The 60948-nt window shown below is 49.5% G+C and overlaps 2 protein-coding genes across 4 annotated transcripts in view; one reads left to right on the top strand and one right to left on the bottom strand.

Moving 5' to 3' along the window:
- Window positions 1-1856: 1856 nt before the first annotated feature.
- On the bottom strand, window positions 1857-28201 carry LRIG2 (leucine rich repeats and immunoglobulin like domains 2). 3 transcript variants are annotated; one of them, XM_068995614.1, is made up of 18 exons: window positions 27987-28201; window positions 21102-21173; window positions 20531-20605; window positions 19897-20031; window positions 19234-19377; window positions 18960-19103; window positions 18065-18208; window positions 17688-17831; window positions 14965-15045; window positions 14064-14135; window positions 13856-13924; window positions 12296-12459; window positions 10705-11025; window positions 9291-9572; window positions 7579-8028; window positions 6960-7109; window positions 5797-6075; window positions 1857-4900 (listed from the first exon to the last, which is right to left on the bottom strand). In XM_068995614.1, the coding sequence occupies exons 3-18, from the start codon at window positions 20599-20601 to the stop codon at window positions 4674-4676; spliced, it is 2877 nt and encodes a 958-aa protein (XP_068851715.1). In that variant the 5' UTR covers window positions 20602-20605; window positions 21102-21173; window positions 27987-28201; the 3' UTR covers window positions 1857-4673. The 3 variants fall into 3 exon arrangements, with proteins under 3 accessions (XP_068851715.1, XP_068851717.1, XP_068851716.1); XM_068995616.1 differs by lacking the exon at window positions 7579-8028 and having other exon boundaries at window positions 27987-27994; XM_068995615.1 differs by lacking the exon at window positions 10705-11025 and having other exon boundaries at window positions 27987-27994.
- Window positions 28202-48734: 20533 nt separating this feature from the next.
- SLC16A1 (solute carrier family 16 member 1) overlaps window positions 48735-60948 on the top strand; it is a 15744-nt gene continuing 3530 nt past the window's right edge. The window contains exons 1-2 of the mRNA XM_068995765.1: window positions 48735-48791; window positions 57423-57680. Of these exons, the coding sequence (XP_068851866.1) occupies window positions 57464-57680 (217 nt within the window). The 5' untranslated portion in view covers window positions 48735-48791; window positions 57423-57463. The remainder of the gene's footprint in view (window positions 48792-57422; window positions 57681-60948) is intronic.

The following is a 60948-nucleotide window of genomic DNA, read 5'->3' as shown; positions in this document are numbered from 1 at the left end:
ACCCCTGCCTGCCATGCTGGGCTCACCAGCTCCATCACTCCGCGGTGCCCAGGCTCATGCTCACAGCACCAACCATCACACGTGAGCCTGGAGACTCATCCAAAGGGGCCACAAACTCCTGCAGGAGGGAAGGAGTGGAGGAGAATCTGGCAGGCAGGAGGGAAGGTGCTTTAATGAAGCAACCAGTATTAAACCACTGAAGGATTAAAGCGAGGAAGGACTAGGATCCTCCACAAAAACCCAGTCATTAGTGAAGCCCGAGGGTAAAGGCAATTGTTTTCTGTTTTTTTCATGTCTTTGATGACCCAGTTTTTCACTCTCATCAGCACCAGGCTTGTGTTAATTTTTAAATATGCTTGGGTAGCTGAGAACATTAACTATTCACGATCTTATCTGCAATAGCTGTTGGCTCTGACACTGTGCCAGGGAGAGCTGAACTTGCCAGGGAAGGCAGTAGCTGGTTTTTCCTGAGCATCTTGTTGAAATGATCACAGGAGTGGGGTTCCAGAACACTCCTGGATAAATCAAGACTTGTGGGGCAGGTTAAGATCATTGAGTCCATTCTCCTGCAATTGAGGTGGCTTGAAAATACTTAAGAGCACACAAAAAGCTAGGATCTGAGGAATGCTGTGGACACTCTGTATGCTTCAGCTCCAGGGAAACCCCAGTATGGTTTATAAGTAAGGGAGCCTCCTGAGGTGGCTGGTGACTCTGGCTGTCCCCTGCCCAGCCAGGTACTGTCCTAGTCCAGGCAGAGGCAGGAGGAATCCCTGGTTATCAGGAATGTGAGCTGATAAACCACAGAATCATGGAATGTTTTAGGTTGGAAGGGATGTAAAAGCTCATCTCAATTCCACCCCCTGCCCATGGGCAGGGACACCCCTCCACTATCCCAGGTTGCTCCAAGCCCTGTTTGACCCGGCCTTGGACACTTCCAGGGATGGGGCAGCCACAGCTGCTCTGGGCAGCCTGTGCCAGGGCCTCAGCACCCTTACAAAGAAGAATTTCTTCCTAATACCTAATCTAAGCCTTCCCTCATCAGTTTAAGGCCTTTCCCCCTTTGTTCTGTCACTACATGCCCTTGTGCAAAGTCTCTCTCCAGAATAAACATGGAAGTCAGGGTGTCTAGGATGGGAGGGAACAAGGAACGCACAGCTCTTGGGACCCCTTTCCCTGGATGTAAACATTTCTGTCAGCAAGAGCAGGGGATGAAACAGCTGCAGGAATTCAAGTTAACCTGGGAAAAGCTACACAGTGCTGAGATCTGGGAACAGGTACAAGAGTTAATAACACAGGACAGAGCACAGGAGAACAAAGGTGATTAATTATCAGAACATCAACCAGCAGAAGAATGCAGTGAAAGAGTGAGTTATTCAAAGGAACAAAAAGCTTACGCTGGTTTTCAGGAGGGATTGGGCTAGCAGCACCTCCTGCAGCCAGTAGGTGGGAGATGTTCCCACCACCTTGCACTGACAGTTCGTTGCTGGAAAGAAAATCTCCTTTTTGGAGGATCCAAAGTGCAGGAGGACAGCATTGGAAAAGCAGGAGAAAAGTGTGGGGAGCACAGTGATCTGCAAGGCTCCTGGCCCAGAGTCAACACCACCATGGAAGAACTGCCCCTCCCCCATTTTCCAAAAAGGGTACAAGTACTTCCTGCAGGAAAACTGAAATGAGAATCACAGAATCAGAGAATAGTTGAGACCGAATCACCCTCTGGAGGTCACCTTGTCCAAATCTCAGAGTCCCAGGACCATGTCCAGTTGGCAAAGTTTACTCTATTTTTTCCCCCATGAAAATTAAATATCATAGGACAAAATACAATTATTCAATTTGCAAACTAACAGAGTTACACTGAATGCTCAATGTATACAGCATTTTATTGATTGGACGTATGTTACAATAGACAAACATATATTACATACGCTATACAAAATATACATTCTGATGTGAAAAAAATATAAATAGACACTAGGAAATAGCAAGAGGGAAGAGAAGCAGCTTTGCTCTTGCTGCCTTCTGAACCCTCAGTTCCTGTACCGGTAGTGCTTTGGCATTGATTGAGGAAATGGCTTGTTTTTACTGAAAAAAGAAAGGCCACTCTGTCCCCTCTGCAAAGGGGAAAGACAATGCACATGATTTTTTTTCCTCCAAGTCTACCAAAGAAGTTTTTCCACAGTGCAGCAAATTGTCATCTACTTACAAGCATCAGCTATTTACAACCAGCTTATGGACTTTAAATGCTTATGGAAGGATGTAAATGTCTTAATTCAGGATGGCAGCTTTTATAGGCCACTCTCTCACAGAAACTGGAGCAGCTTTAGCTGTACTCTCAGACAGCCAGCACAGTCCTGGTGCAGACAGTAGTGATTTTAAAGCCCTGGTCCGGGCCAAGCAGGTCTCACCTACCTAATGGGAATTCCCTTGTTCCAGGGAGTTGTACCCCAAGTACTCCCAGGGTCTGGACACTGCCAGCTGCACTATGACAAATCTGTGTGAGCTCAGCTCCTCCAAAGAGAAAGGGGAACGAAAGAAAAAGGAACAAGCATTTGCCAAATGGTGATGAGAGACAGAGCAGCAGCAGGGATGCCGTTCTCTCACTCCTGGGAATCGCACATGCCAGCAGCACCCTGTCCCAGTAGCCTGAGTGACCAGCTGAGAGAGCAACCCAAAAGGATAAGGCTTTGCTGCTGTCATAGTTTCATGACATGACCTTTCTCATCTGGATTTAAACTGACAGTGCTGGGTCCCTGCAGCAGGGATCACTTTGGATTCAGAATAAGCACTGTGCCTTAAATGCTGTCTGGGAAGGAAAAGCCTGAAGGAAATAAAACCAGAAAGAAATTAACTTAAGATTCTTTTTTTTTATAATTGTATTAAAGCATTTCATCTGTCAGAATCCAAAAATTTACACACCTGTGTTTCTCTCTATTTTACCCAAAGGTCAAGGACAATTGGATTCCCTTCTCACTAAAGCTGCTGGCTACCAAAGCAGCCACACTGGCTTTGAGAGCATGGGAAGAGCCCTTGAAAATACTTGCTCATTTGCAAAGAATTGACTATTATTCCTGTCCAAAGAGCTGTGGGAAAAGCATCATTATGCCCAGTGTTTCCCCACTCATTTACTCAAATACTTCACCAGAGTTTCTAAATTCAGCTGTGAATCTGCACAACTACACCTGTCACTTGAGTCACAAACCCTTCAGTGCAGGAATGGATCAATGGGAATTCTCACATACCTACAACAGAGCTGGGCCAAAAAGGGGTCTCTGTCATTATAAAAATACCACACAGATGGATTTATTTGGGTACAAATCCTACAGCTCCAAAGCAGGCAGCAGTGACCACGAAGGAAGCACCTCACTCTGAAGGCATGACCACAGAGCACAATGTACCTGCTGAAAACCCATCCCTGAGGAGTCTTTTAACGCCTTCTACAAAAAGGGGCATTTTCCCAAAAGAATGAATTTTTCAGGGAGTCTTTATAATTGTTCTTCCTCATTTTGTCAGGCACATCTCACTGGAACTCCCTCTGTCTCAGTAAGATTTTTCAGCAGTGAGGGGCTCCCTGCATTGCATAATTTCTCACCTGTCAAATATTTAAACATTTTGGCCACACTAAGATTTAAGGGAACTATTAGTTCAACAATTTAGCCTGACATTTTACAACAGAAAAGGACCAATGTTTTAAACTCCACATGCCTTTGGCTATGCAGAAGAAATAAGTATTTATCAAGTGCTCTCCCAATTTACCTCATGCTTTTCATCACAACATTCTTTTTAAAAGTTCACTTAACTGTCAGCTAGGAAAAATATGGAAACCCTCTCAACATACACAATATTAAGGGTTTTTTTAAAGATAAAAGCTTAGATAAACCTTGAAATTCTGCTAATGTCATGAAACGGATCAGCTTGCAGCCAGGCACACAGTTGTAGGCAACAATGAAATTCATCAATATCACAGTTCTACCACATATCTATAAGTAAATGCACTTCTTTTCAAAACAAAGACAGCTCTATTCCCTCACAAACAAGCTTTCGGTCCCCCCAAGCTCCCCATATGGCTTAATACACAGCTGTCAAGACTAACAGTATGATACATACTTTGGCATAATAAAAAATAATTTACATTGCAGCCAACACGTTTATATGCTTAGGGTATACAAAATATTTATAAATGTGAGTTTATTTACAACTAGAGTCCATTATTCATAGGAGAAAACAAGCCCCAAACTTACACGGGTAACAGACACCTGCCAACAGTCTAAGGAAGAAAAAGCTGGCCAAGAGTTTTATGCTTACAGTTCCTGGGGAATTCCATGAGGAGGCCCTGATGGTTTGTTTCCAAGCAGACAAAGCACTGTGAAATAGCTACACACGTTCTTGAGAGCTTTCCAAAGCATGCACCACCACAAAGGCTGCTTCCAGCATCACACAATCCATGTTTTAATGCTATTTTTGTAGATGGCACTAATCATCCATGTGTTCTCTGGTGCACATTCCCATTTTCCAATGAAGAAATCACAGAAGAAAGGGCATGTGTCACCTCCTCCAAGAGAGTCTGACTGTTTAGCAACTGCAGACACATACACGAGCATCTTTGGCCTTAGGGTTAGTCCTGAGGTAGTAAATACAGTCAGTCAATCTGGATTTGCTTTCAAGGCTTTGTGAGTGTTTTATGTGGTTTCACTGTGGTCATGAATGTTCCGTGTCCTGTTAAAATCAAAATTCTGCTCCCGTAGCCTGTGGCACGGTCTGGGTGATGCCTGGTCCCGGTCACTGTTGGTGATACCATCGCTCCGGAGCCGCTGCGGGGCCTCATGGGCCAATGGATGGTGCAGGAATTGCGGGTGAGAGCAAGCCAGTTCTTTGCTGCCTCCCCACAGAGGAACCTGGAAGGGCTCTGAGGGATAAAAATTAGAAGATGAACAGGAGAAAGTTGATAGAATCAAGGAATATCCTAATTTGGAAGGGACCCTCAAGGATCATCGAGTACAACTCCCAGCCCTGCACAGACACCTCAACAAATTCCACCCTGTGCCTGAGAGCATTGTCCAAACACCTTTTGAGCTCTGGCAGCCTTGGGGTCATAACCATTCCCTGAGGAGCCTGTTCAGTGTCTGACCACCCTCTGGAGGAAGAACCTTTTCCTGATACCCAATCCAAACTTCCCCTGACACAGCTCCAGCTGTTCCCTTGGGTACTGTCACTGCTCACAGAGAGCAGAGATCAGTCACACTCAGATTTTAAATAGATTTGAGCTCTGTGACTCGGCAGTAACAATCGTTCCAAGATGATTTTCTCTGTTTTTGAGAGTATATTTTACTGGATGCTCTCCATTTCCAGCAATCTCTTACAGTAACCAGAAACACACAGAGCTTCAGAGTGAATTTTTAAAAAGGTGATCTGGAAGAAAGTCAAGAGAAAAATAACCAATTTAGGGAGTTCTTTGAACTTCAGGCCAGCTCAAACAGAAAGGCTATTTGAATTTCTTATGTGAAGCTCCAACTTGCAGTTAATACATGCCCTTGCAGTATAAGCAAAGGCTCACATTCTACAAACTTACACCTGCAAATTAAGAAATTCCATCTTTTTAACATCAATCTCAGGTACTGGATGAAAGCTGTTGTTTGCTGATGCAACATGGGTATTCGGAGAACAAGTGGCTAATAAACTCGAGTTACTCCACAAACTACTGGCACTTGAAGGATTAGCTGTGTGTCAATAGTGAAGGGCAGCACAACAAAAGTCAAACTTATCAGGGAATACAAAGCAACAAAAGGAAAAGTGGACACTCACCAATAATCTGCTGGGAGATTTTCTTATCACTTTTTTTGTCATGGTTGGTAAGGAAGACAGGCACGTCTCTGTCTGCTAAGAGATTATCCAGAGCATTGCTTTCCTTCTGGGTGCGTGCTGTGTACGTTTCCTTGGGCATCTGCACCATGAGATTTGGGAGTGTTTGATCCAGGGGGTCCTCCTCGGTGATGAGGGCATAGGGACAGTACTCTCGGGTCCGAGAGTAGATGTTGGCATTGTCATAACAATCTGAGCAGATCACTAATGGTGCTGCAACACCTGATGAACACAACAGAAAAATAAAATACTCTCAAAAAGGATGAGGAAGCCAGATTTCCATAGGCTTTATGTCCTGGTATGATCATTTATTATGGCAGCACAAATTGAAGGGTCTTTTTACAGTTAAGGGAGTAACAGAGTACTCAGCTTGAGAGGTCACGTGAGAAACCCCCCAGACTGCCCCCACCCAAATTCTCCACCGCAGTGCCCTTCTGAAGCTGACCAGGGGAACCATGGACATGTTCCCCTATTTCATGGGCAAAAGATTTCTATGCAGGTCCAGCCAGCTTGGGCACCAGGCTGAAACAGCCTTGGGATTAAACCGGGATACCTGCCCACATCCATCTTGGACTTGACTTGTCCCTGCATGCTCACACACATCAGAGCTGATGATAAACTGGTCACTGAGACGAGCTGCTTCTCAACCCCTTCCTGAGACAGACTCTAATGCAGTGGGACTGGACTGGAGGGGTCATGGATAGGTGTGAAAAACTTACACTGAGGATCAATTTTCAAGCCAGGCTATATAATGAGTGATGAGTCCTCAGCATTTTGGATGGCAAAGAAAGCATCTCTGTAAGCTCAATGACACGAGAAACCAGAAAATTGTCCAAACAAGGTAGGGAAATAGTGCAGACCCCTTAGTTATGTTTGTAACAAGCCAGCTAGATGTCTGGAAGAAGCAGGACTTTTATACCAAGGGTAGGAGGCACAGCTAGTCATCTTCCAAGCAAAATCTATTTCCACCTCTTCTGCCTGGGCTCTTGAGATGCCAAAGGAAAGAACCAGGATAAAGATCTACCTTGACACTTTAGCTGTGAGGATGAGACTGTGCATTGGCATCCTGCTGAGGCACTGGTAACACACATGAGGGCTTTGCTTACCATCTGTGCCTTTGTGCACGTAGCTGCCAGCTGGAGGCATCAGCTGCTGATGGCTCCCTGCCTCCAAGTTACTGTAGCCTTCCTGGGGATCAGACAGTGTTCCTTGGGAGGACAGGTAGCTGGGAATGTCAGCAGGTAGGTTCATCTCCTCTGCAAGGCAGAATTAACATTGGCAACATTAAACAGTGTGAAGATTTCAAGGTATTACCAGCACTATTCCCCACATTAACAAGAACATCCAGAATTTCAATTCACGTGTAGGTATCTTTTTTCTACCTCAGTAATTACGAATCTGGCTGGCCAGTTCAAAGTTGACAGGGCCAGAAAGAAAATTTACACCTATTATTCCAGACCCTGAAAATATTTTTAAGTTTATTCAAATATTTACTTCCGAACTTTACCGTTTTCCCTCAATGTAGGGCAAATCTAGTGTATAAGGAATAGAATCAGCACACTTCTGGTATTTAAAAGAACCTCTGTAATGGAAGAATTTGAGCAAATCCCTGGAGGGATTTCGGAAGGCAATCTTCAGTTCTTTTATCGATTTGTAATGAAATCCAGAAATTTCAAGTGTTTTGAAATAAAAACAGGACCAGAGACTGTTGATTTTACACTTAACCTGTGTTAGTGATGCTGTAATCTTCATTCCTCCTCCTCATGTGGTAGATGACAATAACCCACACCAAGGACGTTCCCACCACACAACACACAACAACGATAATCACGATCCCTACTGTTGTCCAGCCATCCTCCTCATGGACAATGGCACTCTGGGAAGAATCACAGTTGGGGGAAGCCAGGACATTTAGATAAATATGGCCACGCTCAGTGCCCAGCGTGTTGGACATGATGCAAGTGTACTTCCCAGCATCCTCCAGTCCTGCATCCACTATGATGAGGAGCTGATTTGCTGCAGCGAAGAAATGCCGCTCGGTGACTGTCAAGGGACCATCGTCCTTGGTCCAGTTGAGGCGAGGGGCAGGACTGCCACCAGCTATGCACTGCAGGACAGCAGTTTCACCTCGGGTCACTGTCCTGTCCTCCAGGGGCCTCATGAAGGAAGGAGTTTCTGGGACAAAAAGTGAAATTGTAAGATAACTTCAAAGAATCATGGAATCCTATAATCATTTGGGTTGGAAGGGACCTTTAAGATCATCCTGTCCCATCCCCTGCCATAGACAGGGACACCTTTCACTAGACCAGGTTGCTCCAAGTCCCATCCGAGTGCTTTGAGCACTTCCAGGGATGGGGCAGCCACAGTTGCTTTGGGAAATCTGTGCCAGTCCAATTCTAAATTTGGCCATAATGTTAAAAGTCAGTGTCTTCAAAAATGCTGCACTCTGGAAGGAACTGACCTTCCATTATTACTCAGCATAGTTCACAGGATGGGTCAGCTTGCAAGGGACCATAGTGGGTCATCTGGTCCCACCTCCCTGCTCAAGCAGGGTCATCCCAGGGCACATGGGACAGGATTGCATCCAGACAGTTCTGGAACATCTCCAGTGAGGGAAACTCCACACCCTCCTCTCTGGGCAGTCTGCTCCCACACGGTAAAGAAGTTCTTCCTCACATTTGTGTAGAACTTGCTGTGCAGCAGTTTCTGCCCATGGCTTCTTGTCCCATTGCTGAGCATCACCAAGCACAGCCAGGTCCATCCTCTGACCCCTCCCTGCAGGCACGGACAGACATTGATAAGGGCCCCTCTCAGCCGTCTTTTCTCGAGGATGAACAACCCCAGTTCCCTCAGCCTTTCATAGAATCATGAAATCATTTAGGTTGGAAAAGGCCTCTAAGATTATCAAGTCCAACCATTCACCATTTCCTTGTAAGAGTGATGCTCCAGTTCCTTCATGATCTCCATAGCCTCTGCTGGACTTGCTCCAGGAACTCTGGACCCCTCTTGACCTGAGGAGCCCAGAACAGGACACAGCACTCCAGATGTGCCTCACTAGGGCTGAGCAGAGGGGCAGGATCACCTCCCTGACCTGCTGGCAATGCTCTTCCTCGTGCATCCCAAGATCCCACTGGTCTTCTTGGTGGCAAGTTTGTTACCTGTGACAAAATTTGCTCTAAGGCAACACAAATTCCTTGCCTACTCTACACTGCTGGACTGAGATATGCCCCTCAGCTCCCTGCAAAGACCACACCAACTCCAACAGGCAGCTCTGCAACTCAGCTTCTAAAGCTTCACTGTGTAAACATCACACCAAGTGCTGCCCTTTGCATTTTAACTTCATTCTCCACGATTTCAACTTGCTACTTACAGCTAAGCTACACTTCCACTGCAGATGTGCAGGGATCCATCTGCCAGCACAGGCCAGTCACACTTACCCAGCACAGTCAGGGTAGCATTGGCCGAGAGTCCTCCTGCAATGTTCTGGGCCATGCAGCTGTAGATCCCCATGTCTTCCATCTTCACATTTGCAATGAAGAACACATCGTCCTCAGGCATGACGTGCATCCTCCTCTCTCTTGCAGCAGGGAAGTCTGTGCCACCATCTTTCTGCCAGGAGATCTGTGGAGGGGGGTGGCCCTCAGCAGCACACTCCAGCCGGGCCATTGCCCCGGTGCGGATAGTGAGATCCATGGGGGTTTTCAGGAAAGATGGGAGCTCTGAATGAAAGGGGGACATAGATTCAGCATTTTCAGTATCAGGTAAAATGCTGCAAAAGCTCCACAGCAGAGAGAAAATTTGAAAACATATCTGAAACACTCCGTAAGAGAGGGGGGCAGATTCTTCTGAAGAACTGCGTAATTTTTCAGTGATTATTTCTAAGAGCCTTTCTTCCAAAATTTAAATACAGTATGCACAGTGTTCATAGAATCACGGAATGCTTTGGGTTGGAAGGGACACTAAAGACAATACATGCCCATGGGCAAGGACACCTTCCACTATCCCAGGTTGCTCCAAGCCCCGTCCAACCTGGCACTGAACACTTCCAGGGATGGGGCAGCCACAGCTTCTCTAGGCAACCTGTGCCAGGGCCTCGCCACCCTCACAGGGAGAAATTTCTTCCTAATATCCAATATGAACCTACTCTATTTCAGTTTAAAGCCATTAAGTTCCTCTAAAATGATGTGAAGATGATTTCTCACAGGAAGAATAGAGGGAAAAGTTTTTGCCACGTTTTTCTTTCTTGCAAACAGGGAAGGTAAGCTTCCATCTCATCACCTCTGCTCTGAGGTACTGTGGGATGAGTGGTCTGCTGACTGATATGAACATTGTTTTTGTACCTCCCCTTCCCTCAAAATAAATGGAACGATGATGGCTAAAAATGAAAAAAGGACTTCGCTTTTGACTTCTCAGAGTTTTTGCTACTTATTTTCAGATGAGTCTTCCCCAGTTTTACAAACATGTGGGAAAGGTGCTGAGTTCTGAGGAGACAGTAGAGGGAGCTTTTAGTTTAAAGAATTCCACCTCCAATTAACTAGATGAACAACTAATTGTATTCTACTAAAGCATGGGAGATAACTGCCACTTTGAAACCACTTTCAAAAAGTGAATAGAGGCTTTTCATCCACAAAAAAACAAAAAAACCAAAAAAGCCCAAACAAAAACAAAGAAGAAGAAAAATCACTTCTTTCCAGCTTTATAATGTGTGTGATACTTCTAAATCCCATTGAGATCTGCAAGACTATTTTGGCCCAGCTTTAGTGAAAAACAAACTTGTAGCTACTTAAGTAACTTATAGTTACTTAAGTTTTATGTTCAGAGTGCTTCTCCTTTTTTACCATTGTCACTTACCATTGACAGTCAGCTTGGCTTTGTTGGAATAATTGGAGCCAAAGTAATTGGTGACAATGCACTGGTATTTCCCTTCATCAGTGAAATTCACATTGAAGAGGTGCAGGACAGTAGTGTATTCCAGCACCTCCCCACTTTGCTGCTGGTACCTGACAAAATTCTCAACCTCTGCATCATAGAGGACCTCGCTGTCTTTGCGCCAGGCTGTGGCCATGGGTGAATCACTGCTGCTCACAGCAGTGCACATCAGGGTCACATTTGTCCCTCGCAGGGCTACTGTGGTCTCTGGATGGACTCTGATCTGTGGTTTGGGGAAATTATCTGAAAAGAAAAGCACCAAGATTAGCTACTTTTAAAGTTGAACTAATATTGCAAGAAAACTCACTCAAAACACAATGTAAGCAAAACCAAAACTTTGGGAACAGATGTCCTGCTTGAGGTGCACAAGTTCAGCTGTTTTGAGCTGGAAATCAAGCTGTGAAAGAGGCAGAAGAATCAGCATTGAAAACAATCAGTGCGGAAGTGCAGTGCTGAGCAGCCCTGCCTTTTGTCCAACTGTCTGAAACTTGCTATATTTAGATCACACTCAAAAGTCCTGCTCAGCTGAAGAGCCAGGCCATTTTATGAAGGACTGAAACTTACTGTCAGATAGTTTAAATATCTTGAAGAGCCTTCAAGTTCTACAAGTACAAAGCATAAAGAGCTGGCAGTTCACCATCTCATCCCACTCAATGAAAGTGACTCCCATATCCATTATTTCAGCAAAGACACTGTCATAGACACACACAGAGCTCTGTCACACGCCACCATGGTGGTACTGGAGTGGAGAAGTGGGTGCTTGCACCTATATGATTATTATTGTAGCCTTTGCCACCAAAGCAATGAAAGAATTGCATATAAACAAATAACTGTTATAAGATTGCTCACCAGGAAAGGGGAACATCAGACTAATTCCAGGCCTGCCACAGACTTCACCCAGGCTCTGGGCAAAGAGTTTGAGACCACCATAAACATCATAGATATGGAACACCAGGAAATGTGCCCGAGCTTGAACTACTCTAATTTTTGCCCAGCGAAGCTGTGGCTGCCCCATCCCTGGAAGAGCTCATGGCCAGGTTGGACAGGGCTTGGAGCAACTTGGTCTCGTGGAAGGTGTCCCTGTCTATGGCAGGGGGTGGAACTAAATGATCTTTAAGGTCCCTTCCAACCCAAACCATTTTATGATTCTACAATATTCTGCTGGTATGGGCAGGAACCAGGAAGGAAGTGTCAAACAGACCTCACAAAGCTAAAGGTAGACATATGCAGGGAGAATGGAAGCATAATCCATTTTTAACAGTAAGCTAAATAAAAAAAACAATGCTGTCTCAACCGCACTACTCCCTTGGGTTAACTTCAGTGCTCAAACACCACAAAACAGAGCGAAGAGATGCAGAACTAAACCCCAAACTCAGAGCAGACTCAGTGATGTACATGGGCACACACAGGCACCACAGCCAGGACCAAGTACCTCCCCAGCATTACAGCTTGATTTCAGCTACAAGACTTGTGTTACTGTGTTTTTGTATCAAAAGTCACTAAAAATACAAACCACAGACAAAGTCATCAGGGTCCACACTGAGAAGGCTTTGTCCTGCCAACCACTCAGGGTGAGCACAGCTGACATTTACAGCCTGCAGTAAATGGCTCTCACTGAGCCACTGGGGCAGCCATTTCAACTGGCAATCGCAAAGCAAACTGCTTGTGTTCAACGCTCTGCAGAAACAGGGCAAAACAAAAGGGTGAGTGAAGTTTATTTCACATGCGTACGTGTGATTTCACGCAGCAAAGCAACTTAAAGCATATACATACAGAAACATCAGATTTACAGTATAATTTTACACATATGGGTAGTTATTATAAAATCTTAGCTATTTATGCTAGAATCGGTCCCTCTATGTCAGCATTAAAATCTTACATTTCATTTTAATCCTGGAGAATATAAACGCAGAGTTTCAACTTCTAAAAAAACAATCCCAAAACCACTAAGCCTGTCTTTAAGGAGGGATGAGATAATTGCAAAGCAATTAAAAGGAACATAACACTGCAGAGCAGCTCCATCTTTCAAACTAAACACACCTGCCATTATGAAATGAGCAGAGGCCTCAATTCTCATTTCAGTGCCAGCTGATAAAATATTTAAGGCCAAAAGTGATTTGTTTCATACAGGTATCAACTGCAGCTCATTTTCTCTGCTCCACAGAAAAACTACCGACAGGAAACAATGATGGGTCTCTTCTTTCCTACCACCTGCTTTCAAAGTCTCCTAAATATTATGTATGAGTATGACTGACTTGAGACACTCCAGCATTTAACAAGAAGTGATCTGTCCTAAGATGACTCCAGTAACGGAGAAGAGAGGTCCCAAACAAGCCAGGATTCCATCCTGCTTTTTGCCTGTACATATCAATGACTCATCACTTTTAAAATACATCAGAGAAGGCAACAGAAGTCTTTAACATCTGAAATTGTCCCCTCACACTGGCAGATCTTGCACACTAAGTTCATCTGGCCAAGGTTAATTAATGGAATAGCAGTTTTAGACCGGATTACACAACAGGCAGAGACTTTAGCTCACAGAAAGGACTGCATTACAGTAAAATGAGTCTTGGGTGTGAAGGTCATTTCACATTTTACTACTTCAGATGTCTGAAGACCACAAGAGACCCTATCGGCTTAAACATCTACTGAGCACACAAAAACTCTTGTCTAGCTGTGAATTTTAAAGCCTTTCCCTAGCCCCCAAAAACAGGAGGAAAAAACACAGGGTTTGCTAATCCCCCTGAGAGATTACTGATGAATTCTTTTGTTCACTGCCTACATGCAGTGCTGAGCTTGCTGCAAAATCATAGGATAGGAAAAGCTTAATGGTACGGCAAGAAAAAAAATTAACTCCTACTAATTGCAACTAAGGAAATGCAGGTGAAGATTTTATCAAACTTTAAATCTAAATATACTGCCACCAACTTTGAGTTGATAATTTACCAGCATTGCTGCAAATATTTCATGATGAAAGCAGACACACTTCAGACAACTTCAACCTACAATGGCTGAAGGATTCTTTCCAAGGTAGGGCCTGTAAAGAATCTCTAAATAATTGTCATGAACTTACAGCTCCTTCAGCTGAGCCTGAGCAAAGGCATTTTCTTGGATGGACATTATTGCATTGTTGCTTAAATCTCTGTAAGTTAAGCAAAGAGCACAATAATGAGTCAGTGTGATTTCATATGCTGCCTTCAGTTAAATTCTTGAAAATCTGACAGAGAACACAAGACTGAAGTTGGAAAATAATTAGGAGTTTTACAAATTAAAATACTTACAGATGTTCAAGTCCTTCAAGACCAGAGAATGCTTTTTTGGTAATTGACTTAATTTGGTTTCCTTGCAAGATTCTGAAAACAAAGGCCCAGAAACCAGTCCGAATGTCAATATGAGTTCACAAACAAGACCCAAAAGAAGTTCCCTATGATGCTTAACTACATTTCTTTTCTAATTCTAGCTAAGTTAAAGGATTAAATACTACTTTTCTTAGCTTAAGGGCTCAAGTAATTTTCCAGAGAACAGGGTTTCTTTTCTACTTTCAACTTAGAGATTTGGGCTACAAATGTGTCAGAAGGTAACTTAAGTCAGAAGGATGAAACATCAGTAAGTAGAACTTGGGAGTGGAGCAATAACTTCCTAAGACCAACCTGCTACCACCACACAAGTTCCCAGACTTTCCCCTCACACCAGGCCATTTGTTATAAGCAACATTTGTAACTACACAGGATGAAGCTTCCTACAAAGCACATGGCACTGGATGGAAAGTGCACAGTCTAAGTATTGAAAAGTTTGTTAATGTAATAGTGTTTCAAATTTGCTCGAAAATACTTTGTGTTTTGGGGTTGTTTTTTGATACGCAGTAACTCTCACCCAAACCAAAGAAGCACAAAAAGCGACAATCATCACACAGAGGGAGTGAGGTATTCAACAATAAATGCAGTCAAATACTTATGCTTATTCTCATCAAATTGGTGCTGTAAGGAAATCCAGTGCTACATGGATCCGATGCTCCTGAACAAGGAACCCAGGACTATATCAAGAGGTTGTGGCACACAAGTGGCAACACTGTGAGAAAGGCTTTCTGCCTCATGTCATTGATTTACAATTACTTAATATTTTGTACTCTCCCTCTCTGCATGCCTGGGAAGTGCTGTCATTCCCCTAGTTTGTTATACATACAGTTTATCCAGCCTGCTGAGTCCCACAAAAGCTTCATTTGCATCTTCTATGGCCCAGGAGATCTCATTGTTCCGCAAGTCCCTGCAGGAGAAGACATTTCTTAGAAAGAAGCCTTGGAACATCACTGTGACCAGGGCTAGTGGTGAGCTGAGGAAGACAGGCCAGGTATGGGGCTCTAGCACAGCATCACCTGGAAGGTCTCAAATCTTTTAGAAAACTAAGCTTGTCAGGAGATTAATTTCTTACTTCAGAAGTGCAAAAGGGAAAACTGTTCATGGTAAGTGCTGCAGCCAGAACCACAAACAAATTCTGCAGCACAACTTCTTGATGTGGCATTTACGGAAAGCCCCGGTCTGACCAGCACTTGTCATGTGATGGACTATTTGCCAGGAGCTGGGAGAGGCTCCTGAAGCAAGTTGGTTCATGTAAGGGAATTAACCAATACACCGGCAGCATTAATCTTCACGAGTAACAGGCTTATACCAGCATTAGCATATTAAGGGATTACACCCAGGTTACAGCATAGGCCTGCCAGGCGTACCATGGTGGATTTTCAAAATGAAGTTGATATTCTGCTCACAAATCTCGTTATCAGCTAATGGGATTTCTGACTGACCTCAGCACAGCACTTCAGCCTCTCATGGAGAAGAGAGGTCTAAAAAGCAAAAGCAACAGAGCAATACAGTTTGGAGAGGATTAAATACTTTTTAGAGAGAAGATGAAATAAATTAACTTGCATTTTTAGCCTGAATGGCATGGACGAAGGCAAGAGCATCTGTGTTGATACCACCATGCACAGAGAGGAGTGTGTTTAAAGGAAATATATATATATATATATATATATAGTCTGCACTGTGTTCTACCAGATATTCTATGCAACTAGAAGCTAGACAAAGCTTCCAAATGAGTCAACTGACATAAAACTAGCTGCCTACACAGGCAACTGTATATATCACTCATATAAACACTTCTTTCCCTGTGCTAATGAGGGAAAAATGAAGTATCTACTTTCCCATATGTGAGACTGCAAACTGTGTAGAACACCATCGTGGAAGAGACCGGGATCAACCTCCAGGATACCATCATTGGCAACACACAGTTTTCTTATTTTTCTTACTTTGAAATATAGAAGTCTTGTTAAAACCATACACAGCAGTCACTTCCACAATTTGTATTTATACACTTCCAAGTTTAGGACAAAAATAAAAGAATTTCATATTTCACGCATCACAAGATCTAAACAAATATGGCCTTGAAACTTGTTCACATCAAATCTTTTCCTGTTCAAAAATTATTCGAGCTAAGGTACCCAACATGGAGCTGAACTAATAATGACTAGATGAATAATATGCCAAATTTATTTCCAAGTTGCTAATTCTTGTGATTTAAAATACATTTCTAGAATTATCTCGAGGTCTGCTTCAGAATGTTAGACTGTGAGTGCTGGAGAATATAAATGCCAAACTGCTCACAGTATCATGAAGTAAATGATGTGGTAATATGTAAAACTTCCAAACTTCAGTGCTATTTTTAGATATATCTGTAATCCTAACTTGCAGTTAGTGTATAGTTTTACAGTTTATTCTCCTACACTGCAGAGTGGCAGGAGCTGAACATACAGAAATATTTACACCACAGCCGTAGCACCAAACAACCGGCACACAACCAACAATGGAACTAAAACCACACGGTATCTCTTGTTTTTTGAGGTATTTTTACACTCCACTACTCAGACCACTCAGCAAAACGAGTGAGCAGTCCAAAAGAAAAGCCCCTGATTGTGTGAGAGAGGAATTGGCTCCTCATGCCTGGCTGGGCACTAATGCTTGGAGCCTTGTTAATCACCACTCCACATCCTCCATCCTGCCCATTCCAGCCCCAAAGCAAAGGGCCAGGCCCTCGCTGTTGACACCCCTGAGAGCCCAGAAAAACCTACTAATTAATCTGCTCTTGTTCTTCTTCATGGTACTCTAAATCTAAGAAATCAGGTTTAATTATTTCATTAAAAGGTTGCATTAAGGTTAACAGAATATGACTGCTTACATAAATCTCTCTGGTGAGTTTGCTTATTTAAGCATTTATTTAATGAGGTGACCGAGGGGTTACAAACTTTCACTCCCTTCTCAAGTACTGTTGTTTAGTGTAATTACAACTGTTCACATCTACTTGGGACAGGACTGGGTCTTTTCAGAAATATCCAAAATCTGCCACGAAAGGTCCTGGCAAGTGCAAAGCTGTGCCTTCAACAGCAAGAAGCAACTCGACATCCCCTGTTATGTTTGTGAGGTCAGCACATGAGCAGGATGGGCTAAACCACACCTTCTACAACACAAAACAGTTCAGTCCTTGGTTTCTAAGGTTCCAAACCTAAGGAAACCCTCTGGAATAAAGAGCTTCAAGCTATTTGCTCCACAAGTGGCATTTACACAAGGCATCCACATCTTTCAGAACCGGCAGGACACACATCTGAGCACTCAAGGTCACCAAGTCACTGTTTCTTACCACCGCTAAAACTGAGTGGTTGGTTTGTTTTAGCTGGGCTGGAATTCTGTCATCTTGTCAAGCCAAAAGATTATCAGCCCTACCACACCTGCAGGCAGGACAGCACCAACAATGATCTCAGGCTTCCACAGTGCAATATCCATTGCCTCTGCTTCCAAAAGCTCCACTCAAACTGAAATTGCATTAAACTGAAATGTCCATTTGAAGTTTTCTGTACTTACAAAGTTTGAAGATTTGTCAGACCTCTAAAGACACCATCGGCAATGTGACTAATGCGATTGTCACCCAGGTTTAGCTTCTCCAATAAGCCAAGTCCCACGAAGGCAGATTCCTTGAGGCGAGTGAGCTGATTGTATGACAAGTCTCTGGAAATATTCAACATACACTTTAAAGGTAAGCAGGAGGATTATTTATTAAGATACTATCTGACTCGATTAACTATTGTGTTTCAATTTCTCTAATAGAATACTTATAAGTAAAACACAGCATTACCATGGGCCTAGCAAGGAAATTGAGTACTTCCTTTGGTAATTCATTCTTGCCAATCAATAATTGCAACATTCCAACAATCCCCAATGAATACCAGCCCAGGACTTACAGCTCAGCAAGTCTTTGGCAGAATTCCCATGCATCTGGGCTGATCTTGGTGATGGCATTCTGGCTAACATAGAGTTGTTGCAATGTCCGCAGCCCATACAGCCAGCCCTTGTTTACTTCTGTTAAGTTATTATGTTCCAGTTCTCTAATGAATTAGAAGGAAAAAACATTTGCCAAAGAGATAATCAGTGAAACACCTACTTACAAAATTTCACCTTGTGGATCTCAAAATTATTTACTAACTTTAAGCCTCAGACAACACACAATGCATGATTGTTTCAACCCCACTGAAAAAAAAAGAGTGAACTGAAGTATACGAAGAACTGAGTAGCTCAACACCAGCTGCAGGGAGAAACAAAACTATAATCTCTATTCTCAAAAACAACTTTTTAAAAAAGAAGTCTTTTGCTAACATTGCATCGCACATCCTTGTGTTCACGCTGTCAAAGTCACGGAGGAAAGAACAACCCCACGTTATGGGGACTGGAAATGAAAACCAGCAAAAAGCAACTACAGAGGCAAACGTTCTTGATCACCATGTGGGAAGAAGCTGGAAAGAGGACCAATATAATGGAATCACAAGACTGGTTTGTGTTGGAAGGGACCTCAAAGATCGTCCAGTTCCAACTCCCTGCCATGGGCAGGGACACCTTCCACTAAACCAGGCTGTTCCAAGCCCTGTTCAGCTTGGCCTTGAACACTTCCAGGAATGGGGAAGTGTATCTTTCCACTTCTGAAGTAACCAGACATGACATAAAAATAATGGGAAAATACTCTTTTCCTATGATTTCACCAATATCTCAGCACAGCCTTGATGTAAGGGAAGCCATACAGGACACAACTCTCCAGAGCCATTTTCTTTCTGCTAAAAAAATTCCACAACCAGGCATACTCACAATTCCTCTATATTACCCAGGCCAAAGAATGCTCCATCCATTAGTCTGCTAATCCCGTTGCGCTGCATTTTCAAGGATTTTAAGGATTCCAGTCCTTGGAATGTAAGACTTTCCACTATTTTAATCCGGTTCCTTTTCAGTTCCCTTTTATAAAGATGACATTCAAATATTAAGACACTTTGCAACAAGCACCACTGTGTGAAGGTCAAGAACATGCTGAGATTAACAGCTCAGCTGTAAATGTTGTTTTCATGTTTTCAAGACTGTTACTTACAGAAACTGCACGTGAGGCAACCTGAAGATCTTTGGTGGAATCATACTAATCCTATTTCTGTTCAGTTTTATCACCATTAGTGAGCTAGATAAGTTATCAAGGCAACCTGCTTCTAGAGTAGTTATTCTGTTGTTACTCAGATTCCTAAGGAAGGAAGAAAGGAAGAGGGAAAGAGGCCTTTCAGAACATAGAGAATTTGATGAACACAATAGCACAAGCACCTCAGAGCAACCACTGATTAACAGAATCCAAGACCCCTGTGAAGTCACATGAGAAATGTGAATTCTGGGATACCAAGCTAAATCCTTTTTCCCAAAGGAATCAGAGGGAGGAGTTGATTTTTACTGCACGTCCATGTTTCAGTTAGATGTGGTTAACACAATGTCCACAGTGATCTACTCAAACAGGGCAGAAATTATTCCCTGTCCCTGATGGCTTATGCACCTGCACTCTGACAACAGCAGTTGCTGTTTTCCATGTTATCTGGGAAAATACAATACAGATTGGTATGAAAACTATTTTATTTCAAGGACATCTGTAGCTCCATTAAGCACTGCTACCAGCTCAAAGCTGTGTAAGACACTAACTTAAGAGAAAATGAGGTCTCCAACACTATCATTGTAGAGCCAGGAATCCCAGAGACGGTACATCACTCATACTTACAGGTACTTCAATTGCATTCGTGGAAAGGAAGAGGCTTTAATTTCTGAGATAAGATTAGAACTAAGATCTAGATTTTCCAGTGAAAGGTAGACCTGGAGTTGCTCAGCATTTATTTCTGGAATGGTGTTGTGCACCCTGAAAAAGATCAGCAATAAATATGGTTATCACCATGTCTCATCCTTCCAGTTGCACAGCTGAAACAGCAACAGGATTCTGTATATCAACAGTACTAGTGAGTCTCCTGAATGGGACGTATACCACATGCTTCCAAATGTGCTAATTCCTAAAGCAAAACTGCAAATCCAAGAGTTATTTGCCACCTTGAGATACAAACAGATTCAAATTCTGAGGCGTATAGACGAGCTGGTCCTTGTGGGAAGTGTCATTCCTGGACTGAATCCCTCCCCTTCAAAGCTGCCTGCCTTGGTTGACTGGATTTTATTGGTAAACTAGGGTGACCTGATTGTTTAACTGATTTGTATTTCTTTAAAAAGTGCTTACATATTCCCTGACGCACTTTACATGACCAGTATTTCAAGAAAAAAGAAGATGTTTTCCTACAATTTGATAGCAGAACTCTAACATGGTTCTCCCATGTGTTAAACAAGAAAAAGGCAGATGAGCTATTACTTACAATGAGAGGAGAGTTATATTGGAAGTTGTTTCTCCAAAATACGGAATTTCACTTAGCTCATTGTAATTCATTTTCCTTAAATAGAGGGCAAAAAAAAAATTACTGACACTTCAAAGAGGAGAAAAACCCTTCTGTGCACATAAGAAATAATTAATATCAATGCATTTGACAATTTTACTGTATTAGTAATACTTAGTAGTTGACAAAAAAGATTCCCCAAGAGCTTAAATACTAATAATTTGAACAATTTGAACAGTGAAACATGCTAGCTTTTCTCATTTTCATGGATACTATTACTTCTCTTTCATTTAAAATCAGCTATAAGCAAAACAAATACACCTCGTTTCTCTTTAAAAATATTGGTCTTCTGATCTTTCATGAGAAAGATTTCTGCTCCCAACACAACAGCTTTATACATAAAATGCGCTGCCAACATGGAGCACCCATTTTTAATTAATTTGCACTGAATATAGTTTGCAAGTCAGACCAAGTATCTTGACGCGCAATGAAACATTCTAATTACAATTAGGTAGGGTATCTTTAGAATTTATCCTCACAAAAACCAACTTACACTTCTTGGAGAGTATGGACAGACAAATCAATGCTCCAGTTGGATGATAATAAATGATTATGACTTAAATCCCTAGAGAACAGAAAGAAAGTTATTTAGCTCCTGGAATAATAATAAAAACAACAACAAAAACAACAAACCCAAAACATGTGTGCTTTATGCAATCTCAAGTTTTAAACTGTATTTATGTATATTATACAATTGCTCCTTCACTAAAGAAAAGAGCTTGTTCTAGTGCTCACTCACAATAAAAGCCTAAACAGTTCAATTTCTCTGTTTGATCAAAAAACTTTTTGTTAAAGCTTCTTGAAAGGAAGATTGTACCTGACCAGAGAATTTTTCCTTTAACCCAGAGCTTTATTAACAACACTTGTCCACTGCAAGAAGGAAAAACTTTGTAGGGACGTGAGAGTAATTTCTTACAAAATGCCCATTATTGAACTGCTTCCTGTAGCATGATCCCCATTTTCTCAGCTTTCTGAAGACGCTGACTAGCCAAGGCAGGCTTATTCTAAAGGAACAACATACACACAATTCCCAAACAAGCTGGAGGGGAGAGAACCCTGAGGCTGGGAATCTTACAGATAGATGCCTTAGCACCAGTTGGTTTTACTTATAAGAATCAAATGCAGGAGTTGGACTCTTTCAATGAGCAAGAGTCGTTAAATCCAGCTTTAATGCTCCCACTAAGTGTTGGTGCTATTCCCATTGCTGTAACTTTATACAGTATTTTACTTCTGCCTTGGACTTGGTGCATAAATGCAACAGATGGGTCCATTTCTGAGCACAGGCTGCCCCTAGTCCATGACATGAGTCAAAGAAGGAACAAAAAAATCAGGTCTGATGGAAAACACCGTCACAGCCACACCAGGTCAGTCCAAAAGGTGAAACCAACCCATCTGTGTGACATTTTGCTGGCACAAGTCCAGCACAGAGGTGAATCACCCAAAGCTCATGCCAAGAGCCTGAGTTGTTGTGCCTGAACAGACCTGACACTGCCACTATGCTTGCAGAATGCGACCGGTGCCCTCACCACAGCTGGAAATCTGTTGGTAAGTGCAGGAATAACTGGACACAGCTTATGTCTGAGCTATGAAGGGTCTAAAGGGGCCATACAAGGAGTGGCTGAGGTCACTTGGCTTGTTTAACCTGGAGAAGAAGAGACTGAGGTCAGGACTCACTGGGGTCTGCAGCTTCCTCCCAAGGAGCAGCTCTTATCTCTGCTCTCTCGGAACAGTGACAAGACCCAAGGGAACAGCTGGAGCTGTGTCAGAGGAGGGTTAGGTTGGGTATCAGGAAAAGGTTCTTCCCCCAGAGACTGGTTGGGCACTGAACAGGTCCCCCAGGGGAGTGCTCAGGGCCCCAAGCCTGCTAGAGCTCAAGGAGCATTTGGACAACGTTCTTGGGCATAGGGTGAGATTTTTGGGGTGTCCTGTGCAGGGCTAGGAGTTAGACTCGATGATTCTTATGGGTCTCTTCTAGCTCAGGGTATTCTATGCCAGCTAGTTGTTCCAGCCTGGCAGCAAGGCATCATGTTTCCCTCCCCGTTTCCAATTCTGACATCAAGGAAAGAGCTATAACAAGCTATTTTCAGCAAAGCTGTTCCACTCCCTATGAGCTCCTCTGGTAAGGTCCTGTATCACTGATCCTCCTTCATCATTGCTGCAGTAACACGGTACGTATTTATTATGGTTAGTTTTAATATTATCAGGCAGGCAGCGGCTATGCTGACACAAGAGACAAAAATCACACTTTGCAACCAAAACTACCATTTATCTGTTAAAACAAATATTAAAATGTAAATGAGAATAGTTAAAAATATTTCCATTGATGACCAGGTTTGGACAGCCACAGCACCCACACGCTCCTCTGTTCTTGCAATACCTTTGGGCCTGTGCTTGGCTCCAAATACACCGAAGGCCAAACTTGACCGTACAAGAATCATTGAGTCCAGCTCCTGGCCCAGCACAGGTCAGCCCCAAAATTCCACCATGTGCCTGAGAGCATTGTCCAAACACTCCTTGAGCTCTGGCAGACTATTTTTCATCTGTAAGACCAAAACCTACTAAGTGACAACAAGGACTGACAACTGACAGTCTATTTGTTGTTAACTTCCACTCAGGTTCAGCATAAAGATTCCGTTCTAGCATTGAATTATTAAAATCCTGGGTGTCACGGCAAGTCAGGCATTTGCTAAGGTATTCTTTTAATTACATCAAGATGCAAATTATACGGATAGAGCAGCAAGTGGGTTTGGAAACAAAAAGAAAAGGAACCAAGAGAACAACTGCAGCCAGTTGCAGAACTATTCTGCAGCTCTGCTTCCTCAGTACATGTGGTAATTAAGCCAGCCCTAAATGCTAGGAAAAACACAAAAATAACCAAGTATGAACAAGTGCTCCTCAGCAGGCTTCCCACCTCAGGGGGCTGAATGCTCAAGACACCCTCTCCAGCTGCCCAGATTCCCCTGAACCCAGCTCAGCCCCAACCTCTGGGCATCCACAGGAGCCTGGCATAGTCAGGTGGAGGGACAGATGATTCCAAATCCCAGCAGTAGACTTTCCTGGATTTTTCAAACATGCAGGCACCCAGCCAGTGCTGAACAGTCTAATCTTGGAGCAGTGGGTTTAACCAGAGCGGGAAGTACTAAGCCACGCTGTTTCCAAAGAACCAGTGCGCAACACACAGTAGAAGGAGACAGTGGACATGGAAGATAACAACGCACCCCTCAAGGTGTGCAGATACTCCACTGATGAGCGAAACCAGGCCATGGGTTCTGAGCCAGACCACCCTGTGTGTCAAGCACAGCTAGCAGGCACTGACACAGATTTTGGAAGCAAGATTAATATGCAAAGAATACTGAAACTTGACTTTTCTAAGGCTTTCAGGAAGAATATCATAGAATATTTTAGTTGGGTAGGAGACCTACAACAACCTTCTAGTCCACCTGCCTGACCAAAAGTTGAAATTATTCAGGACACTGTCCAAATGCCTCTTAAACACTGACAGCCATGGGGCCTGGGTGATGAGGACGTATTAACGTCCAGCTATCCCCTCCAGAAGCCTACTGTCTTATTACTAAGTTAGAAATTAAGATTTTAATTCAGAAAGCACAGGAAAGTATTCTTCTATTATTACTCAGATTTGGACTACAACACAGTTTTCACTACAATAAGTCCTCTTTCAAGAAGTTTGGTATAGTTGATATTTAAATGGTTCTGACCCTATTTATATCTACATTCTGTTACTGATGCTTTTCTTTTTCAAACAGAGCAGCTGATCACAAAATACAGAATGAAATACAGTGGCTGATTTTCTGTGTTTAGAGATCATTCAATCACACAGCTAAGATTCCTGCTGTCCTGGAGAACCAGATGCAATTCCCTTGCTCTGGAAAAGCCAAAACCAAAGAACCCATCCTTTAAGCAGCCTTTGCACTGTAACTGGGAGGCCCAAGCTGTGCAGAATACAGAGCAAACATGCAAAATTTGTATTTCAGAGATTCATCTGGTATTGTATATAACCAGATGTATATATTCATCTGGTATGTATAATCTAAACATTCATTTTGAGCTTAAGTGGTACTCATCTCTTAAGCAAATAAAACAGAACACACATACCAAACTGATCATGGATGATAAAGATTGATCTTAATTCAGCCAAGCTGAGCATACAGTGGCACTGTAGAGGTGTTGATGCAGAATGCAGACAGCCAGTCGAGCTCACCCAAAAAACCTACTGTGAATGGAACTTGCTGAACTAATTAACTGATACCTGAACTACTTTTATTCATCGTCTCTCTGACTACCAGGATATATAAACACACTTACTACTATGGGACTGGAGGTAGCGACCACCAGCATTGTGCTTCCCTCTGCCCCTACACACAGCTACCCTTCACACAGGGCTGGCATTCCTTGCTCTAAAGAAACTAATGTTAAGAGGCAGACATATAAAAAATATTTCCTAACTCCTTAACTTCACAACCCTTTTCATCACCCACCAGGTTAGCCATAAAACATATATAACTTCAGAGGAAAAATGAAGTTACAGTCACCTCAGTACTTATAAAAACCAAGTTATGCTCTCCTGGCTTTATGAAAAACAAAATGTGAAAATAAAACCAACCTGCACACACACACACACACAGGAAGCACCACCTGCAAGTAATTTGAGTTAGGAAAAGGACGAATTTTTAGTCCTCAATGACAGTTGAAATGCTACCACAGAACTAATAGAGAAAAGCACATCAGGGACTTGATCATGTGAGAAAAATTAGGCTTTTATTAATTTTAAACAGCTGGTAAACATTAAAGCTCATTTAGATTCAGAACTGCTAGAGTAGTCCTAGTGAAAAAAAAACCATCACCCATGCTTCATGTGCCAAAATCCTGAAAGTCACAATAGACACAGAATGGATTGAGAGCAGCTCTGGGAAGGACTTGGGGATGTTGGTGGATGAGAAGCTCAACAGAAACGTGCATCGTGCAGCCCTGAAACTGTCCCCCCCCCGGGCCCCACCCAAGTCCTGGCTGATCCCCCAGCGTGAGCAGCAGGAGGGGGGGGATTCTTCTCCTGTGCCCCACTCAAGTGAGACCCCCACATGCAGAGCTGCCTCCCACCCGGGGGGAAGCTGACATCAGGAGGACGTGGAGCTGTCAGAGCAAGTCCAGAGGAGGTCACAGAGATGCTCCAAGGGCTGGAGCTCCTCTGCTCTGGAGACAGGCTGGGAGAGCTGAGGGTGTTCAGCCTGGAGAACAAAAGGCTCCAGGGAGACTTTAGAGCCCCTTCCAGTGCCTAAAGGGGCTACAAGAGAGTTGGAGAGGGACTTTGGACAAGGACCTGGAGTGACAGGACAAGGGGGAATGGCTTCCCACTGCCAGAGAACAGGGATAGATGGGATATTGGGAAGGAATTCTTGGCTGTGAAGGTGCTGAGGCCCTGGCACAGGGTGCCCAGAGCAGCTGTGGTTTCCCCATTCCTGGAAGTGTCCAAGGCCAGGTTGGATAGAGTTTGGAGCAACCTGGGATAGTGGAAGGTGTCCCTGCTCATGGCAGGGGGTGGAATGAGATGAGCTTTTAGGTCCCTTCCAGGCCAAACCAGTCTACGATCCCCTTATTATTGTTTACAGCACGTCAGATTGCACAACACAGCACAGTGCCAGCTGTGCTTCTTCCCACTGCACCTTGTGCCAAGCAGCTTTCAATACACCCTCTACCAGCTTGAACAAAAATACAAGTATTTGCTGAAGCTTGAAAACTTGCTCTGCAAACAGCATGGATATCATTTTGCTTATTAGCCTCTTGATGAACTGCCAACTCCCTTTCCCAGACACTGACAACTTCCCTGACAAGTTACAATATCTTTGTACTTCTCTAAACACCAAAGGTTTCACACACAAGTTGTTATATTTCTAAGCTGAAACACATGCTTTCTCTTAAACATTTGCAACTGCTGATTGTGCAGAAATAGGAGAGAACTACAGAACCTCATAAGGAGCAAGAAGGTGACATGTCCAGTTTTGAACGCAGATCAGACTCTTGAGTCCTGCTAAAGGAATTCCTGGAGTTAAGTCCAGTGGTCTGTATGCTTATAGTACCTTCCCAACAGGCTTAATTTTCTCTTGGTCTGGAAGAATGTCATTTTTATCAACTAGGAAGATTGATAACTCCAAGAGGAACTAAGAACTCTGTGCAGAGAAGCAAGTTTTCATCTCCCTCATATCCCAGCACCCCTTCCACCCAAATATGCTGTAGCCAAAGGTGACAAAAGCAACAGTGACTGTGACAGCAAAACTCAAGGACAAAGGCTTGACCTGTGTGAACACTATTTAGCACATTGTCATATTGAACGCTTGGAAGCAGAGACTAAGAGTGGCTCTGAACTGCTTTGTGGGATTTCTTTAGAAAAACAATGGCAGCAAATGTCACGGGGAGTCCACAATGGTTTAACTGAGGGAAAAGGAGAGTATCACTGAGTTGCACAGCAGTAGTGGGATGCAGACGAAACCAGAAGCAACAGGAAGTACCACAACACGGCTGAGGCTGTTGCTTGAAGGAACACTTCCAAGCACAATCCTAAAAGACAATGTCCCAAAGCCTGACTTGAAACAGCTTTAAGTCCTGGACTGAACGGCATTAATAAGTGACTTACTAACCACAACCTGCCTGTGCTCCACCCTCCTCTCACTTGTTGCCATCACAGAGTAGGGCAAGACAAGCGTGAAACTACGTCCTGGGACCCCGGCATACGGAGCCTTCGGGGCTAGACCCTCCTTCTCAACACGGCGCCGCTGCAGCTGCTTTGCCCCAGCCGCTGTCCCTGAGAGCCAGGCACCACTGCCGAGGCCGCTCTGCCCGCAGCGCTCCGGGCTCCGTGCGAACACCCCGCGGACAAACTCACAGAATCAATTAGGTTGGAAAAAGCCTCCAAGATCATTGAGTCCAACCTATGACCAAACATCACCTTGTCAATCACACCATGGCACCGAGTGCCACGTCCAATCGTTCCTTAAACGCCTCCAGGGATTGGGACTCCACCACCTCCCTAGGCAGTCCCTTCCAATGTCTAATCACCCTTGCTGTGAAGGAATTCCTCCAGATGTCGAACCTGAACCTTCCCTGGCGCAGCTTAAGACTATGTCTTCCTGTCTTATTGTTTGTTACCTGGGAGCAGAGCCCGGCCCCCACCTGGCTGCACCCTCCTGTCAGGGAGTTATAGAGAGAGATAAGGACACCGAGCCCCGAACCCTGCCGGCCGTTCAGCCAGGGCCTCGCACCGCCCCCGCCGCCGGGCCCCGGGCCCGCATCTCCCGCCTCCGCCAAGCCGAGGCCTGCGCACAGCCCGCCGCCCGTTCGGCCCCACAGCCCCGCCGCGCTCACTCACAGCCCCGTGGTGCCGGCGGGCAGTGGCGGGATCCTCCGCGGGCCCGGCCCGCCGGGCAGGCGCTGCCGGCTGCAGTCCAGCAGGCCGCGGCGGCACGAGCAGGGCGCGCCGCAGGGCTCGGCGGCGCCCGCCCGCGCACACAGCGCTGCCGCCGCTAGCAGCAACACCGGCAGCAGGGCCCACGGCAGCGCCCCACGGGCGGACCGCACGGCCGGCCCCGCGCCCCGCATCCCCCGGCCCGGCCGCGCCGCCCCGCCCGGCGCCACCGCAGCGCGCAAGCGGCGAGGGGCGGGGCCACGCCGACAGAAGGCAGGGCCAGGGAGGGCGGGGGCTTGAGCTGGCCCCGCCCAGCACCGCCGGCACCCGCAGCGCGGAGCCCCCCGGGCAGGGCGAGAAGGGGCGGAGCCACCACCCCTCCTCCCCCGAGTGCACCATCGGCCTGCAGGCAGCGAGGGGCAGGACCAACAGTGGGAGATGCCACCACAAGTCCCTCCCCACCCACAACTTCAGTTTGCAGGTGTAAGGGGCGGGGCCAGGAGAGGGTGGGGCGAGCACAAGCCCCACCCAGCCCCAATAGCAAACCTCAGCTTGCAGATGGTGAGGGTGGGGCTTTTTAGGAGCTTTGTTTCATCCGTTTGCAACGTCAGCTTGTTCTGTCAATGGGTGTCGGCGTCGGCAGGGAGGGGTCAGATGACCCACTGTTGTCCCTTCCAAGTTGACCCATTCTGTGATCCTGTGTCCCCACGAACCAGGTGCTGCCATCAGGGTGTCATCCTGTCCCTGCTGCTGTGCACCTGTGCTGAGGTGTCTCCTCACAGACAGTGGCCCCAAGGCTGTGCGGCTCCACTGGCACTGTGGCCTGGGTCTGCGCTCCCACAGCCGGCATGAGGGCAGACAGACCTGCAGGGCTTCACCTGGATCACACCCGGGCACCACCAGCGCCCAGCCCGGCTACCAACACCTGGGCACAGATGAAACCACTGGTTGTGCGCCTAGCACTGTGTGCCCTCTGCAGCCCCTCCATCCCATTCATGTCCTCCTCGGGGTCTCAGGCTGCTCCCATATCTCACTGCCATAGCCATTTAGCTTGGAAAAGACCTCCAGGTTCATCGAGTCCAACTTATGACTGAATACCACCTTGTCAGCTAGACCATGGCACTCAATGACACATCCAGTTGTTCCTTAAACACCTCCATGGACTCCATCACCTCTCTGAGCAGCCTGTCCTAATGCCTTTTCCTGGTCTTAAAATTAAGAGTCAAACACAGTTAGAAGGGGAAAAGGGATTTTACCTTGGTATTTATTTTAAGGATCCTTAGGTGCACATGTGCAGGTCAAATGCACTGAAATGCACACCGCAATGCACACCCCCAAAAGATCTGGTATAACATTATAGGTTTTACTAATTAGCACATCTATCAAAAATTCCCCAACGAGAGGCTCGAGTGAGCTCCCCTCCCCAAGGAGCCTTCCCCTGGATGGTTCTATCTTAGTTTACAGAATGTGTTCTGGAGAGAACTTTGGAGTCTGGGGCATTCTGATCCCTAACTATGAAGCTTCTAAAATGTTTAGTCTCTCAGCTTGACAAACAAGTCCAAGAATGTAGGCAAAAAGCACTAAGAATACAGAAGTTGTAAAAAAAGGTATAACAGGGGCATAAAAGAAAAGGCAAAAAAATCTTCATGGCATGAGTCGCAGTGTCTAATCACCTTCTCTGTGAAGAAATTTTTCCTACTGTCCCATCTAAACCTCCCCTGGCACAGCTTGAGGTCATTTCCTCTTGTCCGGTCATTTGTTCCCTGGAAGCAGAGCCCGACCCCTAGCTGGCTACACCCTCCTGTCAGGGAGTTATACAGACTGAGAAGGTCCTCCCCAGTATCCTTTTCTCCAGGCTAAACAACCCCAACTTCCACAGCTGCTCCTCACAGGACGTTTACTCCAGTCTCTTCAGCAGCTTCACTGCCCTTCTGTGGACCCAGGTCTCTGGGGAGCAGGACCACAGGAACCCAGTGGGTGCACCTGGGATATGGTGGCAGCTCCCAGGAGGTCTGAGGGGTCTGATGGGTCTCAGTGCCTGGGGTGGCAGGAACCCAGGGCATCGTTCATGCTGTTCAGTCTCTGGTACCTTGTGGTCCTGACCTCATCTGAGAAGGGACATATGTGCTCAGTTCTCCCGGGGCATGGCTGCCCTCCACAGCTGGCCTGGGGTGGAGCAGGCACAGGCACGGTGCCCCCCCAACACAGCCCCACAGCCTGTGGCAGACCCAGTCCACCCAGTCAGTGTGGGGCTGCAGGAGCCTCCATCCAGAGCAGGATCAGGAGAAAACATCCCCTCTGCCCTCGGGTTGGGAGCTGCAGCTCAGCACTGCAGCAGCCGTGGTCCTGGACCAGTCTCAGCCTCCCTGAGTGGCTACAGCATGGCTGGGCAGCAGCCAGGTTTTGCTGCAGTGGGATCTGGCTGCATGGGAAAGGTGGAGGGAGCTGCACACATCCCTGCTTCTCAGAGTGGCTCAGGGCGTGGCTTCTGATGACTGCAGAAACTGGAATTGGATGCTGGTGGCAGGTAGAAGGAGAGTCCCACAGAGCAGCAAGGCTGAACTGCCCTGCCTGTTGCTGCTGGTGCATAGGCAAGGATATTAAGCTATTATAGAGTGTCCAAAGGAGGGCTATGACGATGGTGCAAGATCTGGAGGGGCCATGAAAGGAATGGCTAAGATCACTTGGTTTGTTCAGCCCAGAGAAGAAGAGCCCTCATTGGGGTCTGCAGCTTCCTCCCGAGGCCAGCAAAGGTACAGCTCCAACGTCTGCTCTCTGTGACCAGTGACAGGACCCAAGGAAATGTCTTGAGATTCGTCAAGGGAGGGTTAGGATAGATATTAGGAAAAGGTTCTTCCAGAGGGTGGCTGGGCACTAGAACAGGCTCTCCAGGGCAGTGGTCACGGCCCCAAGACTGTCAGAGCTCAAGAAATGTTTGGACAACGCTCTCAGGCAGAGGGTGGGATTTTGGGGTGTCCTGTGCAGGGCCAGGACTTGGACTCGATGATCCTTGTAGGCTACTTCCAACTCGGGATATTCTTTATGATCTGTGCAAAAAGGGCTGAGCAAGGACAGGGATGATGCCAGGTGGAAATCTGCTGTCTGCATCAGGGTGGCCCCTGGCAGTGCTGTCCCCAGCTGTCCAGGACCGAAGGCTCAGGGGAGCTCAGTTAGGAGAATCTGCTCAGACAAAGTCCAGGGCCCAGCACAGGCCTCTCCAACAATAGTTCCCAGTGCAATTTGCATTTATAAGATTATTGCCATGGCAGCAGAAATTTGCATATTAATAGAAGCCTGTCTTAATTGCTGAGCTGCTCTTAATGTTTTGGAGCAGAAAGGAGCCTGTTGTGATTCACCAAGCTACAACTGCCACTGCTGGGAGCCCTGCCTTCTCAGCCAATTTCCTTAAATCTCTCTCTCCTGCTCCCTCTGCCAGTCCCAGTCCAGCGCAGCTCCAAGATCTGTGCAGCTACCCCCAGTATCCATTTAGATGTGACATCCCTCTGAGGGTCCTCTGGGACGATGCCTCTGGGATCTATTTGCCCATGCCGGGCTAGTGCTATACACAGAACACCTCCTTGTGTGCCCAGGATTGCCCACGATTCCCTCCCGGTGTTTCAAAGCCCAGCCCGTGCTAAAGTGGGCACAAGCCCTTGCAGAGCAGGTAGAAGTAGCACACCCGGGGGTACAGCTGAAATGACCCTGCTGGAGGTAATTCCAGCCCGGCCATCGGTGTCAGTGCGGTTTAACATGGACGAGGCACTCGATCCTTTTCCTGTCCCTGGCTGGGACAAGAGGGATGGAGTGGTCAGGGACTTGCCATGGAAGGACTTGAACATCTCCCTGAGATGAGGAATCTTCCCTGTCCCCAGCACAGGTCAATCCTGGATCCTTAGGGCAGGGGCAGGAGGCTTTGCTGCAGCCCAGTCCTGCTCATCGCCCTCGGGCCACTCTCCTCTCCCAGCACCTGGACTGCTTTCCTGAGCATTCCGAGGGGAAGCCTGGGATCCTGCTACAGCAGCAGGAGGCCCCCTGCCCCTGCCAGGAGCATCGCTGGCCTGGTCATGCCTTCCCGGCTGGGTGGCAATGGAGACTCAGCACATCCCATTGCTGTCAGCAGCTTCCACGGTGGGTCGTCCCCGGCGAGATGCTTCCCAGGCTCCAGCCCGGCATGGTTCCCTCCTCCCCGACGCTGAGCTGCAGCGTGGGAAGGCTCAGACTGTGCTGGAGCTGAGTCTTCGCCACTGGATGGCACACGAGCCCCGGCGGAGGAGCCTGGGTGGCCTTGGGGAGCTGAGCAGCCCGCTGTCGGCTGCGGGCTGCGGGTGCCGGAAGGTGCTGAGAGGTGCGGGAGGGTGCCAGGAGGTGTTGGCAGGTGCTGGGCTCCCAGCCCCTCAGGTCTGCTCCCTCGACGCCGCCCTCGGGACTGTCAGTGGCTGGGTCGGAGCGGGACTCTGACCTTGGCTGAACAGTATGTGCGGCACCTCCGGCTGGGTGTTCAGCCGCTCCGCAGGAGCACGCAATTTTCTTCCCGACCAGCACTACCTCCAGATAAGAGTGAGCTTACCACCCTGCTCCTCGCAGGTTAGAAATTCGGGGAGGTTTTTAAACCTGCTGGCCCTGACGAGCTCTTTATTTAATATTGTCATTTGTGCCAACGACTCTGATGGAAGGCAGAGGGTGCCAGCCTGGCCAAAACTCCCAATAAAAACTCTTCTCTCCCCCAAATCCCTGACCAGACACTTTTCTAACTGCCCCTGCCACCCTCTCAGCCCTGTTCTCACCAGCACAGAGGTACCTCTGCATCCCTTTCCTCATCGGGACATCTCCACCAGCATCCAGGCAGTGCAGGGTGGCCTTATGCTGTGGGATGCCCAGTGCTCCGGCACTAGGACGGCACAGTGCCAGACTGGCCAGGCTGTGGCTCCCCTGTGGAGTCACCCTGCCCCAGCTTCCCCCTGGTGCTGTCACCTCATCAGCTGTGCTGCAGGTCCCTGTGGCCTGGCTGTGCCCAGGAAGGTGAGCGGGCAGCCAGAAGAAGGGACAGGTTGTCTCTCTGATGCCCTTGGCCCCATTGTTCTCCCATGGCCACTGTGTCAACAGGAGCTGGAAGAGGAAACAGGGGCTTAGAAGATGCCAAGACCCCTGCTGCTCAAGGAAAGATAAGGAGGGAGGGGGCATTTACGGACTATCCAGGGGTGGCGGATGCAGGAGGTTCCCCTGTGGTGCAGGAGAGGGACAGCATTGTGTCCCCAGACAGCTTTCCATGTACCATGCTGAGTGTGGGCAGTGACTAGGGATGCATGGGATGCTCAGGAGTTGATTTAGGCCAGACGTTTAAAAAGATGGAAGTGATTTGCCTGTGAAGCTTTGGAGAGGGCTGGCACTGAGGGGAGGACTCCATCACCCACAGACCTTCCTCATGGCACAGAAATGGCTGAGCTCTGGCTGGGGTTCTTGTAATGTCCCTGTCTCCTCCAGTCCATTCCCAGGATGTTTGCCCCATCCCAGAGCCCTGAGGGGTGGCATGCAAATGGGCAATCCTGGCTGTGTCTGCCCATGGTCCCAGTATCCAGGGCACTGCACTTGCCTGGGAGGAAGGGATGAGTGCCACGGGACTGGTGGCACTGCTGCCTCCCTCGGGCACCCCTGCAATGCAGCAGTCTGCTGTGCACCTGCTCCAGGAGCAGGACGCTAACCTTCCCACCTCCACTCTGCCAACAAACCAGGAATGAACTTTGGACTTTGTCCTTGAAAGGGGTGACAAAGCCCAAAGAGCAGCAGCCATGGGTCTGGTCAGGGCTCACAGGTCTTGCTTGAAGCACATACGGGAGACACCCCACTGCCACAATCTCCTTCCAGGCTCCCAGTCCATGGGTTTGGTGGCCAACGGACCACCACTCTGCAGCGGCTGATGGGCAGCAGCCAAGGAGCTGCTGTGCCTGTGTCCTGGACCTCTCCAAGTGCAGCCACCTGCACGTCTTTGCAGACACCCGTTGTCTGTCTGGGAACCAGAGCCGAGCCTTGGCACTTCCAACCATGTGTGCTGGAGCTGGGCACTGGTGCCTCATACAGTCCTGTGGGTTTGCTGTAGTGTCTGCTCAGAGTCAGATTCACAACGTTGCCAAAAGCCCCCAACACCCCCACAGCCTTCCGGGTGCCCCAAATCCACACCCTCCTGGTCATCAAGTGCTTCCCAGGAACAGTACGGAGATCTCCAGGCCTGTTTTTCCAGGGAAATCACTGCGACACAATAGCATCTTCAGCTGGAGCCTGGCTTCGCTCCACTGACATGTGGCCAACACCTACAGCCCTTCCTCTCCCTCCCAGCAGTTTGTTTTGTTTCCTTCAACATTTATAGGTCAGCTGGAGTCAGGAGAGCTAATGAGCAGGAGCATGGCCCCAGGCACTTCCCAGGCTGTTATGGACTAGGGACAAGGTGGGATGGGGAATGCTCCAACAGCACACAGCTGATTTGGGAATCCCTGCATTTCGAGGGTGGTGCAGGTCCAGTTCAGAGACGATGGAATTGACTCGCGGTGAAAGTGGAAGGTGAAGGTCTTCATAGTGAAGGTCTATGAAAAGAAAATCAGGAACAGTCTAATATTTATCACATCAGGGAGACCAAACACTGTGTTATATTAAACAATAAAATAGAACTGTTCTTTTGTAACCTTTAAGCTATATTCAGATTTATGTTCTCACCATCAGACCAGATCAAAGGATTTCCAGGGGAATTTATTTGAGGAAGGTTTTTGGGACATACACCCATGATGCTGCTCTATTGGGGCACTCAGACTATGACACCAGTCACAACTCTTCCTTGTTGTCACTCAGCATTATTTCCAACACAGGAACCAACCTGCACATCTGTTCTCTGGTGTGGAAAAGTGCTGGATCCAGGCAAGGAGACTGTGACCTCTCCAGCATCTCTTCTAGACCACTGGGCGTGCCCAGTTCAGGAGGAGGTGAAATGTGAAAGCCACCTCGTGGTCCCTTGCTGCTGGTAGGTCCCACTCAGAGGACACAGGAATCAGGCTCAGGAGCCACAGTCATGCAGCAAGGGAGCACCAGTGTGAGCACCAGGCCTTCGCCTGCCACCTGTCTGCCCTGCAGCTGCAGCGCCTCCTGGCACTGCTGTGGCAGGAGCTCCTGGAGGCAGCGTGGGATCCAAAGAGCACACCGATGTCAGAGCCAGGATAAAGTCTGGCAGGACATGGAGAGGTGTGAAAGGTGAAGTGCTGTCACATGTGCCTGATCCACGTGACTGCCAGTGCAGGACATCATCCACACTGTCTGCCTGGTGCTCTGCACTGGCAACACAACGTTGGGCCAAGACGGGAATGTCTCCCACCATGCATGTCTCCTGAAGCAGGCACAGGAGCAGGGAGAATCATCCGTTCCTGTGGCTATTGGGTACCTGGGACATGCTGTGTGGTGTGTCCCAAGACAATCCCGGTCCTCTGGCATGACCACGCCAGTCCCTGGTGGGGTGTGGGGTCGAGTGGGTGCGTGTGAGATGCCCGCACACCCCAGCCACGGCATTGCCTTTCATGGGGCTTTGTCCACACCATCACTAATAATATCAAGGTGTTCTGCCAAGTTCCTTCCAGCAAACCTATGACTTCATTCAAAGTGACAGGGGACCTGATTTATTATACTAACGAGCCAGTGATAAATAAACATGACCTGAGAGAATCCCAATCCCACAATTCCATTCTTGTTCAGCTCCTTGGGGGAGATGAAAGGTTTCCTACAATTTCCCAGTGCTACTCAGAATATCCCCTACTTGATCTGCCAAAGCTTTCTCCTGCTGTCGAGCCTGGCATTTGATTGAATTGACAGAAGCGGCTTATTAATTGTACTAATGAGGGGCTCAGCAATATGGAGCGGTGGAGAGAGTCCAGTGTGGCTAATAAAACGCTCAAAGCTGAGTAGAGCATAAGGTCACCGTGTTGCCAGGCTACTGGCTAAGCTGCCTGGAAAACGAATATGTGAACCAGTAGGTGACTCTGGGAAAAATATTGCTCCAGAACTCACATAATTAATAAGACAGTGATGCTTTATTTTCTTAGGAAGAATATAGAGCAGGGAGTGTGCGAGCACACAGGCGTCGCAGCTGAGTGGCTGGGGTGGCTGGGGGCTGCGGGAGCTATGCTGGGGGTGGGATAACAGGGTCTCCTCCTCTCCCGGCCTTTTCCCAGCATGTTCCTTGTCTCAGACATGCAGGAGCCCAGAGCCAGGCTCCAGGAGAAGCCTGAGGAAGGTGTCCATGCTGTGACAGTTTGGTGTGGCCTGAAGGGAGATTTTGGATATCTGGTAACAATAAGGGAACTGCCCCGTGTTTGACCTGAGCTAGTTCCCCAAATACCACTGCAGGGAGAGATAAACAAGGCTAATTAAAACTAACGATAACTGTAAATTTGGCAAGGGGATGTTCTCGGGATCTCTGATCTCTTGAGACAGTAATTCCTGCTGTGAGTTTATCACACAGTCCCCAAGGGTTTATAGCAATAAACAGGAATATTTTTGCTCCACTAGGAAGGAAAAAGGAAAAGAAAAGGACAAATACTGATCTTAATCTCTTTATTTGCAACTAGTTTTGGAGCCCCCATTCAAGTTCTCCAAATTGCACCTCACCAGGGGAGCTTATTCTCATACCAGACTGTTATCTGAGCAAAGCCCTGGAGCACAAGCCTCTGCCTAAAGCAAACACTGGAAAAAGGTCATTAATCTTTCAGGCTCGTGTGGGACCTGCAGCTGTGGCACTGGGGACTCCCACATGCCCCCTGTGCTGTCTGTGGGGCTTCATGGGCTGCCAGCTCTGTGCTGGGAAGTGTCAGCCGGGTCCCTGCACATGGAGGGACCTCCAGGGGTCTGAAGTGTCCCCCCAGCACAGAGCTGCAGGCCACTGTGCCATGTACTGGGTGGGAACTGCTGTTTTTCCCACGCTGTTGGCAGGAACAGCCTTTCAATCTGCCATCAGCTGGGCTGGGATTGCCTTTGGGAGAGATGGGTTGATATGGCTGCCGTGGCCAGTGAGCGGCCACTGCTGAGCCACAGAAAAGACACTCAGACAACTCAACAGAAAGGTCGCTTACAAAATCCACCACACGGAAATGAGCCAAAATGACAGAAATGGCTTTGCCTGCAGATGGGATCATGGAGGATTTATCCATCTAAACAGAGAGGCCCATGGAGCCCTTCTAACTGCTGTGGGTGTCCCTGGCTGTGTGGAGCTGGATCCTGGCCCTGTTTCTGGCCATGGACTGGCTCCTGGGGAGGTGCTGGTTGCTGCCATGCTGTCCTGGGATAAGCCAGCAGTGGGGTGTTGGGGCAGACAAGAGCACAGAGTGCCCCAGACCCACATTCCTGTGGGGGCATGTGGCCTGGCAGTAGGGCTCAGACATGACCTGCAAGGTGGTGGGGTGGGAGCCGCAGTGGAGGGGCAGGAAGGGAGAAAAGGCAGCGTCTCTCCATGCAGTGCCTCAGCCCCGGGGCTGCCAAACAATGGCTGGAAAGGTGATGGGGAGATGGGAAGTGTGAGGGGAATGACAGGACACGCTCCAGTTGCCTGTGCCCTGCCCCTGCCAGATCCTGGCAGGCTCCCTCCTGCTGGCACTTCCCTCTGGCCACGGTCTCATTCCTGGCCCCATGGCTCCCTATCCCACAGCTTCCTGCCCCACAGCTCCCTCTCCCACTGCTCCCTGCCCAATGGCTCTCTGCTCTCCCAGGGAGCCGCCAGCCCTTCCCTCCCAAAGTCTTTGTTTCCCTTCTCTGGAAGCCGGTGGATCTGAGGCTCAGGTTTCCAAGATGGAAAAGCAATTTCTTCCCCTGCAAATTGCCCCTGTTTTGTTTTGTTTCCTGACTTTTCTCAGCCTTGGAAGCCAGGGCTGCTGCCACTGGGGCAGCTCACAGGTGCTGTGGTGCCTCTCCCTGGCACCCAGGGCCACCCCAGTGAGTATGAGCCCCCTGTGAGCTCTGCCCAAATCTTCACATGGATGGGTGCAGGAGCCAGGTGCCTTTCCCAGGGAGCTGCCTGCACCCCTGGGCCCAGCAAGTGCAAGCTGGCCAAGCACAAAGCTGCAGCTCAGAACAGCCCCCCATGCCAGAGGGCGGGTGGACAGCATGTCAGCAGAGAGCAGGGCCAGAGTTAGGGTTCCTGAGCTCTGGTATCCAGATGGGACACAGCCTCAGCCTCAGCATGGCCTCAGCCTTGGCTCAGGTGGGATTCTGGGTTTTTTCAGGCAAAAATGGGTGATATGAATCCCCTGCTCACCCCAGGGATCCATGTCTGGGGTCACAGCCTCTGAAACCTTGCCGAAACCTGTGCAGTATTAGGGATGTACAGAGGTACAGACTCTGCTCCAAACAGGATGGTCCATGGATTCCACCCCGTAAGTGGGAGTTTTGTCTGAATTTCCCCACGAGGGAAATGAAACTAAAGATTTCTTGGTGTGAAGGCTCTGCCAGCACTGATGCAACCCACTGTCCTGCTGCTTAGGGTCTCTTGGGCAGGGCGGATCACTCCACAGTATCCTGTCCTCGACCCTGCTTGCCCTGCACTGAGGATACGGAAGGCCCCCCTGCCAAGTTCCTCTGCCTGGCTCCTCTCGCCAGCTTGAAATTCACTTGGGAAAAAAATATTTAGACTAACAAATAACAACCCTGGCGGCTGGCCAGTGATTCAAAGGCTCCAAAAACGAAGCCGAAATTTGCAGCTGGCCACACTCCCTGCCTGACTTGGCAACAGCGCTGGTGTCTGAACACCTGCCAGGGCCAGGAGCGACCGTGGCGCCCGCAGCGGAGCGCGCCGAGCCGGCCGCGGGGCATCGTGCGTGCCCTGGCACCACTGCCGGGCCGCCGAGTGTGGCTGTACCTGTGCCCCGGGCTTTATTCTCACAGAAAGGGATCTTCTGGCTCCCGGGAGCAGCTCTGCCAGGACAAGGAAAATGCCCTGGAAAAAAAATGTTTGCAAACAACACTGCTGCTGTGGGAGGCAGGGTGCACGCCGGAGCTCTCTGGTCAACACCGCAGTGTGCTCAGCATTCCCGCATCCTGTGGACCCGCGGCCAGCCAGACTGGCCCTTCGCCCCACCCTGGGCAGGCTGGTATCACTGCCTGAGACAGCTGAGCAGCAGCTTAGCCGGGACGGGTGCTGCCGGGGCAGCGAGGGAGCCGGGGCTGGCTGGGCAGGGGAGTCAGCGCAGTGCTGGGGAGTGAACAGGCGGCTGAGAAAACGCAACAGAGCCTGGCAGAGGGTCGGGGCTCCTGCAGAGAAACACAAACTTTGATAATCTTAAATGACACGAAGGCAGAGAGGTGCAGGGGAGTGGAGGAGCGGAGCAGGAGGCTGTTGGAGGGGCAAGGCACTGGACTGCAGCCCCTTGGCCTCTGCATGCCCAGGAAGGGGTGTCATGTGGAAAGGTAATTGGATCCCGGGATTTACTCAATGATACTGTGGATTATTTCATAGCCATCATATCACAGTGTAATCTCGTTATGGCATTACACAGCCACGTGCACGTGCAGCCCTATTGTGCCCATGGTTGGTGACACATGAAGACTTGCCCGGGATGTAGCTTTGCTGAGGCTTGGTCTGAGACCAGACAGCAGAGAAGGGGGTCAGTTAGTCAAGGGGGGCTGGTGACAGCTGGGACCTGGGATTTTCCAAGGCACACAAGAGGCTAGGACAGGGTGCCGTGGCTTTGTGGCAGAGGGCTGAGCCCCTGGGTACAGGAGGAACACTGGTAGGTGGCAGCGTGGCCATTCCTGCCATGGTGGTACTGGGGCGTGGGTTCTTGCCCCTGGCACGGGCTCCTGGGGCAGAGGCAAGAGGCAGCCATGCAGCTTGGAATGCAGCAGAGGTGCTGGGCTGGTTCTGACAGAGCTCAGACACGTAGGGAGAAATTCTCCATCCTGGGAGACCTGAGCCCCAGGCATCCCAGGAGAGCAGGGTCAGGGCATCCCACGAAGCACAGGGTGCTGGGATGCTGCAGGAGACCTGGGAGTGGGGTCTGCAGCTGCCACTAGCCCTTCGACAAATACCTCCTGTGAGCCCAGACCACGTGCCTGCCCTCCCGCGCCCTGCACCACATTTGGCTGCTTTTCCGAAGCATAACAGAGGAAAATCCCATCTCGGAGACAGTGAAAACACAGCTCACCCCCGCGAGATGTGTAAGAATAGCAGATGAGCCAGGGCAGGCAAACAGCCTTGACCGCAGCTTCCTGCCACAGGCCCAACAAGATGGAGCTGAAGGAGTCCCCGTGTCTCTGTACTGGGAAATCTGGAGCCAAATGGGGACTCGGGGGGACTCACGGTGCTGCCCGGAGAGGAGGGCGGCCAGTGCAGGGGTCTAAGACCTTGGCTCACCTGGGCTGGTGCCTGAATCCCTGAAGAGAGAGGGTGGAAGGAAACTCTGTCATCCTCCTCCCTCGTCCCTCAAGCTCAAGACAGGGAAGTGAAAATCACAGGGCAGCATCAAGAGCTGCCACCACCCAAGCCATGACCCTCGGCACTGTGTGATTAATCATGTTTGGTGCTTGTGCCCTAATGAACTTCCACCCAGAAAGTAAGTATTTGTACCCGGCAGCAACAGGCTTAATCAAAAACAAGCTTTTTGAGTGGTTTTTGTTTGCGCCCAGCTGAAACACGGAAATCTGAAACACTGCAGATCAGCCAACTCTCCCACAGCAGCTTTCCAGCAGGTTAACTTTGAACTGGGATGATAACAAATTATCTGCTAAACACACATGTGGAGGGAGCTCAGTTCCAGTGTGTCTGACTTGTCTTTAGCTGCTCCTGCTCTAAAATTCTAATTTTCTTTGATGTTTTGTATCACTCAATTTTGTTCCTTTAAGCCTGTAAACCAGGGAAAGGGTAGCAGTGCCTTTATCCTAAGATGAAGCATGACCTCCTGCTTTAAAACAAGAGCTGGCATTATTTATCCCCAAGCTGGGCTTGGGGAATAACAGAAATGTTTGTTGTCCCACAAAAGACTGGCTTATCAGCTATTATTAGAGAGGGAATGGCAATTTGGAATGAGCAGCTTACTAGGCACATTTAACCCTGTCCTCTGAATATGGAAGATCAGGGATTTGTTACTGGGGTTGTTGCAACTATTTTCTGCTGAGGGTTTTTGGAGCCAGCACAGTGCACCCACCCTGTGCCCATGTAGCTGTCGAGCTGTGGGTGGTTGTGCCGCCACAATGGGTCAAAAGTCGGTTCATGGGGCACCTGCCCAGTTGAGGAAGAAGTTCTGGCTTGCACAAAAGACTCATTAAATTGCTTTATGTAACTCCTCCTGCCTGTAGAGCTCAGTCACCAGAGTCTGTGTAAACCCAACACAAAACAGCACATGGAGAAGGCAGGACCGGACTTGCTGACGAGAGCTGGTTTTGATGGACACTTCACAGTGTCCAAACCTTATCTCCAGTAACATTAGCTTGGGAGGCAGGACTTGGGGTCTGTAAATATATTTTCTTCCCCAAAACAACCTTCTTTCTGCTCACCACTATGGACACACTATTAGAGAGAGAAGAGTGGGACCTGATCTAGTGTGTGGCATCTCTGCCCATCATGGGGAGGTGGAATGAAAAGACCTGTAAGGTCCCTTCCAATGTGAATGCTTATATGATTCTATGATTCTGTGATGACCTGCAGGATGGGCAGAGGGGGCAGAATGGACAGAGCAAGTAGGGTGGGTAGAGTGGGGAGACCATCCTAGTGGGATGGGGCGGGAGGAGGGTGCTGACAAGTGGTGGATGGGGCAGTGAAGCAGCAGCTTCCCAAGGACAAGCCACCTGCATCCTGACCCGAGCTTCACTGCTGGCAGGGCATGAAATCCTGGCCTCTGTGGTAGCAAAAGGCAAAGTCCCCAAAGCCTGTTCTGGGGCCAGGGCTGCCTCCAGCTGTCAGTATACTTTGGTGGTGCTGGACTTAGGCCTGTGTTTGTGCAGGGAGGGCACCTGACACACTTCAGAAAGAGCCATCTCCAAGTGAGCCAGCCACAGGTACTACTCCTTGCTCCCTTCTGCCCAGGGTCAGGAATGATGCTGGGCTGGGCCCTGGGAGGGAGCAGAGCCTGCAGGGTGTCCTCCCTGTCCAGAACTGGGGCCCGCTCCCTGTCAGCAGCAAGCCTGTGTTGGGGCATGCAGCAGCAGTGAGCTCCTCTCTGGGATCTTTCCTCCAAACAAGCACGGTCAAACAAAGCCAGGGGGACAGAGGCTTTCCTGACATTGTTGGTCCAAGCTCTTTGGGAACAGAACAAGAGAGGTTTTGGAACAAGCAGCATGAATATGTATTCACACATGCACACATTAGGTTGTCTGCTCAAAGTGTGGGATGGGAGCACACTGTGGCCGTCCTGCCACTGGACCCTGCCAAGCAAGGGGAAGATGGAAACAGTGACACACTCAGCCACGAAGAAACTGCCAGTGTTGGCTTTCCTGTCTCCCCTGCTCACCTCCATGCAGCCTGATGGCCTGGAGGCTGGGCATTTGAAGAGACAGGTGGCTGCACTGGCAGGGGCGTTGCTGGCAGTGTGGTGCAGGTACCACCTTTCTCTCTCTTTTCATTACTGGTGGCCTCTGGGGGACTATTTTGGGGGAATGTTCAGGTATTGAGCCAGCCCAGAGAGGGAGAGTGGGGCTGAATGGTCTCATGCTGCTGCCATCCATGAGGGCAAGAGAGTTCGGGGCACCTGGGTAGAGATGCCAGGGGACAGTCACACAGACTAATGTCCCCTCTGTCCCCACCTTGGCCCCACGAGTGGGGTCATGTTCACTGCACAGATACAAATGTGACTCCAGAGGTGGTCCTCCTGAGAAACCCAGTCTGAACCACCAGGAGCTCACCTGAGGGCTCTGCATTCCCCCTACTGGTGCAGAAGAATGGGAGCATGCTCTCTGCTTTCCTCATTGCAGCTTCTGCCTTTTTTTTCCTGACAGTCTTCCAGATATGGAGCAGCCCAGGCTCTGCAGCATGGGGATCTGCACTGGTGCTGGCCTGGCAGAGGGAGAGGGCTCATTGCCTTCCCCGAGGCTGGAGAGGTGCTCAGCCCCAAGGAGCTGCACACATGGCCCCAGGGTGACTCTCATGGCCCACTCCACCAGTGCCTTCCTTCCTTCCTAAGTGCTTGTCATCTTTGCCACCCCAGTGCAGCTGCACAGACAGGCAGGGCTTCCAGGTGGAATGGCAGAAGCAGGTTCCATGCTGTCCATCAGTTGTGTGTTCAAGCCAGGAAATCACAGCCATCTGGTACTTGCCAAGCTCCAGTTTAAAAATACCTAAGGAAAATAATCCTCCAGACTCATCAAGGCTGAAGCAATTCTGGGCGGGTTCCTGGACAAATACTGCGGTTTGTGTTTTTGTCTGTTCTCAGCAGGCACTTGTCTCAGCACTCACTGCCTCCCCAGGGACTCATGGGGTTGGGGCATCCCAATGGCCATCCCAGCCACATCATGACTTGGGAGGGGAGTGTCAGGCCAGATGTCCACAGCATGCTGTGGGGCAAGAGTGCGCGGCCCTGCTTAGCAGTAGGAGTGGCCTGATAGCAACTGAGACCATAGTGTGTTTAGGAGTGAGGTGTCTCATGCCCAGGCCTGTGGCACTCGCCCTGGCCTGTGCTTATCCTCTGTTTCAGCCTTCTCCTTCTCCATAACCAGTGCCGTCCTGCTCTGTGGATCTCTGGATTCCACACATTCATGTCCCCAAGCACTAAGTGGGTTTTTCCAGTGATTGCCCCCAAGCTGGGAGCACTGAGGCTGGCAGTCACCAGAAGCAGCAGGAATAGATGCCCTGGTGCTGTGGGAAACCCTATGTGACTGGGTGGTAGGACCAGCATGGCCAGGGACTGAGAGGCATCTTCACAAGTGTCAGGGTCAGCTGGTCGATCCTCTTGGCTCTCAGGCTGCCTGAAGTCCTTTCCCTTCCTCTTCAGACCTGTGAGAGTGCCCCAAGCTCCCCTGAGATGATGCAGGACCAAAAATGTCAAGTACTACAGAGAGAAGCCTGGCTTTGTGCAAAATCCCAAGAAAACAACTGCTATAGATGCTGCAAAGGAGGACCAGAACTGGAGCACAGCCTGGAGCTCCAGCTCATCCCCATGGTGATACTACCCTGAGCTCACTGAAGGTAGCACCCTCCCAGAAGCAGCCCAGTCAACAAACCCATCAGCAGTGGAAACTGATCCTAAAGATGCATTGTGTGGAGAGGGAGAGGTGCTGAAGCCTGTTTGGAGATCAAGAGACATGGCTAGGAATGCCACCAACCTCTTGACGGCCAGGGATCACACAAGGCAGGTTGAAACCAGGCGGAAACAGGCTCTCTGGGCAGGGATACAAGGGAGAATGAAATGCAGGTAAGGTAGTGTTCTTGACATATGAAGTTATTTGGTGCAGGACATGGTTAAATTATTTGCAGAGCCCCCACCTTTTCCTCCCCACCCCAAGAACAGGAATAGAGTCATTAAAACAGCATGTTCTGGAACAGGGGCGATCCCGTGGGAGAGCTGGACACAGTGAGAAGTACACCCACCACCGTGGCCTGACCCGGTCCCCTTGCTTCTTGCCTCGGGGGTCCCCAGCTCTGCCAGAAAGCTTTTGGATAAAGATGATCCCAGCATCTGGTGTATGTAGCAGAACAGGATCTTGTGCTGGTCAGACTGGTTTGGGTGACCCTAGCTTGAAGAAAACAACAGTGTGGCTGGGATGCAGTTGGGTGTTTGTGCAGCAGCATCACCTCTGTGTCTCCTTCAGCACGTGGTGATGCTCCATTCCAGTGGGCTGTCACTCCCTGGGGCGAGATTCACCCATCAAGCCCCTTGTGCCAGAGGAAACACCAGCCCCTTCCCTGGCCTGCATGGAGGCACTGGCAGCACTGGTTATAGACCCTAAAGGATGAGTTAGTTACCTGCTTGAGTGGAGGACTGGTGCTGCCAAGATGTGCTTGTCAAGCAGCCAGCACTTGGGAAACGAGGAAGAAGAACGTGGAAAGAACAAGACACTGCACTGGGAACATATGGGATAGCAATCTGCTGGGAAGGACAGCAGCCCACACACTCCTTGGAGAGAGAGAGAGAGACCCTCAGGAGTGAGTCCTCACAGAGCATTGAATTAGTATTGGAAAGGACATTGAGCAGCCTCACTTTCCTCTAGGTCCAGGAATGGAGAGGCAGGAGGAACAGAGATACTATTTCTTGCACCAAGTAAGTTCCTTGGCAAAAGGTGACATGCTTGTGCAGGCTGCAGCATGAGGGCCCCATGAAACAGAACCAGGGAGTTCTTAGGCCAGAGGATGAGGAAGAGGCACAGTGCAAGGGAAAATGGAGGACTACAGCAATGGCGACATCTCAACTTTTGCCATGTGGTCTCCACGTGGTCAAGGATCCCTTATTTCTAGGCAAGCTCTCCAGGGAGAGGATGCTTATCCTGGCAGCAAAGAGCAGGAGTGGCAGCTGCTGGGATGCAGCTGGAGCCAGCACAGCCTTCTCTTTCTTAGGCAGGATGCAGCAAAGCCAGGTCAAAGCAAATGCAGCAGGCAAAGCTCTCTGCAGGACACAGTTACCCTCTTCCCATCTGGAACAGCAGGACCAGCTGACTTGCTGGCACTTGCCTCCGACTGCCACCACCCCACACCATCCTCCTCACTCCCTTTCCCCTGGAGCTCACAGGGAGGTGGCAGTCCCTTTTGGTCAGGGCTCTTGAGAAAGAATATGGGAGATTATCCTCTTTCTGCTGGCCTCACATCATCTCATGACCCAAATCACTGTCTCACCCCTCACTGGTCACACTGTGCCCCAACAGCCAATTTTGACAAGGAATTATCTCCACTGCCACTAGGTAACAAGTATTGTGGGCTCTTCACGCTGACAAATGCAGGTCTCTCTGACATGGCCACAAGTGTCAGGATCCAAAGGGGATCTTTGGGGAGACACAACCTTGTTAAGTGCTGGTCTGCATCCCTGGGGGACGTGTGTGTGAGCCTGACACAGGCGGCAACAGAGCAGCAATGGGAGCCCAGACAGGTAAAACATGTTGACCTAAATGAACATAAAAATGAACACAACCACAGAGGTCTTCCATGGCATTAGTGGCTATTTTGAACATCTTAGCATGCCCTTTCTTTCTAAGGTAGATTATTTTCTAAACAATGAGAGATGCCATTACAGCAATACACCCCTGAACAATGTCATGCCTGTATCATCCATGAAGGAGAACTTGCACATTCCACAAGGACAGTGATCTGATGCCTTCTCTTCCCCATTCATTGTCACGGGGTAAACTCAAAAGCCTGGAAGCTTAGCGGAAGTGAAATGTGAATCCAAAAGTTCAGAAAACCCTTTTCCAGAGCCTCGTCAGGAAACTAGGATGGATATCTCAATAGAACAGACTTTCCCAAGAGATTTCTAGTAATTCCTGGATTTGGACTCATGTTGTTACTTCTCTTATCAAGCAGGACATGCGTATTCATGACAGATGAGGACTAGACTTTTACGTCTGCTAGAGACATTAATTCTAAGAGAAATCAGAGCTAATGATTATGTTTTGAGATTACTAGAGGTCCTTGGTGTTTACAGTGGAACACAGAAAACCTGAATTTGTATTGCTCTGCTGAGGTCTCTCTCACATTCTGGAAATGAAATGGTTTAGCTGTCCCGGATGTTGAACTTGATTAGTGTCCACAACAAATGCAGTCAGAAGCAGGACTGCAAGGCTGCTTAGCGTTGCTTTTCAAGGACAGCTTTGTTGCCCAATATCCTGAAACAATATCCTGTTTTCCTCACAAGAAAAAAATTCCTAATGGGATTAATATTAAATCCGTCTTTTAAAGAAGACAAAAAATGCAGCAGCACAGAGCAGGAAGGACTCCTTCCCATTTTCAGTAAGATGGAGAAGCAGCAGGAGCAGCAGGAACAGGAACAGCAAAGATGTTCTGCAGCTTCTCACCTGCCCTTCCAGCCCATCGCTGCTCTGGCAGCTCCCTGGTCACTTGAGCTCTGCCATCCCTGGCCTCCTGTTTTGCGCATTGCTCTAAAACCCACACACTGGGGCATCACACATCAGTGCCAGATGAAGGACATGCTCTCTGGCTTCATCCATCCCAGCAGCACTGGGTCTTCTCAAAGAAAACTGGGAGACCATGTCCCAGCTGGGATCCCCCACAGCACTTCCCACTGCTTGTCCCCAGCGGAGTGGAGCACTTGAGCCTAGGTAGGATCTTAAAGAACAGCAGAGCCAAGTGGCTCTGTATGATCCAAAATCGCCCCTTTGAATTGTTATTTACCTTGTTGTCTAAGCAAAACAGAGCACAGGCCTCTCCCTGCTCAGTCACACAGGAACAGATGGATCAAGGGATCCTCCCACCCACTCACTCTTTGGGTTACGGTGTCTCACCTCAGAAGTGGGCGAAAGAGTTGGTTGTAGTCCCCGGACTTTTATTGAGTGCACCTGGTCCATTCAGTGCCTCAACACGCTCAGAGCACACCCGTGACCATGCTTGCTGTGATGGAGGAGCAGTGGTTCCTTTGATATGGAAGCGCTCGCACTTCCCCACAGCTGCTCCATCCCCATCTATGGAGTATCACTGTTTATCCCCTTCTTTCCCTTCCTTGGCTCACAGTTGAACTACACCACTCTTCTTTTGTCGGTAAAACAAATTAGAGCATTAGACATGTGACCCAGAAGTCAGGTAGCGTCATTAGGCTTTGGGAGACAGCAGCGTAACAGTCCCTTTTGTGCAGGACTTGGGACACTTGGGGAGTGAAGAACACGGGATGCAGAGCTGCCATAGGCTGGTTTTCATCCAGAGGTGAGGAGCTCTGCTTGGGATAGGAGCATGCTACCAGCAAGGTAGCGCACACTGAGGTGTTGGGTACGCAGAGCCTGGGACTGTTTTATCCTGCAGAACCAAATTGTGAGTGGAATGGTGAAGGCATCCAGCTTCTTCACATCCCTGGGCACAAAGGCCCAGCTTAAATAACTGTGATCCATCACAAATGTCCCCCCCGGCAGTCCTTACCTTCACGGGAGCACAGCTGCTAGCGCAGGCTGGCAACGCTCAGAAATGTTGTGGTGAACACAAAAGCACAGTCGTCAGGCAATGGATTTTAATTTTAATGGATTTTTAAGTGCTGATGGGTCTTAATACAGGCACTGTGCAGCATTTTGCACCTGAAGGCGTCCAGGACCCCCGGGGGCAGGGCCAGGTACGCCAGGAATGCGGCCAGGACTCCCAGGAGTGGGGTCAGGACCCCCCGGGAGCAGGGCCAGGAACCCCAAGAGTGGGGTCAAGACTCTCGGGAGCGTGTGCAGGACCCCCGGGAGGGATGAGGGCCCGGCAGTGAGTGGCAAGGGGACCTCCTGTTCCTGCCCAGCGAGTGGAACTCCTGCGCCGAGTCACTCCGCGGGACAAGTTCAGGGAAGTCCCGCGCTGCCGCTGCGCCGGGCAGTGTCATCTGGCCCGGCCTCCAGGCGCACCCGGCCCCGAACCCCGTCCCGCCGCCGGCTCCAGGGGCCCACAGAGGCCCACAGGGGCCCACAGGGGCCCAAAGGGGCCGGGACGGTACGTGCCGGGGCGCACGGCCGAGCCCGCCAGCCGCGGGGCTCGTAGGGGCGGGCAGGGGTCGGGGGGGCCGGCGAGGCGCACGTGGCGCGTGGGGGGCGGTGCTCAGCCGGGCACGCCCCCACTCCCGCCCCCCCTCGCCCCTCCGCCCTTATAGCGGCGGGGGCGGGGGCGGCTGCAGTCGGCGGTAGCGGCGGTCCCAGCAGGTAGGGCCCTGGCGGCCCACGTGGCGCGACGGGACGGGCGGGCGAGGGGGGCCCTCGGGGTCAGGCCGCCGGCTCTGGGGGCCCCGTGTACTCCGGCGGCTCCGCGCTACCCGGGGCCGCTGCTCCCGGCCCGGCTTGGGGGTCCTGGAGCCGGTGATGGTCCTGGGCCGTTGCCGGGGCTGCGGGTCGCCCCGGTGGCTGGCTGCGTAGCCGGTGCGTTCGGTGGCCGGTCGGTTCCATACCGGCATTTCTGGCTGGGTTGGAACCGCCGCTTCGGTCTCCCCACGACCCCGAACTGAGGGGGGAGCCATGTTTTCTTCCCGCTCTGCTATGGCCGCATGGTGAGGATCCCACAGTAGCCTGCCCCGACCGCCTTCGTCCCTACTCCCACCGGCAGTAGCGCCTTGGGGTCGGGGTTTCCCCGGCTTCTTTCTCCTGGGGAACGGTGAGGATGGATGATGGTGACCTCGTGGAGCCCGGGTAGCCCAGCTGCCCCGGAGTGGGGGTTCCCTGTCCCAGGGGGCTCCTCGTTCCCTCGGCCCGGCCGCTCCCCCAGTGTATTTGTGGGCCGCCTCGGGCGATCTCAGCACCGTTTGAGGGTGCTCGATAAACGCTGGGGTGCACGGAAGAGGTGATTACTGTGTATGTTTGGCTCTTGATAAAGGCGAGGAGGGCCTAGGAGCTGTGTGGGAACCGTGTCCCGCGAGTGGGTCTGCGGTATTGGGGTGCACGGGGGTACCCCCCGTCCCCATGGGGAGTACTCTTGCAGCCCGCAGCACCTGGGTGAGCGCTATATCGTGATGCCGCTCATACCGGCCTTCAGGTGATTCCTCTTGGTAGGTGCTCAGAGCTGGACCTTAGGCACTCGAGGATGCTCGGGTGGGTGAGTGACCCAAGTCCTTCAGCACCGTGATCCCCTGTTGGCCTTGCGGGATGGACTGTGGAACCGTGCTCTGGCACCAGGAAAGGCGCCTTTAATGCTTGTTTCTGCCTTGCTCAGAGAGGAGGTGGCAGTAAGGTCTTGATGGCGCCCTACGCGTTTCGGGCGCGCACCCAGCCTCCAGTGTGTGAATCACTCAGCCGGCGAGGTGTTGCGGTGACCGGCAGCAGAAAGCTGCGACTGCTGGAGTACACTGGTGGCTGGTGGTAACTCACACTCGCTGGGCAGCAAGGGGCTGTCAGAACGCTCCCAGAGCAAGCACCTACCTGCTCTGGTCCTGGGGTCTGTTCTGGTTGAAGCCTGGTGGCCTTTGGCAGGTGTTTGCTGGCCCCAGGGTGAGATGCTCGGGGAGCTCGGTGGGGCTGGGCTCCAGACATGCTGCTGGGTGTTGCAGGTCAGGCAGGAGTTCTGCAGCTGAAGGGTGCACAAATGTATCATGAAGGAATGAACAACACTTGAGGGTTTGAAAGCTGATCCAGGCAAAGGGGATGGATGGAGTGTGAACAGGAGGATCAGAATGAAATTGTGAATTGTATTTGCGGCAGAAGAGGTGGGATTTGTGTCCTGGAACAGTAAATGGCCTGAGTGCTCACACATTGCCCTTTATGGATGGACCTTTTGCACCACGGTTCCTCATGTTTTCCAGCTTTAAGTTTCTTCTGAGGAAAAAGGTGGGTTTTCTTAGTTGCATCACAAGAAAACAGGTATAATGATTCTGGTTTTGTGCCTTTCTGTGAGTCTTAAGTCTTTGTGGTGCACAGGCATCCCATTTTCATGCTAAGTGAGGTTATTAAGTGCTGTTGGATTCTCCGGCATGTCTTTGCACTGAAGTTTCCTTGGCTGTGTCTGGAAGGAAAGGAGCAGTGCTGAGAGACGGGCAGGAAACATGTTGCTGGCGTGTGCTGGGTGTAAAAAAACTCCCCAAGCCCCTGATGGTGCCTTTGTTGGGAAGGAACTTTTTTGGTCTTAGATGAATGGCTGGAGTGATAGACCTCCTAATTACAGACAAATTCTGCTAGTGTATGGCAAATCTCTCTGCCCCAAAGTCGTGGGGGTGCCTGTGGCTGTCCTGGCCCCTTGGAAGGTGTGAAACATGGTTCCCTTCCATGAGGTGTTACCTGGAAAAAGTGTGAACGGTCGCATGTGCTTGCTCTTGACTCCTTTTTGGCACAGTTGGCCTGATTTATCTGGCAGCTAAGGTGGAAAATACCCAGTGACTTTCATGCTGTCCTTTTGTATCTCCTTTATGAGGAGTTGAAAAGCTGCACGTAGGCTTGGGAGGTGCATCTCATTAAGCCCTGTAGTGCAAATCTATTGTTGCGCTTTTATGGCTTTTCCTATTTCCTCCTCTGGAATCAGCCTGTAACAGACTCTTAAGAAAGTGGGAGCCTCTCACCAGTGGTATCGGTATGACTCACTTTCAAATGTGCCCTTAGAGCCTCTGCAGAGCAGTTGTTCTGTAGCCAAGGAAAATCCATGTGGGGCTGTAGTTAATTACAGAAACCACAATCACTGGAGTGCTACTGGGCCCTCGGTGTGACCGCCTCTCCTGCCTCCATCCCAGTGCTGCCTTGGTCCTGGTTGGAGGGCTGGGTCCTCGATGTGAGTGTCCCACCTCCATCCCTGCGCTCCTGGGTCCTTGGTGTGACCTCCTCTCCCACCTCCACCCTTGTGCTTTTGTGTCCTTGGTGTGCATGTCCCACCTCTATCCTGGTGCTTCCTCATCTGTGGTGTGAGGGCTTGAAGGTAGCAATAATGTGGCAGTGGCTGGGATCAAAATTCAGACTCCTGCTCTTAGGAAAGGGACAGCCAGTTCTGTTTGATGGTGATGACTGTGACTTTTTGGGATTTTGCAGCCCCTTGCTTTGCCAAGACATGCGGAGCTGTCTCTGGCTGGTGTTGCAGGTGTCTAATGAAAGAATGCCGATTCTATTCCATACCACATTTTTCTCATTCTGAGGATTTCCGGGCGGGCACAGGGTGTCCTGGGAGCGTTCCTGAGCACCGCTGGTGCGGGGAGGATCAGCTCTGTGTCCTGGCAGCATATGACTTGTGCTCAGGGTGGAACTGGGAAATGCTCTACAGGGGCTTGAGCACCCTCTGTCCCCTCCTGAGACTGAGGGGCTTGGCTGGGAGCTGGTGCTGCCAGGGAATCCCTTTCCATGGGGGTGGGGGGACAGTTAGAGAGGGGACTCTGGGTGCTGTGCTGGGGGCTGAAGCTGATGTGAGCCCAGTCTATGTGCAAGAGCTGCTTGATTCACGTAATGTTCTTGTAACTGGCCTGCAAACCCCTCTGGCTGCAGGGTTTTGGGTCAGAGGGCTCTAGAAGAGCCATGACCACAGACAGGCTCTGGTGTAGAAATAAGCCAGGCTTTCTCCCTTGGGCTTGTTGGTAGCTTGCTTAAGCTTGATTTCATGCTTTCTCATATCAGTAAGATGCTCGTTCCTTACTGAGCACTGCTGATGCTAACAATCAGGCACAGCAGCCCCAGATGGGAGCTTCTCTGGTGGATGCAAATAGCTGCTCATCTCTCTGGTTGGTTGGCTTCCACCAAAGCTGCCAGCAAACTATCCCAACATCTCACTTTGCAGGGCAGCTTGCAGCCTTTTGTGCCCTGTGCTGTGCTGGGAGTGTTTTGGGGGCTGAGGGGCTGTGTCCACCAGCGAGACCAATTGTGAATGTCCAGGGAAAGTCTGTGGCCCTGCCTGGTGGGGTGAGCAGGATGATCTGTGCCTCTGCAGGTTGAGGCTCGTGCTGCCAGTGGGGGAGCTGGAGGAGGGCAGCTGCCAAGGCCGTGTCCCGTGGCGTCTGTCTGTCTGCGTGCTGGTGTTGGCTCACCGGGCCGGCAGACCAGGGCATGTCTGGGGGTGTGTTGGCCATCCCTGGTGGGAAGAGGCACTGAGTGGGCTGGGCTGCTTCTGGCCAAAACCTTGAGCTTGCCTGTGCGGGCTGCTGGCCTTGAGTGAGCCCTGCATGTGCTGCTGACCTTGGCTCACCCCAGCAGCAAAGGCTGGGGCTGAGCAGGGCCTCAATTGACTATTGTCCTGGTGCAGAGCCCTTGAAAGTGCTGGGGAGTCACGTAGGCCATGTGCTGCCAGGTTAAACCGCTGCTCTGGGTGCCCGATGGAATTACAGCTCTGTGCATAATGCTCTAAACCCACTTAAAACTGGTTAAAGTGGTGTCTCAACTCCTGACAATCTCTATTTCCTCTTACTTCAGGCCAGAAAAAGGCCAAATTTGAAGCTATAGAGTGTTACGGGCTGTGAACAGCTGGTGATTGCCAGCACCTTCATTTCCCCAGCATGAGATCTGTTTCAGGGATCAGAAGGGATGTTGGGGGCCTGCCAGCTCACCATGTTGGGCAAATGTCCCATGGATGTTTATGGCCCTGTGCTGAGCACTGGAAGAGCCTCTTGTGGTGAGCTGGGCTTGGGAGGTTGTGCTGGGAGGGGTGGATGTGGCTAATCCTTGCTGGTTCTTTGGGCTGGGGCTGATGGGAACGGGCTCCTGGGGAGCAGCATCCCCCTTTCTGCTGCAGGCTTGAGGGAGGAGCCCCCTCAGGGAGTGCAATCTGTGCTGCTAGCAAGGGGCAGCTTTGTGCCCATCCTGCCTGGCCTAGGTGTTTCAGCGTTGGCATTCACAGGCCAAAGACTGGGTCCAGCTGATGAAGGCATGAGAGGCCTAAATGGCCTTTGGATAGCTGGGATATCCCTGGACATCTTTTTGCTGTGGAGATCCTGCTCTGGACATTGCTATGTCCATCTCAGAACCTGGGGAAGCACAGGAGGAGCAGAAAGCAGGAAGCAAAGACAGCAGGGCTGGGATGAGCCACTGTGGACCTCACACCTGCGAAGATGCCAGATGAACCTCTGCTGGCAGCAGCACAAGCCTGTGTGGACAGGCTGATGATGGGTTGTGGGAGAAAGATATGGGGCTCTCTGCCTGTCCTGCTCCATGGGAGCAAGAGTTGAGGCTCCTTGCCTGCCCTGCTCCAGCCCCCAGGCACTCTGAGATCCCTGCTCCATGGGAAAGGCTTTGTGAGCTCAAAGGGCAGCAGATGCTGCTGAGTATATGCCCAGAGTAGAGAAACCTTGAGCTGGAGGGATGTGTGAGTAGAGGCAGGGGTGTGTTGTGCCTGGGCAGGGCCTCTGGGTGGGGGGATGTCCCTCTTCCTTCGACCCCAAAAAGGAGCGGTGTGAGCCACTTCTATGAAGTCTTTGCCCCAGAAATACTTTGGGGCATTTGCAGCGCTTTATAAATGTGAGCCTCTGTCTTTCTGTGCTGGAGTCCTGCCAGTCTGAGCTTTGAAAAGCGCAGCAATTTACTGCATTATGTAACTAAAAGTCTTGAAATCACAGTGTTCCAGGCCCGTTTGGAGAAAGGATAACTGCTTGTGAGTGGGACCTGGGAGATGGAAGAGCTTTAGTCTCTTGTGGGATCTGTTTCGAGGTGATACCATCCTCATTGCCTCGATTCCTGCTCTCATTATTGCGGTGCAGAGGAGGGTGGCTGTAGGCTACCCATTTCTGCAGATTAGTCAGGACTTTTATAGGGAGCAGATGTGATACTCACAGTCATTACTTGGTTTCATCAGCCTTAATTACTGCAAATATGGTTATTTTATTTCCTGATAGGGCAAACTGTAGCTGGCTGCCTGGCAGCTGTGAATTTGATTTCTAATCATGTCTTACATGTTGCAGCCCTTCCAAAACAGAGCTGAAAATGTCATAACTATGTATTCTGAGTGTCTTTTTTTTTTTTTTTTTTAATTTCCCTTTTTGCAAAAGAGGGAATCTTTCCAGTTGGGCTGGCTGCCTTACGTGTGCTTTATCTTTTTTCCTCACATGTTTGAAACTACTTCTTTGTGGCGGCAAGGAGGAAATTGTCAAGAAACCTAATGTGGTTGAACCTAATGTGGGCTTTCTAAAACTGGTCTTTCTTAATAAGGATTTTCAGTGAGTCAGGGAAAAGTGTTGTGACATGCAGAACTCCTCGCGTAAACTCTCTGGCGTCAGACTTTGGGAATCTTTGGTCTCAAAACCTTGTTCAGCTCAAGGTTTTTCATTGTGCCTCAGCAATGCAAGAGAGGTCATGTCTAACCTGCCAGAAGCCTTTTATTTTACAGAGAGATGCCACCTCAGCACCTGCAGGAGGAGGAATGCTGCTTGTAGGGGGAGAAAAAAAAAGTGAACCAAGCCACAGTCATTTTGGAGCAGTGGAAGAATTGAACCAGTGTATATGTCTCAGGAACAAAAGGGAAAAATCCCAGTGTCTCATCAGAACACCCCCCCCCCCGCCCTCAGCCTTTGCCTTGGATGGCTTTTATTGCCTGTAGTTTTAATTAGTGCTCACAAGTAGATTATATTCCTTGCTGGGAGTTTTTATAGGCAACACCTGGTAGTTTCAGCTTTCATAAATGTTTTGGATAAATCAGTGTGGTTGAATGATACTTTAAGGTTCACTGAAGGGTGTGAAAGCTCAGTGTGACTCAAAGCAAGAGGTAGCTTGTGTGGGGAGGGGATGTTCAGCAATTCCCAGTGCTCATGGTGGGTGGGTGGGCTGCTCTGTGTTCCAAGACACTGGACTGCCATCGGGAGTCTCTGTGGAGCCTGGCAGTTCTGTTGGTGGCTGCTCATCCCGGGTGGGTGCCCACAGGTGTGTGTTGGCTGGGGGTTTGCCTGCAGCTGGACACCATAGATATGGACTCATCCTGGTGAGTCCCAGAGAGGAAATCAGAAAAAACGGGTTCTGGCTCCTGGGCATAGTTCAGCTGCGGACGTGCCAGGGGCAGCGTCTTGTCAATGATTCCTTTGTTGGAGTGGCGGGTGGCTTGGAGCTGCTCGTGATGGTCATGTGTTGCACTGGCCAGGATGCAGGAAAATACCCTGCCAGTGAAAAATCATTGTCTGGGTCAGGCTAAACCAGTCTCAGCAGCTTACAGAAACTGTCCTCTTGTGCCTTGCTTCCTCTCTCCCTGTGTGGGTCCAGGGCATCACCTGAGCACAGCCAGGTGTCAGGTGGCTCTGGCAAACCTGGTGCTGTATCAGATAACTGCTGCCAGTACCTCCAGTGCCAGGTAGGAGTGGGATCTCCCCATGCCTCTGAGCCACCAGCTGCGCTTCATCTGAGACACCGGGATCCCAGCCTTGGATGTGCGCCCAAGTGACATGAAGTGAGTGAAAAGGCAGGATCCCATAGTTCTGTAGTGTGTGCTATAGGGATGTGCCAGGTAGATGCTGGCATGTCAGCAGCCATGGATGAGATTGTAATTGCTGCGAGCTGGGGCGGATGTAGGCTATAAATAGGAGGCTGCACCTCTCTGAGCCAGCACCACGCTGCTTTGAAGTTGTCCCCTCTGCCGGGTATGACCTCAGGAGCTCTGGAAAAGGCTCCCCTGCTCGAAGGTGGCTTTTTCTTCAAGTGCAAACCTGAGCAGCAGAGAGCTATGGAGCAAGAGGTGGACTCTGGTGAAGGAGCCTAATGTTGCCCCTTGTCTGGGGGTGCTTAATATGGGCAGGCAAGGTGGGAGTATCTCTCTGGCTGTGAGGCTGGAGAGGACTGCAGTGCATCAGAAAGTGCCTTCTAAAATCCCTGGGGGTGCACAGGAGTTCTGGAGCTGGTAGTGATTTCTGTTGCTTTGGCTGTTGTGACCCTTGCTTGTGAGCAGCTGCCCTGGTTATGGTTCCTTGCTGGGATGGCTTGTGCTGCTCTCGGCTGCCTGGACCAGCCTTCATTTGGAGTAATGGCAGCTCTGGAGTGTGATCTAGCTGTGCTGCAGCATGGGTCCATGCATGAGCAGCCTGACCCTGATGGCCTCTGGATCGCTCCCCTGCTCAGCCTCTCTGAGGGGATTCCACACTTCAGCAAGCCTGAATGACATTTCCCTGTTTATTTTGCTTTCTAGTCACTTCTGGTTTTGAGCTTTTTAGGTGAATTGTTTTTATACTTGGGTGCTTTGTGAAACCTGCCATAGCCTATTTGCTCGAGGAGGAGGATTTGGATGCAGTTGGGTCAGGAGGTGCCCTGCCAGGGCCAAACTGCCAGGGAACCAGGCTCTGCTGGGACTGCTCTGTGTGGATCCACCTCCCCCTTCCCTGGTGGCATATAGGAGCCTTCCTTAGTCACCTCTCAGACTAAGTTTAGCCACAGCCCCTGACCTTTAGGCGTGGTGGGTGTGCTGTGACACCCAACTGCCCTTTCTCAGCAGAAATAGGGGTGTCCTATTTGGCTCATGTGTGCTGATTTACTTCCCCTCAGTGTGTCTGTGTTTAATAACCTTGGTGTGCTGTTCCTGCTCCAGGTGGCCTGGGGCTTCCTGGGAGTTTGCAGTGCTGGGGTTACACTCCTGGAGATGCTGTGGGAGCTCTGCCCATGCAGATGAGCCCTGGCTGCTGTCACAGACACTGCCTGCCCTTTCCAGCTTAGGTCAGGGTGTCATGTCTCAAATTTGTCGCTTAGAAATGTGTGATGACTGGGGCTCTTAAAGGCCAGCTGCAATCTGAGCATGTAGTTTGGGGTGGCCCAGTGTGCTGGTGATCCTGGGGTGCTTTCACCTCACAGATCAGCTTTCCTGAAGGTGGTGGGGGCACTGGTGCAGTGCCAGCCTTGCTAACAGAGCTTGAACCATGCAGTTGTATGCCAGGAGCAGGGATTCTGCTTTCAACTGATGCAACACTTTGTCCTTTGCAGGTCTTTGATCCCCAACTGAGTCATTGCCAACTTGATTCAAGATGCCACCAGCCATCGGAGGCCCTGTAGGATACACTCCTCCTGAAGGAGGATGGGGATGGGCTGTGGTCATTGGAGCCTTCATCTCCATTGGGTTTTCCTATGCCTTCCCCAAATCCATCACAGTGTTCTTCAAAGAGATTGAGGTCATATTCAATGCGTCCAGCAGCAAAGTCTCCTGGATCTCCTCCATCATGCTGGCTGTTATGTATGCAGGAGGTAAGTGGGCTGGAGGCAGTGGTACATATGTTCCTGTATCACAGCACAAGATGCTGCTCTCCTGCTGGGGCTGTGATTCCCACCTGGCTGTAGTGACAAACAAAACTTTGCTAAAAGTTGGAATTCTCTCCTTATGTGAGAGCAAAACCTCCTTTAATGAGTTTTCTTAAAGGAGGTTGCTCAAAAAGTTCCATTTAATGCCCAGAATGCAAATCCAGGTTAATCTGTCCTCCTCCACAAAGCTGTAAAATCTTTCCGGGGAATTATGACTTGTGTAATTCTGCCCTTGTCCTTGTTACAGTGGGCTGTGAATGCTGTGTCTGCTCTCAGCACCCTTCTGAAGGCTGGGGAGCTGCTGTGCCACATGTAGCAGCCCTGCTCTTGGGGGCACTTTCTTTTGGATAAGACATTGATATTTTTAAATTTTTTTTTTTTTTTTTTTCAGGGAGCAGTGGGTGTATCTAGGGATCTGTCTCCAGTTTCTTGTCAGCTCAGTTGTGTTTGGAGTGCACTGAAGCCTCGTGCTGCATGTTACTCCTTGCTGGTGCCAAGCAGTGCCATAGGCAGCTTGTGCTGTTTGAGGATGGCAGTGTGCACTGGAAGTACAGAGACATGAGCAGAATAAGGCAAACACACCTAAGCTAGAACAGTTCCCCTCTCCTGTCCTTCAGAAGCTGCCTTTTGAAGGCTTTTAATTCCCAAGCTGGGTGCTTTATGCATGTTTTTAATGGGTGAGGAGCACACAGAGCATGGTCTCCAGACCCTGGGGTCTTGTATGTGCCTGCAAACACAGCGTTGTGCTGGGCTGAAAGAAACACTTTGAGCCTGCTGTTGTGGCCACTTCAGAGGCAAATGGGAGCTTGTCCTGCTGCCAGTCCCCAGCTGGCAAGCTGCCCGCAGCCTTGTTGCATTTGTGCATCCAAAGGAGCTGACGTCAGCTCCCGGCTGAGCACGAGGCTTTTCCTTTGCAGGGAACAGGCTCTGCTTTGTCCTCGCTCAGCTAGCGAAGCGACCAGCACATTTCCCTGCTCCAATGTTGTAACAAGCTTGTAAACCGTGTAACTGCCTTAATGAGACCCAATCTGGGCCATTCCTCCTCTCTTGATAGCTCAGAGCTGGTTCCTCTGGGGGCACTGTCTGGAGCTGCCTGGCAGCAGGGATAAGAACTCCCTCTTCCAGTCCTGGAGTTGTGGTTCTCCCCATGTCCCCCTCCCTCCCTCCCTGCTGATACTGTCTCTCCTGCTTCCACTGAGCTGTTGCCATTAAATCCCAGCAGCTGTTGATCTTGAACCACTTGCCTGTATGCTGGTGGCAGGGATGCAGAGCGTATCCCAGATTGACCCGCGTGCATTTTTTTCTCCCAGAGGGTGGTCAGGTACTGAACAGGCTTCCCAGAGCAGTGGTCACAGCCCCAAGGCTGCCAGAGCTCCAGGAGCATTTTGGACAGTGCTCTCAGGCAGAGGGTGGGATTGTTGGGGTTGTCCTGTGTAGAGCCAGGAGCTGGACTTGATCCTTGAGGACCACTTCCATCTCAGGATTTTCTGTTATTCATCCCCCAGCTGCTAGAACACAGGAATTGCTGCTGCCCCACTCATTCCCTCCTGAAACCAGACCCTTTACAGAGTTTGAATTGCACTGGAGCAGTCCCAGTGTGCATCCCATTTTCCCTGTCTCCTAGGACACCTTGTTTTTTGGAGGCCAAAAAAGTAGTTCATCCTCTGGAAAAATATTCTGGGCTGATGGGATCTCACAGAGCTGTGGCAGTTCCTGTCCTGGGCAGGGCTAGGTGTGATGAAGCAGCACATATCCTACGGCTGCCCTGTGCAATCACCATCAGTATGTCATGGTGTCAAATGCCCCTTTGTCAGCTCCATGTTGGGATTAGATTCCATTACTTATATTTTTTTGGCAGCTTGAGCAATCAAGTTACATCATGTAATGTTTAGTCCAAAATGCTTCATGTGAATATAGAAAATAGGAGTGGGTGTGGATTATTTTCCTTAAAAAAAAAAAAAATGGTGGGGGGGAAATTGCCCCAGGGTACCTGGCACTGCCCAGCTGGGTGGCTTCCTGCCGATTGCCCTTCGGAGCCTGCTGCTCCCCGGTGGACTTCCCAGAGGAAAGGCTGTGGTTGCCTTTAGACTCTGTTCAGGGGTATCACATTTGCTGAGTTCAAGGTCCAGGTTTTGCAAAGTGCTGAGTGCTCTGTGGGGAAGTCTGTGGGACTTGTGATGTGGCAGCTCCCAGGTGCTGCTGCTGCCGCCTCTCACAGGACCAGGGCCATGGCCCATTCCTGGTGGTATTGAGTTAGAGCCTCTGGTAGCACTCTAGATGCAGGGAGCAGAATGCTGTGGGGCTGGGGGCAGCCTCTGCAGCACCAAGTCTTCTGTAACCTGCTCCAGGCTTTGTTTAAACTGGGCAAAAAGGTCAAGTACCATCCGAGGACCCATGAATAACATGTTGACAACCTCTCTGTCTGTTAATAGCAAAGCAAGGTCTGTTAATATTCAATGGATGTTCATTCAGTGTATTTAAATATGTTTTAGTGTCTGTAGAGCATGCTTGGCAGTATCTAATCACTGTTTGCTTTGGATTAAAGCTCCTGATAGTGAAGCACTTAAATGGACAATTGGGCCTTGTCTGCCTTAGGGGTAGCAATGAAAACAGAAGCACCCCTTCTCCTGGGGCAGTGCTGCTTCTCCCCAAGCCCTGGGGAGCTTCACCTGCACCCAGAGAAGATGTTTCCTCACAGCTTTGTCCGGTCTTGATAAGAAACCTCTGGCAGGAGATGTGCAGTTGCTTTGTTGCTGGGATCCCAGCCCATGGTGGGTGGGTGGCTGCAAGTAGGGCAGAGTACAGCATGGGGCAGGTGGCTTCAGCCTGTCCCAAAGCCCTGTCTCTGGGGGCTGGTGCCCAGGCAGCTCCAAGGCAACTTGCTCAGAGAAGTCAAAGCTTTCTGTGCTCCAACAATTCTCTCTCTCTTATGGTTAGTTTAGATTAGGTAGTAGGAAGAAAATCTTCCCTGGGGGTGATGAGGCCCTGGCACAGAGAAGCCTAAAGAAGCTGTGGCTGCCCTATCCCTGGAAATGTTCAGGGCTGGATTGGATGGGGCTTGGAGCACCCTGTTCTAGTGGAAAGTGTTCCTGCCAATGGCAGGGAGTTGGAACAAGATGATCTTTAAGGTCCTTTCCAACCCAAACCACTCTGTGATTCTCTTATCTCCAGCTGCCTCTGAACCTCCTGCCCTTTCCCCTTACCCCAATTCCCT

The sequence above is a fragment of the Aphelocoma coerulescens genome, chromosome 26 (assembly GCF_041296385.1).
Source record: "Aphelocoma coerulescens isolate FSJ_1873_10779 chromosome 26, UR_Acoe_1.0, whole genome shotgun sequence".
In the NCBI taxonomy this organism is placed as follows: Eukaryota; Metazoa; Chordata; class Aves; order Passeriformes; family Corvidae; genus Aphelocoma; species Aphelocoma coerulescens.
Note: the sequence above shows the minus strand (reverse complement) of the source record. Positions and strands in the feature narration are given on the sequence as shown.

What these genes read in the sequence shown, in the direction of transcription:
- LRIG2 (XM_068995614.1), bottom strand. Translation starts at nt 20,601, where the DNA reads ATGAATTACAATGAGCTAAGTGAAATTCCGTATTTTGGAGAAACAACT. An exon ending in TGCTACCCTGACTGTGCTGG is followed by an intron (nt 8,029 to 9,290) that starts GTAAGTGTGACT and finishes TTTTTGTCCCAG; the next exon opens with AAACTCCTTCCTTCATGAGG. An exon ending in AATCTCCCAGCAGATTATTG is followed by an intron (nt 4,901 to 5,796) that starts GTGAGTGTCCAC and finishes TTTATCCCTCAG; the next exon opens with AGCCCTTCCAGGTTCCTCTG.